Source organism: Xenopus tropicalis, chromosome 10 (assembly GCF_000004195.4).
Source record: "Xenopus tropicalis strain Nigerian chromosome 10, UCB_Xtro_10.0, whole genome shotgun sequence".
NCBI classification, from domain to species: domain Eukaryota; kingdom Metazoa; phylum Chordata; class Amphibia; order Anura; family Pipidae; genus Xenopus; species Xenopus tropicalis.
This window is the reverse complement of record NC_030686.2, coordinates 12772783-12836363: the sequence shown is the minus strand read 5'-3', so window position 1 is coordinate 12836363 and position 63581 is coordinate 12772783. Positions and strand designations below refer to the sequence as shown.

The 63581-nt window shown below is 45.3% G+C and overlaps 1 protein-coding gene and 1 long non-coding RNA gene across 2 annotated transcripts; both read left to right on the top strand.

Moving 5' to 3' along the window:
* The first annotated feature begins 3443 nt into the window (after nucleotides 1–3443).
* On the top strand, nucleotides 3444–24611 carry sdc4 (syndecan 4). The gene is given in 5 exon segments (NM_001126539.1): nucleotides 3444–3655; nucleotides 19548–19704; nucleotides 22677–22747; nucleotides 22890–23088; nucleotides 24254–24611. Coding segments are annotated over 5 exon segments (618 nt in total). The 5' UTR covers nucleotides 3444–3598; the 3' UTR covers nucleotides 24388–24611.
* Nucleotides 24612–30753: 6142 nt separating this feature from the next.
* Nucleotides 30754–55334, top strand: LOC116408076. Its single transcript, XR_004220721.1, has 2 exons — nucleotides 30754–31178; nucleotides 53641–55334. It is a non-coding gene; the product is annotated as an uncharacterized LOC116408076 (long non-coding RNA).
* Nucleotides 55335–63581: the final 8247 nt, after the last annotated feature.

The following is a 63581-nucleotide window of genomic DNA, read 5'->3' as shown; positions in this document are numbered from 1 at the left end:
GGCTGTTTGTGCCTCTGGGTACTGGGAATGCCAGGGGGGCTGTAAGGTGCCACAGACAGTCACTATTTATTGGGCTGGGGGGGCTGTTTGTGCCTCTGGGTACTGGGAATGCCAGGGGGGCTGTAAGGTGCCACAGACAGTCACTATTTATTGGGCTGGAGGGCTGTTTGTGCCTCTGGGTACTGGGAATGCCAGGGGGGCTGTAAGGTGCCACAGACAGTCACTATTTATTGGGCTGGGGGGGCTGTTTGTGCCTCTGGGTACTGGGAATGCCAGGGGGCTGTAAGGTGCCACAGACAGTCACTATTTATTGGGCTGGGGGGGCTGTTTGTGCCTCTGGGTACTGGGAATGCCAGGGGGGCTGTAAGGTGCCACAGACAGTCACTATTTATTGGGCTGGGGGGCTGTTTGTGCCTCTGGGTACTTGGAATGCCAGGGGGGCTGTAAGGTGCCACAGACAGTCACTATTTATTGGGCTGGGGGGGCTGTTTGTGCCTCTGGGTACTGGGAATGCCAGGGGGGCTGTAAGGTGCCACAGACAGTCACTATTTATTGGGCTGGGGGGGCTGTTTGTGCCTCTGGGTACTGGGAATGCCAGGGGGGCTGTAAGGTGCCACAGACAGTCACTATTTATTGGGCTGGGGGCTGTTTGTGCCTCTGGGTACTGGGAATGCCAGGGGGGCTGTAAGGTGCCACAGACAGTCACTATTTATTGGGCTGGGGGGGCTGTTTGTGCCTCTGGGTACTGGGAATGCCAGGGGGGCTGTAAGGTGCCACAGACAGTCACTATTTATTGGGCTGGGGGGGCTGTTTGTGCCTCTGGGTACTGGGAATGCCAGGGGGGCTGTAAGGTGCCACAGACAGTCACTATTTATTGGGCTGGGAGGGCTGTTTGTGCCTCTGGGTACTGGGAATGCCAGGGGGGCTGCTGTAAGGTGCCATAGACAGTCACTATTTATTGGGCTGGGGGGCTGTTTGTGTCTCTGGGTACTGGGAATGCCAGGGGGGCTGTAAGGTGCCACAGACAGTCACTATTTATTGGGCTGGGAGGGCTGTTTGTGCCTCTGGGTACTGGGAATGCCAGAGGGGCTGCTGTAAGGTGCCACAGACACTCACTATTTATTGGGCTGGGGGGGCTGTTTGTGCCTCTGGGTACTGGGAATGCCAGGGCCTATTTTGTATCCCAGTCCAACCTTGGGCCCAGGTATTTGGTGGGTGGGAGGACCCTACTAAATTAAATTTGTATAAAAAGGAAACATTTTCCCCATTTTACTAAGTTATTATCATTTCTTACCCACACGAGGATTCTTGCCTGTGAATTTCAGTAAAAAAAAAATTTTCAAGCTTGAATATTTTTTTTCCCAATCTATGAAAAGCCAAGTTCGGGCGCATCTACCAAATTTCATTCCCCAGCTCTAAAGGTGGCACAATCCATAACCAGAATTTTCCTGAATTCTCTAAAATAGCCTATAAAAGACCCCAATAAAAATGTACTAAATCCAAGGAGAACATGATCTTCCTCAGTGTTAATAGATCAGTCCCCAAATTTCCATTGTTATGAAAAGAAAATTGTGTAAAAAAAAAGAGCTCAGGTAAACGGTAAATTTAGGAAAATGTGTATTTTGAATAAATGTTGGTGTTACACTAATTGGCATGTTATTTTGGAACAATTTAGTATGGGGCACAAAAATACCATTGGTATTGGCACAAATATGTATATGATGCTTTTTGGATAAACTGAGTGTGGGCAGGGTCGGACTGGGGGGTGCAGGGCCCACCGAGGCTGCTGCTCCAGGGGCCCTGCCGCGTTGTCCGCCCCCATAACTCCGCCCCCGCAGAGCCTCCCTAACCCCCTGCTGGAGCACCAGCAAAGGTCGGGTCTGGGCCCCCAGGGCCGAGTAGGGCCCAGTCCGACCCTGAGTGTGGGTCATATCCAGGAAGTAGTGATGAGGAAATTTTTCGCCAGACATGCATTCGATGCGAATATAAGCATTTCTTTTTTGCAGCAAAATCCGCTTTGGCATTTTTTTGCGTGGAAGTTAATAAAAACCACGAAAAAGTTGTGGAATATTACCAAAATTATTGTGGACATTACGAAAAGTTCTATAAATTAGATAAAATACAATTTAAAAAAAAAATAAAAAATTATTGTATGTATGTATGTGTGTATAACTTTATTTATAAAGCGCCACAAGGACATGCATCGCTGTACAATCTTACAATATACACAATTACACACAGGGAGGACAAGTGTTATAATAAATACAATAAATAAGTATAAATACACAGGGAATAAGTGCCATGTGGTATGAGACACAGTAGGAAGGAGGTCCCTGCCCCATAGAGCTTACAGTCTAAGGGGGAGATTTACTAATTCACGAATCCGAATCCCGAAAAGGGAAAAAAATCAGATTGGAAACGAAAATGTTGCGACTTTTTCGGCGCCGTCGCAATCTTTTGGTATTTGTTGCGACTTTATTGTATTTTGTCGCCGTCGCGATTTTTTCATATTGAGCGATTGTAAACCAATCCGATTTTTTCGCGATGGCGACGAAAAAGTCGCGGAAAATATATGAAAAAGTCACGGAACATACGAAAAAGTCGCAAAAAAACTGATCATTACGAAAAGTAAATCTCCCCCTAAGGGGCACATTTACTAATCCACGAATGTCCGTTTGAATGCGTTTTTTTCGCAATGATCTGTATTTTGCAACTTTTTCGCGAATTGGCGCGAATTTTCAGAGCGCTCAATACGAAAAAGTCGTGACAATTCACGAAAGTCATAATGGCTATGCAAAAGTCGCGACAATTCATGAAAGTCATAGTGGCTATGCAAAAGTCGCGACAATTCATGAAAGTCATAGTGGCTATGAAAAAGTCGCGACAATTCGCGCAAGTCGTAACGGCTACGGTGACGAAAAAATCGCAAAAAATACAAAAAAGTCGCAAAATGTTCGTTTCCAATCCGATTTTTTCCCATTCGGGATTCGGATTCGTGGATTAGTAAATGTGCCCCTAAGTGTTGAGGTTTAATGAATGGGCCCCATAGTCTATTGCAGGGCTCCCCCCACAAAGAGAAGAAAGTTCAATTTCCCTTGTTCAATGTTTCTCCCTTTCCCTTTTTGTTACCATGTTTCTAATGATAAAAGAATTTCACTTCCTAAACGTCACAAAATCCCATTTCTAATGACGTAAGAAAACGCTGCTGCCAAGTTGCGCCGAGCGACTGCGGGGAATGCCCGCAAAGCCAGAAAGAATTTCCATCCAATCAGCTCCTTTATGTCATTTCCCCTTTAATGTGAATGAAGGGAGATTCCGGTAAGGGCCAGGGGGCGGGGGAAGAGGAGACTGAGGGGAGGGGCGAAGCTTTGAAGCTATTAGAGCGCTGGGGCTGAAAGTTGCTGGAAGACAGAGCGATCCGGAGCTGAAGCGAAGCGCATTACTGACTGCTTGGGGGTTATTCGCCATATTACTGACTGCTTGGGGGTTATTCAGCTCATTACTGACTGAGGGTTATTCAGCACTGTTCTGCCAAGAGATCGGATCTGGGGATTTCTCATACATTTACTTGGGAGCTACCGACTAGTCGTCTACAATCATGAATCAGATCCTGCTGGTTATCGCCCTGGTGCTGTCCGCAGTCGCAGCCGAGTCGGTAAGTGATTGATTCACTGGGGGAAGTTTGGTGCATTGTTTGGGGGAGTTGGGGGGGGGGTGAGTTTGTGTAAGCCCATGTGCTATGGAGCCCCCCCGGTCACATTACTCGCATTCCTGCGCAGCCTGAGTCGGGGGGTGAATGGGAGCCTGAGTCGGGGGGGGAATGGGAGCCTGAGTCGGGGGGTGAATGGGAGCCTGAGTCGGGGGGTGAATGGGAGCCAGGAGCCCGGCTGCTCCATAGGGAAACTGCCCCCTCCCTCTGCTCTCTAGGATTTACCTGCCTGCAGTTGCTGCACTGAGCTACAGGGGGGGTGTTGTATTTACCCCTAACCCTTCATTGCCTGGGTCCCACATTACATGGTATAACATGATAGTTTGTTCATATTTGCCTTACTTTATACCCCACAAGCTATAATGTAGCTGCTGCTGTTTCATATTACATCATATACCCCCCCTTCCACATTCCTTAGTACAGTATGTGCCCCCTCCAACCTGTATTATAACTGCCCCCCATCCCAAGCCCATAATTCTGTTAGCCACAATCCCTTGGGCAGTATATACCCCCCCCTTTCCACATTCCTTAGTATATTATGTGCCCCCTCCAATCTATATTATAACTGCCCCCATCCCAAGCCCATAATTCTGTTAGCCACAATCCCTTGGGCAGTATATGCCTCCCCCCCCAACACATTTTGAAGTTGGCCACGTTCCCTATTACATCATGTACCTTTCCCAAGCCCGTGTAGCTCATATTCTACAGCCAATGTACCTCCTCCTCCTCCCCATACGGCTGTGCGCTCATTCTCTATTACATCAGATGCCCCCAAGCTTATAGTACTGGTGCCCACATTCCATATTGTTCTTTGCCCCCTCTCCTGTATTCTTTATTACAACATTCCCATTACGATATGAACCCTCTTCCCTGACCCCCCAAGCTTTCCTGTAATACATAGGGCCACAGGGTGGACATGAGATACTTAGGATACATTGATTATTACTGGGTTGGTGGTTACTAAGGGGGTTTGAGTTGTCTACATGGGGAATTAGAAGCTCCCACGTTGGACTTGGAGAATGTGACCATGAAGTAGACGCGTCATTGGGTTTTTGTGTTGACTCGGAGGTATAAATATGTTGCAGAACCAGCCTGGGAGCTGTAGGCATTAATAAGGCTGTGGTCAATATCTAAAGCCCAGGGACGTCTGTGGCCAAACCGAGTCTCTCTGGTGGCTTTTCGTCCCTCAGTGTGAGAAGTGGAACTTTGACCCGTCCCATTGTTGTGTTGGGGATTCCAGCACCTTTTCCTGCAGACGTAATTCACTCGGCTAATGAGCTGTGGATAAATTTCTTTCCAAACACATTTTTTTTTTTTAACCACCCCCCACCTCTTTTTATTCTCCAATCCCTTTACCCCCCACCCTGTCTGGGGGGAAAAAGTAGAAGGTGACGTCTGAATGGGACAATTATCGTATTGTTGGGGGGGGGGGGGTGGGAGTTGTCTATTTGATTTTCTTCCTAATTATCTTTCCCAGTATTTGACTTCACAGGACTGTTTAAGGGAATACACACTTAGCTGTTAAATGGCATTGAGGGGGTGGGGATGTAAACAGTACACAAACTTATATGGGATTTCTTACGCAGTTAACACACCCCCCAAAGCTGCTTTCCCATAGGCAACACTATTGGAATCACAACTTTATTATAGTGAACTGAAATTACTTTGGGCAAAGATCACCCGCCATTTACATTTCTATACATAGCCGAGTTGCTTACTCATGGCGCCATATCTATAGGTTTTGTATGGACACCTCTGGTGTTGGTCATCCGTCCATGTTCTAGTTCTGGAACGCTTTGAGAATTCCATGGCTCAGCCTTCCTACACTGAGGAATTGAGTTCCATTATGGGCAGTGACTATAGAGGGGGTGACAGAGGAATGTCTCAGAAGCTCAGCATCATTGCATTGTCCTACAGAATGAGGTGACCTGGTGACTCCGTATTAGCAGATGTTCCCAGTTCCGGCTGTAGAATTCCCCCGCTCTCTCCTCTCTCTATCCATGTAAAATGAGCCTTGGAAAAACAGGAAAAGAGGAGGAAGCTGGGAGCATAAACATCTCCAAAATGCAGCTGCTCCTTCCCCTCATACTTGAGTGTTACAAGCTGGAACGCTTACAAGATAGATGCCCAGATGTGCCGATGGATGAACAAACCATTAGCTGCCGCTTCTTCTCCTGAGTCCTCTTCAGCAAGCTAGCAGAGGATGATGGGAGTTGTATTTCTACCAGTACTTCCATGTTTGTTGCCTTCTGGTTGTTGAGTAACTTTTTAGTAGAATAGCTATCTGAGGATTATGGGAGTGGTGGTGATTCAGGGGGGGATTAAGCGACCCTTGTATAGTGTATAAAACACTTTTTCTATAGTAGAGGAATTCTAGAATTTTCTTTATCATCTCAATAGTTTGCCAAACTCTCTCCCCCCCCCCCCCATTCCAAAAATAGGAGGATTTAGGATCCAAGGGGTGTGAATAAGTAACGTCACCTCCCCTCCCAGATGCCTCCAGTCATTTGGCTTTGATGTCTGTCTATACGTCATGGTAGATTAGTGTTGCAACACGGGTTTTTTGTGTATTGTGTAAAGTCACGTGCAGAACCTTTTTTTTTTTCCCCCTCCTTTTCCATGAATATCCAAAAATGGGCTTCCTTCCCCTTTTATCCGCTCGGTCTCAGCGTGCTGCTTCTACTTTTATATTCCAGCTGCATGTTGTCTCAGTTAGTGATGTGGTCCTCCAAAAAGATATATTTTGGCCCCTAGCCTGCCAAAAGACTCTGGACTGTATATCATTTTTTTTGTTTTTTAATAATAATCCAGCCCCAAAGTGAGACCACTGTGGTTTAAGCTATAAGTCATTAGAACTATCTAAGCCTTTGTCCCACAGCCACAGTCCCTTCCCAGAGGCTATTATCCCACTGCTACTATAGGCACCACCTCTCCCTACTATACCTGCTATCCCACAGTCCCAGTCCCTTCCCAGAGGCTATTATCCCCCTACTGCTACTATAGGCACCATCTCTCCCTACTATACCTGCTATCCCACAGCCCCAGTCCCTTCCCAGAGGCTATTATCCCCCCACTGCTACTATAGGCACCATCTCTCCCTACTATACCTGCTATCCCACAGCCCCAGTCCCTTCCCAGAGGCTATTATCCCACTGCTACTATAGGCACCATCTCTCCCTACTATACCTGCTATCCCACAGCCCCAGTCCCTTCCCAGAGGCTATTATCCCCCCACTGCTACTATAGGCACCACCTCTCCCTACTATACCTGCTATCCCACAGCCCCAGTCCCTTCCCAGAGGCTATTATCCCCCCCACTGCTACTATAGGCACCATCTCTCCCTACTATACCTGCTATCCCACAGCCACAGTCCCTTCGCAGAGGCTATTATCCCACTGCTACTATAGGCACCATCTCTCCCTACTATACCTGCTATCCCACAGCTCCAGTCCCTTCCCAGAGGCTATTATCCCACTGCTACTATAGGCACCATCTCTCCCTACTATACCTGCTATCCCACAGCCCCAGTCCCTTCCCAGAGGCTATTATCCCACTGCTACTATAGGCACCATCTCTCCCTACTATACCTGCTATCCCACAGCCCCAGTCCCTTCCCAGAGGCTATTATCCCACTGCTACTATAGGCACCATCTCTCCCTACTATACCTGCTATCCCACAGCCCCAGTCCCTTCCCAGAGGCTATTACCCCCCGACTGCTACTATAGGCACCATCTCTCCCTACTATACCTGCTATCCCACAGCCACAGTCCCTTCCCAGATGCTATTATCCCCCCACTGCTACTATAGGCACCATCTCTCCCTACTATACCTGCTATCCCACAGCCACAGTCCCTTCCCAGATGCTATTATCCCCCCACTGCTACTATAGGCACCATCTCTCCCTACTATACCTGCTATCCCACAGCCCCAGTCCCTTCCCAGAGGCTATTATCCCACTGCTACTATAGGCACCATCTCTCCCTACTATACCTGCTATCCCACAGCCCCAGTCCCTTCCCAGAGACTATTATCCCACTGCTACTATAGGCACCATCTCTCCCTACTATACCTGCTATCCCACAGCCAGAAAACTTTGGCTTTATTGTACAAAAATCACTTTGTGCCTGGAAGTTTTAATCTCACAAGAGCAGAATACCAACTCAACTATCTCAGTCTGAAGGTATTTGCAACCAGTAGTTATTCCTTTCCAAGTTCAACCTCTGTTGGCATCTGTGGGTAACACATTTTTTTTGGGGGGGCAGGGGGTGCAGTGATGTGCAGAGACGAGGCGCGTTACAATTCCGACCAGCTGTATGCTCCACTGCTCCTTTTGACCATAGTTCAAAACAACAGCAGGGCTTGCAAAGTCAGTTTGCCAGTTCAAAAAAAGAAAAATAGAGAGAGGCCCCTTCTGGGTGATTGTTTCTTTTCACCAGTCTGATTTACATATAAATGATGCTTTTTGGGGTGGGGGTAATGGAGGGCAGGCCCGGTTAATTCCAGTTACAGCGCTGATCACATTTTCCCTTTATACAAAGCTTCGACCCGTTTGATCATCTCTTTTCAAAGCCTGAAATGATGATTGTTGCCCTAATTATAGGTTCAGTGGTACAGCGCTAGGCGTTTAGAAAACGTGGCTCATTACTGGGCACATTTTTTGTTTAAGGTAGCCATAAACTTGCTGAGCCTGTACCATATACATTGATTTGGACAGATACCAAACAAGTGTTGTGTGGGGCATTGGCCTTCCTTTGCTTTCCCTTGGAAGCAGCCGATTGACTAACCAAGCAATATCCGTGTAACGTAGATCTGGGAGCATGTATGTATATCCGTAAAGCATACACAATCCGTATTGGTTTGGCCAGCTACAGGCCCATATTGAATTCGTATTGTGTGTGGGGTATAACTGATCCTCATAGATGGTCATATAGGCAGAAACTCTCTGATCTGTCAGTCTAGCCTCCAGGTAGAGGCAGATTATGTTCCCCTTTCTCTAGAAGAGCTCTGCATCCATTAAAGCGTCAGGGCCTGTAAAATCTGATCTTCTGCCCGTCATTTCTCTGCTGTCATGAAAGGCATGTGATCTGTGTCATATATATTATATGACTTGCCTTCGGTCATTTGTGTCTGGAAAGGTAAGAATCCCAGGGGTTACAAAAGAAGTGCAACTCGATCGCTTGTGGTTGAACTGACGTTGTTGGCCTGTGGAACAAAAGGGAGAGGACAATTCAGTGCGAGGTGGGGGAGGCTATATGTTTATGTAAAATGATGTATATTATTTTAAAACCGGCTTAGGCAAATATCCTGGAGCCATTAAAGGTTTACTGCTTCAGAATTAAGCCTCAGGTGTATGGCAAAGGCTGCTGGCACAATTCCACAGACCAGTGATCCCCAACCAGTGGCTCAGGGGCAACATGTTGCTCACCACCCCCTTTGATGTTGCTCCCAGTAGCCTCAAAGTAGGTGCCATTTTTACATTTCTGGCTTGGAGACAAGTTTTGGAAGCACAGAGACAGTTTTACTACAAGCAGAGCCACCAACAGTCCACATGGGGCTACCAAATAGCCAATCACAGCCCTTATTTGGCTTCCCCAAAGAACATTTTTCATGCTTGTGTGGCTCACTAAAACTCTTTACATCTGAGTGTGGCTCGTGAGTTTAAAAGTTTGGGGATCCCTGCAGTAAACAGACCAGTCCATATATCGCTGGCACAGTTCCTGCACACAGTGGTCAGGTTTGAAGTGAGCCACACTGCCACCATAACTTGATGAAGGTAGAGGGCAAACATTTGCCAGCATGCTTCTCGTAGCCCCATACGGTGCATTGACTCACTTTTGACTCATGCCGATCGTGACTAAACTTTGCTTTGAATCACTGCTTGTTGTTTCACCCATCCCCACCTCCCACATGGAACGTTCACATGTGCACGACAGATCTCCTTAGCCCCAGAACAGCTGCCGTATTATTCATCCCAGGGCCTGGGTAACATGTTTTTGGACGGAACACTTTCCTTCCTAAAGTTCCTTTGTTCTACCTCTGCACAGTTCCTTGCTGCCTGCAATATTGTAGTGATGGGTGTCCATATTCCAGGTGGATTTCAGTTGCACTCCGGCTATTTACACCTAATCCTGTTTTTTGTTGTTTTTTTTTTTTTACCATTTTTGCACAACATCCGGACCTTGTTATTATGAGATTCTTCCTCTGGGGATAATGGTAGGGGGGGCATATCCTTGAAGGAGGAAAAAAGCGGTTTCTTAATTCCTCATGAATATCTTGTAAGAGAGACAGGCGGAATTCTTGATCTGCTTAGGAATTTCCTAATCTCTGTATGGGGGGGGGGGGGGGGGGAAAGGTTCAGTTGGTGCATTCTTCAGGCAGAGATAAAGCAGTTTAGAGGTAATACAATGCAGTTCTTCTGAATAACAAGGGTGATCGAGTACGCTCTATTAAGTAGAAAGAGGGGGGTTTATTTTCTTCAATGTTCTGCATGTCCAAAATATTAGCAGGAACTGGTACCTTGTCCCCTTAGAACAGATACCTCCAACCAGTGGCTCAGGGGCAACATGTTGATGCCCAACCCCTTGGATGTTGCTCTCAGTGCCCCCAAACCAGGGAGTTATTTTTGAATTCCTGACTTGGGGGAAAGTTTTGGTTGAATAAAAACCAGGGGTACTACCAAACAGAGCCTTCTGTAGGGCTGCCAGTCCACATAGTGGCTACCAATATTCAATCACAGCCCATAGTTGGCACCCCCACAAACTTATGGCATGTTTGTGTTGCTCTCCAACTTTTTTTTACATTTGAATGTGGTTCATGGGTAAAAAGGTTTGGGGACCCCTGCCCTAGAAGCACCCTTCATAATAAAACTGCTCCAGCTGGCTAGGGAGATGTGACCTTCCCTATTCTTATGTTTAAAAGAAATGTCCGATGAGAAGTTTTGGTCAGATGATGGCTTCCATTGTTACATAGTTGGGTCAATCCGGTATAAAGGTGGCCATACACGGGCCGATTGTAGCTGTCGATGTCGGTCCCTTGGACTGATTTGGCAGCTTATCGGCCCGTGTAGGGGCAGAAATGACGGCCATGCCCGACCGATATCTGGCCTGAAATTGGGCAGATATTGATCGGGCAGGTTAAAAGATTTAGTCGGATCGGGGACTGCATTGGCTCGTTCCGCCAAGCGAGCGGATCTTAACGTGTATGGGCACCTTAAGACGAGGTCCTCAAGTGATCGGTACTGTCTGTAGGTGGATGTGGGATGGCACATGTTTGGGTTTATGGGCCAGACTTGCATGTTCATGGTTCCAGTTGTTTTTTGTGGAGAAGGTGGTCAGTGCATAGTTGAGCTTTGCCACTGTGTTCTAAACAAAGTTTATGTTCAACCATGTATGTATGCCATTAGTATCAAATACCAAACAGTGTAATTTCTAGTTTTCACATGTGCTACACTGACACTAGTTTCATACAATACAGATTGATCCATGTACGTCACTAGTTTAAGCCGTTTTAGTGCAGATTTGGTACCTCTGTTTATTCACACCCTTCAAAACTAATGCCTAATGGCAGCTACATATTTCTTATTTAAAAAAAAGCCCTCATGCTAAATGTGCCCTCCCTCCAAACATGAGCTGACTTTTTGAAAGGTTGTGATATGTGACTTGTGTAATATTTGTTTGGTGTATCTGTAGACCTGGCAGACCAACAGGGCCTGTTTGGCCTTCATTTGCATCCTGAAACATTGACATTGCACTCAAGGGCATTGGCTTTTCGGGCTAATTATTCTCATGTGTTTGTCCACATGGCTTCGGAATAAAATGCCCTGCCCATTTCTTTTGATAAAGGCCATATTAACACTGGGAGCCGAGGTTTAGATGTTTACTGGGAGGCCAACTACTTATCCCTCCCATCTTTTTTCTCCTGCAGGCTTCTCAACCACAATGCCGTACCAACATGTTCCATTGTTCCAGCTCAGCGTGACTAAGAATGGGGCCTATTGTCCCGCTGAGCTTTGTTGCCACAGGTGTATTTTGTTCTGTTTTCAGTCGTTATCACGTTTACAACTTCACTGTTAAGGTTTAACAACACAGTCTGTCGAGCTGCTCAGGCACCTTTATGAGCTCACCAAGGTTACAGGATTCAGGATTAACTTCTTAGCCCTTGTGTTGATAAATGGACGTTTTCTTTACGTAAAGGAACAATCGTGAAAAAAAAAAACAAATTCTGCTAAATGTCAAAGTTTTGATGGCTTGAGGTTGATGAGGTTGCCTGTATGTGTTCCCAGCAAAAGCTGTTTATTTTTTCTTATATGTATCTAGTAAAACAGGGATCCCCAACCTTACTCGTGAGCCACAGTCAAATGTAAAAAGACTTGGGGAGCAACACAAGCACCATAAAAGTTCATGGAGGAGCCAAATAAGTGCTGTGATTGGCTATTAGGGGCCTCTATGCACCCTATCAGCTTACAGGGGCTTTATTTGGTCGGAAATCTTGTTTTTATTCAACCAAAACTTGCCCCCAAGTCAGGAATTCAAAAATAACTCCCTGGTTTGGGGGCACTGAGAGCAACATCCAAGGGGTTGGTGAGCAACATGTTGCCCCTGAGCCACTGGTTGGGGATCGCTGTACTAAAATAAAAAGGTAAGATGTCAAATTAATTTGGATAAGGATAAATTCAAGGTGGCCCTGTCTCTATTGTGGGGCTGTGGATACAAGCTGGTTGCATTAGGTTTTCTCTCCTGTGTCGAGGGCAGGCAAACATTCACATTTGCATTGCTGGAGTTAGTAGGAGACTTATAGTGGCCCTAAACTGACTGATTCTCTACAGAAGCCACAAACTGAAGGGACAGATGGCGTAGCAGTGACCGTGTATGTGCAGACCGCTTTTATTGTCCCATTCATCAACTGGGCTTTCATGCAAAATGGTCAAACTCTGTCCTATTTTGGAACTTACGGCTTGCTTTTAAACAGTTGGCTGGACCTTGAGCATTGCCAGAGCTCAAATAGTTCATTTGAATGTATAGACCTGGCAAAAAATAATCCTGTAGCACAGTAAATAGTGCCTCCAGCAACTGCTTGCAAGTTGTCCATCTGACTGCCACCATAGGGCATGTTAAGAAATGTTTACGTCTAATCACAGGTCTTCCTACTTACACTTCTCACCTCCTATCTAAACACATTCAGGCCAGGTCCTACTGTAGCAAGCAAATCTCTTTCTTGAACTCCCATGTTTGTGACAACAGATACTAGCCAACTGCCACACTGGCAGCCTTAATTCCATTTGAACAAAATGTAATCCGACTACAGGTTCTACCTGTTCTGCTGTGTACTCAAGGCATATTTTGCTTGTCCCCTTTGCATTCGTGGAGGAAGGTGTAGCTATTTCACCAGTTAAACACGTGACTGTTACTTCTGGGTTTGTGGAAGAGTTTAAATCACCAGTTACACACACGCACTCTCCTCTGCCTTGTAATCCTGATCAAAGGTTCTCCTCCATGCTGCAGGTCATTTCTTACTGCTCTAGAGCTCTGTATCTGTCATTATTGTCCCAAAGCAAGCCAATGGAGGGAGAGAGTTTGGCCTTTTTGGTCCCATGTTTCAGGCTTGCCAAATAACTCGAGCAGAGCAATGCCCAGTTTCCAACTGGAAGAAACCTGCTGTGAGTAAAAGGCAATTGTGGTGAACACCTAGTATGGCCATATAGTGTATTTGTCTATCTTCTCTTTGATCTCTGCATACAAAGTGACTTATCCAGTTACCACGCTTGTGACTGACCAAAGATACATCATTCCAAGCTGAGAACAACAATATCACTTGATGCTTCCAAACCCAAGTTCTTTTTGATCAGTGACCCCTATCGGCACATGCGAGGGCATCAAATGTAAAGGCGACTCCGCCTACAGTCTAAAGGATGGGCCACATTTGCTTTCCCAGCATTGCCTGGCATAAGATAATGCAATTCAATACAAAGCCTTAGTAATGTGCTATATATTTATTTCCCATGAACATGAATAGAGGAAGAGCCATAGCTACTCCTGGCTTTTTTGTTGTTAGGTGCAACTTTTCCCAGGTCCCAGTTTAGCCAGTTGCAGTTGTTGACAGATAATCTGATTTGTTGCATTTATCAGTCCACTTGCGTATTTTCCTTATCAGATATGTTTCTGAACTGATCTGCCAGTGATCGCACTAAAATCTTATCACATTACCCTAGCCAATGTGCCACATCCCTGCACCGCTCATTTATTATCTTGTCTTCATTGCTTGCTCTGTATATTGTTCACTGAATTTAATTATGTGATTGAAGACATGACCGCATAGCCTGCCGAGATTAAATATAAGGGTGGGAGGCTGCAGAGATGAGTGGAATGCATCTAGATTAGATTGAAATGTGTTAATGGGCTCTTAAGTGCGTTTCCTGTGATGGCATGTAGGGACAAGCAATTTGGAGCCCATTTTTAAACAGGCAGGAAAAAGTAATTTCCTCGGCAAGCACAGATTCATCCTAATATGGATTGATCCGTTGGTTTAAAAGCAGCTTCCTGTCTGGCTAAAGAGGAAAAAGCCCATCTGTATAAGCAAAACCATGTAATTGTAGATGACTCTCATTTAACACCCTGCTCCATCAAGATGGTTATCTTTAAAGCCTCATAAACAATCAACCCATCCCTGCGCATTGGGATCAGGCAGTTGGCAATAAAAGTGCCGACTGGGTATCGGTTTAAATCAGACCAGACATCCACAACCTTTATTTGTGAGCCTCATGTTAAAAGTGTTGGTAAACTACGCAAGCATGAAAAAAGTTATTTACGGATGCCAAATAAGGACTGTGATTGGCTATTTGGTCTCATGTTGACTAATTGGAGGATCTTCTTTGACTAAAACGGTGTCTCTGGGCTTCCAAAACTTGCCTCCAAGCCAGAAATGTAAAAATGGCACCTACTTTGTGGCCACTGGGAGCAACATCAAAGGGGTGGTGAGCAACATGTTCCTCACGAGCCACTGGTTGGGGATCACTGAATTAGATCAAACAGCCCATTTTGGTGGTTCATATGTAAGTTAACCCACAGCAAAATTGCAAGGACACCAAATCACATACATATCTGCACCCATTACGATATTATTTATAGCTTTTTTTTCAGGGTAGCCCTTTTTAAAATATTTACAAATAAGTAGTTCTCCAAGATGGCTAAGCCTTTTTTTGAAGGCTAAAGGTCCCTTGGACCGATTCGCCAGCTTATAGGCCCATGTAGGGGCAGAAACGACGCCCATACCCGATCGATATCTGGCCTGAAATTGGGCAGATATCGATCAGGCAGGTTAAAAGATTCAGTCGGATCGAGGACCGCATTGGCACGTTGATGCGGTCCCTAAACTGACTGTGCCATTGCCGCCGTTAGAATTCGATCATTTGGCCCCAGGGCCAAACAATCGAATTAGCCTACAGTTTCCCGATATCCTCCACCCGTAGGCGGGGATATCGGGAGAAGATCCGCTCCCTTGGCGACCTCACCAAGCGGGCAGATCTTAACGTGTATGGCCACCTTAAGACAACCTTGCCTGGTAGACAATTCCATTCCATTTATTAGGCAGTGACCTCTTTAGATCTTGAGAAGGTCAGCGACGGTGATGGGCGATGTTTGTTTTGGTGGCGTTCTAACTAATGATCTTCACAATGAAGTTGGATGAAAATACCAAAAGTTTCCCGTATTGCCACACTTGGTGTTACACTGTAGTGTAATGCTGAATAGATTGGGACAGTAATGTCTGTAAACGTTTTGCACAATCTGCTTCAGTCTGGGAGACTGTTTGCAATTTCATAATAACGAACTTCGCTTTTTTTTTTTGTGTGTGCACTATGGGCTGTTGTGGCCCTTTGCACTTTAGCATCACTCCCCCATCCCAGAGACATTTCTGAAATATCTGCTTCCTGAGAACAATCTGAGACACACGTATTATTAATGCCAGCGTGTTTCACAGCCGTGTACAATGTGTGACATGATTCCCATAAGATTTATAACCAGGGGCTTGATAAGTGCTTAGAAAATTCTCTGCCAATAGCGGTTCTTTCCACAACAATACAGGATCTGCCGTTTCCATGTATGGAGGCACCGGAGTTTCAACATCCGAGGATAAAACAAAAATTCCACTTTCTCCTTCCATTTATGGCTTTTGCTCTTAAGTGGTGCTAGGAATTTTGTGTGCCTACCGTTAACCCCTGCTGTACCTTCGGTGTCCAGCATAAGCGTGAATTGTGGATATAACTATCTTGAATTATTACTTATATCATGTAGACTCTTATACCCTTTTTCTTCTTGACCTAATAGTTAATTGTGGAAAAAATTGGGGGAATTTAGGGACATGGTAAACTGTTTTGGTGTGTGACGGGTTAAGAAAAAATCTTATGTTATGTGTGGTTTTTGTTTTTTTTTTTTTTTTTTTTTTTGCTCAAGGCAACACACATTAAAGCCATAGCTGCAACTGAGGCTGCTCCATTTTAAAGTCGTACATACATTTTGCTATTCCGAGGAATCCGATAGGCTTTTTCCTAATCACAATGGGGCACTAAGGCAACTTGAAGCCTTTCTCTCCTAATACTACAAAATGTGTATGTTTGTATATTATACACTTTTTTTTGCATTTATTAATCATTTAGGGCCTAAAATTGAGTGTTCAGTGTCACCGGATCTTGGGATAGTTTGGGTTGCAGACCTTGGGAAAAAAAGGATATAAAAATACAAAAACTCCAGCTCTTTTGTCTTTCAAGTTTGCAGCAGAATGACTAGTGCTTGCACATTGTTCTCCCATTCTAAAGCCTCTATACATTGTGCTTTTCCAGGCATCCCAAAGGCACATTCAACAAAAAGATCACATGGCCAGCCAAGGGTAAAGAGACTTGGCCAGGTAGCCGGAACAACAAAGTGGCCTTATTACAAAGGGCTTATAGAAAAACCATTGTGCTAACATTTGTATGTTGTCATTGATTTTTAAAAGGGTATTACCCCGAACAATTATTAGTTCCCTCACCCAAATCAAACCTTAAAGATACCACTTGGCACTGCCAGCCGTAGCTCACTTTAAGATAGGAAAATAAACAGACATTGCCTTATATCCGGGGTCCCCAACCTTTTTTTACCTGTGAGCCACATTCAAAAGTAAAACAAGTTGGAGAGCAACACAAGCATGAAAAAGGTTCAAGGGGGTGCCAAATAAGGGCTATGAATGGCTATTAGGTAGCTTCTATGTGGATTGGCAGCCTACAGGAGGCTCTGTTTGGCAGTACATCTGGTTTTTATGCAACAAAAACTTGCCCCCAAGTCCGGAATTCAAAATTGAGCACCTGCTTTGAGGCCACTGGGAGCAACATCCAAGGGGTTGGTGAGCAACATGTTGCCCCTGAGCCACTGGTTGGGGATCACTGCCTTATATGAATTCACAACCTAGAAAGGTACAAGGCCAAGAAGTAATAATAGTTCAGTTTGGCTGTCCCTACACAGAATATGGGCTTGCTTGTCCTGGTCAACCGTTTTTCAGGTCTATGCCAACCTCATAGTGGGACTGATCCAGTCATATGTTTATATCTTGGTGCTGTTGTCGTTGCCATCAAGAGACTGAAAGTTTGCCCAGTCTGATAAATGAGTCCCTATGAGCTGTATGTATATCTAGTATGGATGTTTTGAGCACATTGGACTTCTGATTTGCTAGCCAATGCTTGCCTGTGTATAGGTCCCCATACACGGGCCAGTTGTAGCTGCCGATATCGGTCCCTTGGACCGATTCGGCAGCTTATCTGCCCTTGTAGGGGCAGAAATGTCATCCTTTTCACACTTGGTCTTCCAGCCCACAGAGCACATAGTCCTTCGGCCCATGTAGAGCCATCTCCATCCTGCCAACGTCTGTGCATGGTGAGAAGGAATGAAGAAATTTCAAATCTCAATTTCACATCCCATAGACTTTTATTGACCTTGCTAGGTTGAGTACAGTTTTTATCGATGAGATAAGTTAAATATTACCCTTTCTGATTACACATAGTTAAAAGAAAACTCTTTGCAGAACACTTTAAAGTTATACAAACGACATTTTTTTCTTCATTATAAGCCTTGGCAAATAACAATTTATAATTTATCATGTTTGTTGTGTTTGTGGCTGCTCACTGTCCATGTACAGTATTTTTGTATATCTCGGGTCGCTAAATGACTTTGCTTGTAAAAATCCAACCTTGAGTGTTCTGGAGTTAATTAGTTGACTTATTAACTACATGATAACTGGTTTAGATAACCATTGAAATGTTCAAGATGTAAGCTTAATGTCCCTAATGGTGAAACCATTATCATTATGTTTACCATTGGTTAACTCGTTAGACTTGTTTGTAGGCAGCAAGAGATTGTAGTATTTTAGTAGATCAGTTGCATAAGCCGTAAGTATTTTCAAGCTTGTTTTTTTCCCTGTTTAAGGGTGGAGACACATGGAGCTACTAGTAGCAGCTACTCGTCGTGTTTACTAAAATAGACGATTACTGATAATTGTCTCTCCATGTGTTTTAGCAGAGGCAATTCTCAGTATTCTCTATGGCGTTTTATTTTCTGGAGTTTAGTAACTGCTATTAGTAGATCCGTGTGTCTTCAACCTAAAAGAAACGGGGAGTAAACACTGCTTCTTAAATATCATGTAACACACTGGAAATTCATGCTATGGGATCAGTCAAAGAGAAACTTTGGAACATAAATGATTGACTACATGGGGGGAACTCACAGCAGTAGCCATAAAAACAACTGCTCTGTAGGCAAACATGGGTAAGCTACATTGATCTACTTCTTTGTAATACAGTCAGATCATACTGTAAGTGGGAGAAGTCCATGGTCACTTACAGTGTGGCATTCCATGACCTATATAAAGTTGTTATGGAGCTCTTCTGTGACTTTGGGGTACAATTGGGGGTACAATATTTCCTAAATAACCTGACGTCCTGTAATGGTGGCTTTCGTGTCTTTCTTTTTTTTTTTTAACCCACCTAAGTAAACTGTTTGTTCTTTTGTGACGTAAACTGAATTACGCGTACGTATTTTTAGCATCAGGCCAAGAATAGCGTAGGTCAGAAATGCGTTAAATGTTTTTGTGCTTGCACCTGTAGGCACTGAACCCCTAAACTGCTTTTATATAAAGGAAATAAGCGTGGCCTGTCCATCCGTGGCTCTTTTGCCCCACCTTTCTCTCATGTAATAAAAATAGCCCTCTCTTGTGTCGGGATCTTTTGTGCTCTTTAGCAAGTTATTGTACTTGTGGCTTCGCCAGAGAGATTTTCGTAAGATGAGGTCTGTGAAGAAGGTGGAGTTCTGCCTCAAAGAGCAGTCAAAGGGAAGAAAAACACATTGGTATTGAAATAAAATCTCCTTGAGAATTAAACCGGCCCAGACTAAGAGAAATATCTGATACTTTATTAACCCCTCTTCCGGTAGTGAAGGGAAAGGGCAGAGATAAAAGGAATGGCATAGGGGTTTTGACTGCTGTTGCTGATACCTTCAGCCTTGGTTGAGCCTCAATCTCCCCATGTCTGAGGACCCAAATTCTAATGGACCCTCCTTTAGACTTCAGTGCTAGAGGCCAGAGACGCATTAGTCACTTGTCAAAGAGAAAAATTTGGGGCTTTTCCTCTGTCTGTCTAGGTGTATTCCATTTTGTTGGAGTTCTCACGTCTCTGAAAAGTAGATGAATGACTAATCTGGTATTTCCCATTGTTCCATATTTTCATTACATCGCCTGTTACCCTTTGTTTGGGGCGGAGGCTTTCAGAATTTACAAACTCTTTATCTTTAAACTTGTCCTTTTTTAATTTTGTTGCTTAGATAAGGGAGACTGAAACAATGGACCCCACGAGTATGCTTGAGTATGAATCGTCTGGCTCTTTCCCTGAAGGGGACTTTGATGATGACGAAGAAGACGACTATGATATCGACTCCGAATCGGACAACGATGAAGATTACTCCGGTTCAGGAGAACACGGTATGAAGTCCTACATGTCCAACCTGAATACACTGACTTGAAGTGACTCAAAAGCATGAAAAATGTTTTTAGTATTTACCTTTCGGCCTTCTGACTAGTTTGGCCACGCATGTAACTAGGAAGTTTGCTTAAAGTGTAACTGCCACTGGTTCCAATTATTATTACGCTCCAGAGAAGGACTTGTAGCAGGAGAAATGGAGCAACGTGGCAGTGACAGTAGGGCAAGATGGTAATGGCACCCTTTACATAGTTACATAGGGTTGAAAAAAGACCAGAGTCCATCAAGTTCAACCCATCCAAGTAAACCCAGCACCCACAACCCACACCTACCAATCTATACACTCACATACATAAACTATATATACAGCCACTAATACTAACTGTAGATATTAGTATCACAATAGCCTTGGATATTCTGATTGTTCAAGAATTCATCCAGGCCCCTCTTATAGGCACTAACAGAATCTGCCATTACCCCATCACTAGGAAGGGCATTCCCCAACCTCACTGCCCTCACCGTGAGGAACCACCTACACTGCTTCAAATGGAAGCTCCGTTCCTCTAATCTAAAGGGGGGGCCTCTGGTGCGCTGATTGTTTTTATGGGAAAAAAGAACATCCCCCATCTGCCTATAATCCCCTCTAATGTACTTGTACAGAGTAATCATGTCCCCTCACAAGCACCTCTTTTCCAGAGAAAACAACCCCAACCCTGACCGTCTCGCCTCAGTTTAACCCTTCCATCCCCTTTACCAGTTTAGTTGCACGTCTCTGCACTTTCTCCAGCTCATTAATATCCTTCTTAAGGACTGGATCCCAAAACTGCCCCCCATACTCAAGGTGAGGCCTTACCAGGGACCTATAAAGGGGCAAAATGATGTTCTCATCCCTTGAGTCAATGCCCTTTGCCTCAGATATGGCTGCCACCATAGTTGTGTTTGGCTACAGCCATCTTCAACTCTACTACTGTTTTTTTTCCTGGCCTATTAGATCTTTAGAGAGTCAGGCTATTATTAAATCTGAAGATGTCACATAGTTCATCTATACGATGAAGCCACTTCTGGTTTTGACGTTAAACGGCAGCTACAAACTCGCTCCCTCCTTACAGAAATAATGACATAAGCTTTAGCGGTGTATGTTTCTGGCCTGAGAAAGGATCAGAGCGGCAGTCTAATCCGCATACACGGTTAAACGTACAGATTTGTTTTTCACTCGTATGTACCTAGGAGTGGAAGGAGCCTCTCAAATTACCGCCCAGCGTGTTGAGGCAGATTTACTGTATTAGCGAGTAGGAAAAACACACAAGGTGTGGCTCGGCGAGGCTTTGAAAAACAAGAATTTAGAGTAAGGAGAAATGTGTATGTTAAACAACATGTTACTTGTGCATTTCTGGCTGAATCCAGTCTCTCAACTGCCTCTTATACACAGTGTTCTTCATAAGCCCTTTATTAGCTGTTTTTGTAGCTTTCATTTCAATAAACGACTTTTTTTTTTTGCTGAAACGCATACCAACCCACGCTAGCCTAACTGGCGGCAGAGGGGCTAATAATGTTTGCTTTTGGCTTTTCCGTTTTTTTTCTTTTTCCTATATGACGAGAAAGCTGCGTTCATGCAAAAATGTATCCGTAAGAACTGCCATACTGCTTATTTCTGCTGGGGTAAAGGAAAATATGTCAATTACAGCCAGTGAATTCCAATAACTGTTGTATGTGACAGCACTATATCAATAAAGCATAAAGATCATATTATCCAGATAATATAATAAGACCACCTTTCATAGACCCTGTTATAATCAAATACAGGTATAGGACCCCTTATCCAGAATACTCAGGACCAAGGGCATTCCGGATAAGGGGTCTTCCCGTAATTTGGATCTCCATACCTTAAGTCTACTAAAAAATCAATAAAACATTAATTAAACCCAATAGGATTGTTTTGCCCCCAATAAAGGGTAATTATATCTTAGTTGGGATCAAGTACAGGTACTGTTTTATTATTACAGAGAAAAGGGAATCATTTAACCATGAAATAAACCCAATAGGGCTGTTCTGCCCCCAATAAGGATTAATTATATCTTAGTTGGGATCAAGTACAGGTACTGTTTTATTATTACAGAGAAAAGGGAATCATTTAACCATGAAATAAACCCAATAGGGCTGTTCTGCCCCCAATAAGGATTAATTATATCTTAGTTGGGATCAAGTACAGATACTGTTTTATTATTACAGAGAAAAGGGAATCATTTAACCATGAAATAAACCCAATAGGGCTGTTCTGCCCCCAATAAGGATTAATTATATCTTAGTTGGGATCAAGTACAGGTACTGGTTTATTATTACAGAGAAAAGGGAATCATTTAACCATGAAATAAACCCAATAGGGCTGTTCTGCCCCCAATAAGGGGTAATTATATCTTAGTTGGGATCAAGTACAGGTACTGTTTTATTATTACAGAGAAAAGGGAATCGTTTAACCATTAAATAAACCCAATAGGGCTGTTCTGCCCCAATAAGGGGTAATTATATCTTAGTTGGGATCAAGTACAGGTACTGTTTTATTACAGAGAAAAGGGAATCATTTAACCATTAAATAAACCCAATAGGGCTGTTCTGCCCCCAATAAGGGGTAATTATATCTTAGTTGGGATCAAGTACAGGTACTGTTTTATTATTACAGAGAAAAGGGAATCATATAACCATTAAATAAACCCAATAGGGCTGTTCTGCCCCAATAAGGGGTAATTATATCTTAGTTGGGATCAAGTACAGGTACTGTTTTATTATTACAGAGAAAGTCAGTTTTAAAATTCTGAATAATTTTTATTAGACTTAAGGTATGGAGATCCAACGTATGTAGAGATCCCTATCCTGAAAACCTCAAGTCCTGAGCATTCTGGATAACTGGTCGCATACCTTTTATTTACAAAAGTCACAGCTCCTTTTAGGTAACGCTCTGATATTTATTTCCCTTTAGAAACTGATGATATTGACGTCAATGAAGACAATGATGATGATGATGATGATGAAGAATATGATGAGGAAACAGTAAGTATTGTGTGTTTTGTTAGTGTTGGGGTATTCCCAGCATGGGGTACAACTGAATCTATTCATTTGCTGGTTCGAGACTACTTATCCGTTCTCCAACCAACAGAAGTCGCCATTTATTTATATTTTTATCTTTCCACAGACAACTTTGGGCAACCAAATTCCTGAACACGTTGACATAGCCAAAGGCGGCACAAAACATAACACCTACAGCGAAAACAACGAAGTCGACAATGACATTCGGTACCCAACTAAGCCCAAAAACTTGGAGCCATCCAATGAAATCTCCATGGCCAGCACTGGCTCTGCTGGATTTTTCCAAAGAACAGAAGTTATTGCTGGTAAGTTTTTTTTAGCTCAGATTTAGTACAGGTATGGGATCCCTTATCCGGAAACTCGTTATCCAGAAAGTTCCGGATTACGGAAAGGCCATCTCCCATAGGCTCCATTATAAGCAAATAATTCTAATTTTTAAAAAATAAAATTTTTAAAAACTAAGATATAATTACCCCTTATTGGGGACAGAACAGCCCTATTGGGTTTATTTAATGGTTAAATGATTCCCTTTTCTCTGTAATAATAAAACAGTACCTGTACTTGATCCCAACTAAGATATAATTACCCCTTATTGGGGGCAGAACAGCCCTATTGGGTTTATTTCATGGTTAAATGATTCCCTTTTCTCTGTAATAATAAAAGAGTACCTGTACTTGATCCCAACTAAGATATAATTACCCCTTATTGGGGGCAGAACAGCCCTATTGGGGTTATTTAATGGTTAAATGATTCCCTTTTCTCTGTAATAATAAAACACTACCTGTACTTGATCCCAACTAAGATATAATTACCCCTTATTGGGGGCAGAACAGCCCTATTGGGGTTATTTAATGGTTAAATGATTCCCTTTTCTCTGTAATAATAAAACAGTACTTGTAATTTATCCCAACTAAGATATAATTACCCCTTATTGGGGGCAGAACAGCCCTATTGGGTTTATTTCATGGTTAAATGATCCCCTTTTCTCTGTAATAATAAAACAGTACCTGTACTTGATCCCAACTAAGATATAATTACCCCTTATTGGGACAGAACAGCCCTATTGGGTTTATTTAATGGTTAAATGATTCCCTTTTCTCTGTAATAATAAAACAGTACCTGTACTTGATCCCAACTAAGATATAATTACCCCTTATTGGGGCAGAACAGCCCTATTGGGTTTATTTCATGGTTAAATGATTCCCTTTTCTCTGTAATAATAAAACAGTACCTGTACTTGATCCCAACTAAGATATAATTACCCCTTATTGGGGCAGAACAGCCCTATTGGGGTTATTTAATGGTTAAATGATTCCCTTTTCTCTGTAATAATAAAACAGTACCTGTACTTGATCCCAACTAAGATATAATTACCCCTTATTGGGGGCAGAACAGCCCTAATGGGTTTATTTAATGGTTAAATGATTCCCTATTCTCTGTTACAATAACTTTTTCCTCTCTTCCCTTCAGCAATCATTGCCGGCACGTTGGTTGGCCTGGTCGTCGCAGTCTCCTTCATTGTATTCCTAGTAATAAGGAGAAACCAAAACGGGGATCTGGTCAAGAAACCCATCTACAAGAAAACTTCAACAATGGAAGTATAGGAAAATTCTCCTGCTTACCCAATAAAGGACTTTTTTTCGTTTTTTTTTTTTTTTTTTAAAGCATTCGATAGCTAAGAAATGTTTCTCCGTGTGCAGTGAATGCGTTTTTTTTTTTTTTTTTTCTGCATCCGAATCCTGATTTTTACAAAATCTTTTAACTCGGTTTGATAGAATATAAGCTGTAATTAAAAGAAAAACAAAAAAACCAAAAAAAAAAAAAAAAAGTTTTGGATGCCTATGTTTAAATCCTTAATTGAAACCCTTGTCCCCCCTAATGAGGCTGAGACTTACAGATTTCTGGTGCCGTCACCGTTGAGAATTGAAGTGTACCTACCTGCTCCCCCCGGGACTTCTGAAAAATTCGAAAAAAAACCCGTAAAAATATTGTAAAACGGAAATGGAAATTGTGTACACTACATTTAAGTGGTTTATTAAAAAAAAATCACTTTACCCCGAACACTAACGCATAGAATTCGTCTATAAATAAGGTATCAACGTTGCAGGATACTAATCCTTTCCCATTTCAGCGATCTCTACGTTTGGAACATTTTCTGTTGTACATATGAATGAAAGCGGTACCTTTTTGTTATTTTTTTTTTCTTTAATATTATTGTATGATTTGGTACAACTGGCATACATATGGCGGGTGGGGCGGGGCGGGGGGGGAGGGGAAATGGGACTGTAGCAATAGAAAACTTCAAAATCTTGTGAAAGATTGTCAAGTTGAATTCGATAGCGAAATGATTTACCGAACTTAAACACGTTGGTTAAGTTTTTATTTTATATTTTGATTACTAGACGGTTTTAAAAAAACAAAAAAAACGAGAAATGTTGTGATAACTGGTCTGTAGAAATTGTTTTCTAAATAAAATTCTACTTTTTTAATAATTTAACTTCTATAATATGCGCTACACTTTTTTTTTTTTTTTTTTTTCCCCAAGGGCATTTTTGTTAAATGGGAAAATATAACCCGATTGTGATTGTTTAGGGCGGATCATATTGCTTATGTTGCCCTTTACATTCTATGGGGAGGGTCTATTTTCCATTTAATTTAAAGGAACAGTAACACCAAAAAATGAAAGTGTATAAAAGTAACTAAAATATAATGTGCTGCTGCCCTGCACTGGTAAAAGTTGTGTGTTTGCTTCAGAAAGTCTACTATAATTTATATAAATAAGCTGCTATGTAGCCATGGAGGCAGCCATTCAAAGGAAAAAAGGCACAGGCACATAGCAGATAACAGATAAAACACCATTGTATTCTACAGAACTTATCTGTTATCTGCTATGTAACCTGTGCCTTTTTTCCAGATTGAATGGCTGCCCCCATGGCTACACAGCAGCTTATTATATAAATTATAGTAGTGTTACTGTAGCAAACACACCAATTTTACCAGTGCAGGGCAACAGTGCATTATATATTTATTACTTTAAAGCTCTTTTATTTTTTGGTGTTACTGTTTCTTTAAATAGGGTGGCAAATTGCTGACCCCTGTGTTTTTGTTTTGTTTTTTCTTGTTTTAAAAAGGTTTCTTTGCAAACAGATTGCTCTGTAGATCTTGTCCTTTGACCATACCATGTTCTATGTAAAATATGTCACTGTAGCAGCTATTAAACTTATTTATATTTTCCTGTCTCGAATGGTAAGGGTTTATTTTACGCTCCCGGTCTGATGTTAATGGAAACAAAAAATTCTATATTTTGTGTAATTTCGATATCTCCGTATTTGTCGACACTGTTCCTGCCTTCCGTTCAGTACATTGGGTTGAGCACTTGGAGAAGAGAGAGACTGTTAAATCAAAGCTTCCTAACTGAACATATGTATCGGTGCTTCAAAGTTTTGTATATTTATATATATTTTTTAAACAATGGTATTAAATCTTCTTGTGTACAAAGGCTGCATGTGCTTATTTCTGTAATGAAGGGTTTAAAGCTACAGTAGGAACAATCTACACGGTGCTACGATGGGGGGGGGGGGGGGGGGGAGAGGTTTAATGGAAGCCTGAGTGCGGATAGGTTGAAATTGGTTGTGAAGACATTGGATATCCCTGGCATTACGTCAGGGTCATGGCTGCAACTATTTTTATATCTTTTGCGTTATAAGAAAATGGGTTCTACAACAAGCTTTACCTTCTACGATTTGGTATGGCCTCGATAACCTTTCCCCTAGGTTCTACAACAAGCTTTACTTTCTACGATTTGGTATGACCTCGATAACCTTTTCCCTAGGTTCTAAAACGAGCTTTACCTTCTAAGATTTGGTATGGTCTCGATAATAACCTTTCCCCTGGGTTCTACAACAAGCTTTACCTTCTAAGATTTGGTATGGTCTCGATAATAACCTTTCCCCTGGGTTCTACAACAAGCTTTACCTTCTAAGATTTGGTATGGTCTCGATAATAACCTTTCCCCTGGGTTCTACAACAAGCTTTACCTTCTAAGGTTTGCTGTGTTCTCAATAACCTTTCCCCTGGGTTCTACAACAAGCTTTACCTTCTAAGATTTGGTATAGTCTTGGTAATAACCTTTCCCCTGGGTTCTACAACAAGCTTTACCTTCTAAGGTTTGCTGTGTTCTCAATAACCTTTCCCCTGGGTTCTACAACAAGCTTTACCTTCTAAGGTTTGCTGTGTTCTCAATAACCTTTCCCCTGGGTTCTACAACAAGCTTTACCTTCTAAGATTTGGTATAGTCTTGGTAATAACCTTTCCCCTGGGTTCTACAACAAGCTTTACCTTCTAAGATTTGGTATAGTCTCGGTAATAACCTTTCCCCTGGGTTCTACAACAAGCTTTACCTTCTAAGGTTTGCTGTGTTCTCAATAACCTTTCCCCTGGGTTCTACAACAAGCTTTACCTTCTAAGATTTGGTATAGTCTTGGTAATAACCTTTCCCCTGGGTTCTACAACAAGCTTTACCTTCTAAGATTTGGTATAGTCTCGGTAATAACCTTTCCCCTGGGTTCTACAACAAGCTTTACCTTCTAAGGTTTGCTGTGTTCTCAATAACCTTTCCCCTGGGTTCTACAACAAGCTTTACCTTCTAAGATTTGGTATAGTCTTGGTAATAACCTTTCCCCTGGGTTCTACAACAAGCTTTACCTTCTAAGATTTGGTATAGTCTCGGTAATAACCTTTCCCCTGGGTTCTACAACAAGCTTTACCTTCTAAGATTTGGTATAGTCTCGGTAATAACCTTTCCCCTGGGTTCTACAACGAGCTTTACCTTCTAAGCTTTGGTATGGCCTCGATAACCTTTCCCTTGGGTTCTACAACGAGCTTTACCTTCTAAGATTTGGTATGGCCTCGATAACCTTTCCCCTGGGTTCTACAACGAGCTTTACCTTCTAAGATTTGGTATGGTCTCGATAATAACCTTTCCCCTGGGTTCTATAACAAGTTTTACCTTCTAAGACTTGGTATTGTCTCGATAACCTTTCTCCTGGGTTCTACAACAAGTTTTACCTTCTAACATTTCGTACAGTCTCGATAACCTTTCCCCTGGGTTCTACAACAAGCTTTACCTTCTAAGATTTGGTACGGTCTCAATAACCTTTCCCCTGGGTTCTACAACAAGCTTTACCTTCTAAGACAGTGATCCCCAACCAGTGGCTCATGAGTAACATGCTTGCCAACCCAGTGGCCTTGAAGCAGGTGCTTATTTTTGAATTTCGGGTAAGGAGGCAAGTTTTGGTTGCATAAAAGCCAAGTATAATGCCAAATAGAGCCTTCTGTAGGCTGCCAGTCCACATAGGGGCTAATAAGTAGCCAATAATAGCTCTTATTAGTACCCCCAGGAACCTTTTTCATACTTGCGTTGCTTCCCAACATTTTTTCCATTTAAATGTTGCTCACAGGTATGAAAGGTTGGGGATCCCTGTTCTAAGATTTGGTACGGTCTCAATAACCTTTCCCCTGGGTTCTACAACAAGCTTTATCTTCTAAAATTTGGTATGGTCTCCATAACCTGCCCCCTACTAGTCATGCTTGTTTGTCATAGAGGCAGTTCATGTGGGACAGAATTGGAAACAACAGCTGCGTATTCCAAATGCAAAACTTTTGAATGTTGGCTGCTTCTGCACCTTGTTTCAAGAGGTTCTTAGGTTCAGGAAAGGGGGCTTTTGTCTGTTGAGCAGGCAAGGGTCAGGCCTGCATCAGGCTATCCAGTTGGGATCATTTACAAACACTGGACACTTGGGAAGCAACCAGTCAACAAGTGGCTTTCATCAGCCTACTGCATGATCTGATGTGTTACTGGGTGTAGTTGCTCTAATGGCTGAACAAGTTTTATTTTACATACCATATATTCGTATTCACGCCACACCCATAAATGCCAAACATGCCACATCATATAGTTAACGTAAAATGAAGCCACAGAATGTTAAACGAAGACGGCCTAAACTATATGGCAGAGGGGAAGGGGGGGTGGGGTAGCCTGGAACCACAATTTTCACCTTAAAGCACCACTGCACATGAAGATCTCCTGATGAAGGTTACAGTCAGGTGACTTCCTTAAGGTCAACTGGTAGAAAGTACGCCATGTTGCCACCCACCTTGCTATGAAGAGGGAACGCAGAACCTGAAATTTGACGGAGAGGAAGAGGAATAAAACGACACATGCAGCCATGGACCTGCTCTAGTCCCCAGTATCTACTACATGGTCATTTTCTTCTAGATATAGTTTTTCTTAAACCTTTCTAGATCATTCCCTTTAGCATGCTTCTTATATCATGTCCTTGATATGTTGATACATGCAGTTCCACGCAACCAGTTTTAGCTTAGTCATCCCTTTATTGCTTCATGTATCATTTACACAACCACGTGTCAGCATCGGAAGACTTTAACTGTGACTTTTCTACTAATGTACCTGTTGTGTTTTTGTCTCATACAAACATATCTCAACTAATACAGCTGTATGATTAAGGCCTTTATCAGGGCTAGTGTAGGAGCTGATCAGATCCCAGGCTTTCACAATAGTTCATTGTGCTTCTTTAACCATTTGGCATATTGATAATATAACTGCATCCCACCATTAATGCACATTGATTTTTCCATTCTATTGACATTATTGCACTTGATTTGGTTTTTGAGTCGGCTTCCCATCGAAAATGACCCAATTGGGGTCAGAAGTAAAAATGCCATTGGTCTTTTATCTCATTACTTATCACAGTGAATATCATAGGTCATCATCTGGCCCAGAATAGAATTTTCCACCTTCTTCCAATGCAATTTGGGCATCTATAAATGTGATTGGCTGTCCAGGTGTTTAAAGGGGAACTCTGGCTTCCAAGCCAAAATTTGTTAGAGCCCCACACAAACCCCTAATATATCTTTCATTGTAATATGTTATTTCAAAAAATAGGAATAAGTACCATTTTTATATGCTGAAATCCAACTGCAAAACAGTTCTTCTCTTTCTGCATCATTTGAAATCCTGGCAGGGGAGGAGGGACTAGAACACTGATGTTGCAAATTGTAACAACTTACCCACAGCTTACAGACAGCATGCAGGAACTACATAACCCACAATGCATTGCACTGGGATGTTCCTTTCCTTATTGACATCGCGTGTGCAGGGAATTGTGGGATTGGGAGGATGCAGGCTGAAGGCAGACTGATGGACAGGCGACTACTGTTACATTTTATATGCTGAAATCCAACTGCAAAACAGTTCTTCTCTTTCTGCATCATTTGAAATCCTGGCAGGGGAGGAGGGACTAAAACATTGATGTTACAAATAGTAACAACTTCTCCACAGCTTACAGACAGCATGCAGGAACTACATAATCCACAATGCATTGCACTGGGATGTTCCTTTCCTTATTGACATCATGTGTGCAGCAGGGGATTGTGGGATTGGGAGGATGCAGGCTGAAGGCAGGCTGAGGATCGACTACTGTTACATTTTATTTGAGTCACAAAGTAGCCAGCCAGATCAGCAGGGGAACAGGGGGCGGGGCTTAGGGAACTGTTCCAAACCATATTATTACATTAAAACCATGAAAAGGCTGCAAATTATTTAATTGATGTATATTGCAAAGTTGTGTTTGGGTAGAATTCTCCTTTAATCATCAAAGATTACTTTGTGAGGATACACACTATTATATATATTTTCACTATAGGATTTTGGGGCAATATTTATCAGTTTATTAACGTTTCCTATCCCTTATCTTTTTAGTAAGGAAGGTTTGTAGTAAATATTGGAATCTATTCAGACCGCTATTCAGATTGAGCATCTACCCAGACCATAGATTTCCCACAGCCCTGTACTATTATTTATTACAATCTTTTTCCCATGTTCAATAACCATAAAACCCTTGTTATCGTTTACCTGGAACACAATCTGCCGTCTCCCAGCTTGGAAGTTAGTCATTCTGGGTAATGTTTATTGCATATTGCCTTTCATGCACAGCATTGCCAGGTGATGAAATCTCTCTTGGCACTCAATGGTCCTGGCTAAACATTAAAGAGCCCCATCAGATTAGCTGCGGTGGTTCAGTCTCTAGACAGATCCTTCTGAAGACAAGTCACTTTATAAAACCACTTACCCAATGGTATATTATTATATATCATAACATATAGAAGTCCTATAGCAAATGGAACTGAAGCCCTTCTACAATGGGGCAGCGTTCAGACCTGAGACATCGCGTTACATTGTTACAGATCAAAGCCTTTTGTTGGCAATAAAGGATTTTTCATTTTATATTCTGGACGGTGCCGTGACTTTTTACTTATCTACTACAAGTGTGGACAACGTGTAACAGGCACCTAATATCAAACGCAAACAAAGTTGGTAAGTGCTGGCTAATTCCATTGCTAAGAAGCATTTTTTATCAAGGATTCCAACCTTAAACGGGAACTCCGGCTTCCAAACCAAAATTTGTTAAAGACCCCCACACAACACAGAAACCCCTAATATACCTATCCCTGTAACCTGTAGCTTCAATAAGTATGAATAAATACCATCTTTATATGCTGTAATCCAGCTGCAAAACAGTTCTGCTCTTTCTGCGCCATTTGAAATCCTGGCAGGGGAGGAGGGACTAAAACATTGATGTTATAAATAGTAATAACTTCTCCACAGCTTACAGACAGCATGCAGGAACTACATAACCCACAATGCATTGCACTGGGATGTTCCTTTCCTTATTGACATCACATGTGCAGCAGGGAATTGTGGGATTGGGAGGAGGCAGGCTGAAGGCAGGCTGAGGACAGACGACTACTGTTACAGTTTATTTGAGTCACAAAGTAGCCATATCAGCAGGGGAACAGGAGGCGGGGCTTAGGGAACTGTTCCAAACCATATTATTACATTAAAATCATGAAAAGGCTGCATATTCCATAACTGATGCATTTTGCAAGTTGCTTGAAATTATGTTCACTTTTCAAAAAGTTGTGTTTGGGTGGAGTTCCCCTTTAACAAATTTATATTGGGGTGCAAGGAGCACACACAAAGACCTACTGTGTCTGTTCCAGTTCTTTTCTCCAAACCTTTCTGTTTATTCTCGGCTTTTATGGCCATTTCTACCCTTTTATCTGTTCTTCATTTTCTTTTCTCCTTTACACCCATTTCTCTTCTCCACTACAGGCATCAGATTGGTTCTCTGAGACTGAACCCACTTGATACCCAGTGTGCCAGTCTGATACAGGGGGGAACAGACATGAATTTCTTATCCCGAGGATAAAGCTTGGTCTTTACATCATCTTGTAAGTGATCCCCAACCAGTGGCTCGGGGGCAACATGTTGCTCACCAACCCCTTTGATGTTGCTCCCAGTAGCCCCAAAGTAGGTGCCATTTTTACATTTCTGGCTTGGAGACAAGTTTTGGAAGCCCAGAGACACAGTTTTACTCCAAGCAGAGCCTCCTGCAGCTCAACAGCCACATGGGGCTACCAAATAGCCAATCACAGGCCTTATTTGGCTTCTCCAATGAATTTTCTTCATACTTGTGCGGCTCACCAACACTGCTGTAATGGGATCCACATAATCCTCCTATAGGCAGAAGTACTGTGTATATTTGCTCTTCAGCCTATAGGATGCTGCAGTAACCCACGCCAAGCATGACAGACAGGACTGGCTTTCTATGGATAATATTATTAAGCATGTCCTATTGAAAGGAAGATTAGAGATGTAGCGAACTGTTCGCCGGCGAACAAATTCGCGCGAACATCGGGTGTTCGCGAACGTGTATGTTCGCGAACTTTCAGCGTATGTTCAGAGTTTGGGTTTGCGCCGCGTTTACCGCCGCAGTTTTTATCGTCGCAAAAGTATTGTACAATACGCCGCACAAGTCACACATGGCGTTTTTCCGCAAATCCCGTTTTCATGGTGTTTAGCGCGACATAGCAAAAAAGCCGCGTAGTTTCGCTAGAATAGCTTGCGTTTTTTGCGCAACTCTGTGCCAACAGTATTTTTCAGAGAAGTTTTTGCCCTTGATCCCCCTCCTGCATGCCACTGTCCAGGTCGTGGCACCCTTTAAACAACTTTAAAATTATTTTTCTGGCCAGAAATGACTTTTCTAGTTTTTAATGTTCGCCTTCCCATTGAAGTCTATGGGGTTCGCAAAGTTCGCGAATATTCGCGGGTTTTGGCGTAAGTTCGCGAACATGTTCACAAACTTTTTTTTTTCTAAGGAAGATATGTGTCATTTTACATACTGTATCCTTCTCAAACCTCCTTGAATTTTTATTCTTTAGCACCAACCCATTACAGAACTCTTTACAAAGCATGTGTAACTAGGCACATTATCCCTCCCAGTAGTATTTATGAGATACTTTCTCCTTGTAGATTGTAAGCTCTTTTGGGCAGGGCTCTCTTCACCCCTTGTATCGGTTATTGATTGCTTTATATGTTACTCTGTATGTCCAATGTATGAAACCCACTTATTGTACAGCGCTGCGGGATATGTTGGCGCTTTATAAATAAATGGTAATAATAATAATAATACTTTCTGGAGTTTTGGGAATCAAATTGAACTCTACTGATGGCACAGTAGTTAGTGCTGGAATGCTGGGGTCTGTTGTTCAGTTCAGATCAGGGCATCAACTGTCTGAATTTTTTCTCTCCGTGTTTGGAAGGATTTCCTCCAGATGTTCCAGTTTCCTCCTGCAGTCCCAAAATACCCCTTGTTGCCAGGATAATTGGATGCTGATCACCCTGACCCTAGTGCCTCTGATGTGGAAATAAGCTTTACGGGGCATCTGTTAACACATTCCTGAGAGAGAAGGGACTAATGTTTATTTTCTCAGGTTTTTAAATGCAGTGTAAATGGGAATGGACAGAAATAGAGATACAAGATATTCTTTGAGCCAGTTGTTAGAATACTGTGGGTTTCTCACTTGAGTGGCCCAGGCTGATGTACCTAAACCAGGTTAGGAGTTTTATCTTCTACTGAAGTGATCCCCAACCAGTGGCTCAGGGGCAACATGTTGCTCCCCAACCCCTTGGATGTTGCTCTCAGTGCCCCCAAACCAGGGAGTTATTTTTCAATTCCTGACTTGGGGGCAAGTTTTAGTTGAATAAAAACAAGATTTACTACCAAATAAAGCCCCCTGTAAGCTGATAGGGTGCATAGAGGCTCCTAATAACCAATCTTAGCCCTTATTTGGCTCCTCCATGAACTTTTATGGTGCTTGTGTTGCTCTCCAAGTGTTTTAACATATGACTGTGGCTCACGAGTAAGAAAGGTTGGGGACCCCTGTTCTACAGTGAGTAGAGCATTTGGCTGCCAAGGGTGGACAATGGGGAGGAAAAAAATGCAGCCTTATTGCTGAAATTGTATGATGGGTCACAGTTACTTGTTTTACAGTAAAAAAACATGGTGTCATCAAGGGCTGGTGTGTTTGATGTCCAACACTGGTCACGGACTAGTAATGAACACCTGCAGTGTTCTCCAACCAGTGTCACGGCTGAAACTCTTTATTCAGGATTCAGCTATAGTAGTGTACATCAGGGCACATTGATGGACTTTTAAGGCCACAAAGTGGCCACAAATGGACACAAACGTGTTTATTTATGCCAGGGATCCTCAAACTTCTTTACCAAGGGGCCAGTTCAATGGCACTTCAGACTGTTGGGGGGTTGGACCACCACGTTCACCCCCGTCAAACTATGGCCCACTCCAGCATTCTCTTCCAGAACCCCCCCCCCCCCACGCTCCCGCGCTCCGTTGAGTCCTCCCTCTGCCGGCTGAGTCCTATCTTTTCCATCTACCCCCACTCCATCCGTCTTCCCAGCTCCTCCCTCCCACTTAACGCTGAGTCCTCGCGCCGTCCGTCCTCCCTTGCAGCTCCCCCACGGAGGATGCAGCGGGGTGCCGGGTAAATTACCCTGGGATCCGGATACGGCCCACGGGCCGTAGTTTGAGGACCCCTGATTTATGCCATTCAATAAAAGTTATTGCATCCAAACAAGCTCCATGCACTAATAGTTGTACTTCATGCCATTGTGTCCATCCTGCTAAATCATGCATTGTTGCTGGAGAACCCTAAAGCTACCACCAGCCCAGGTCTGGACTAAGAGCCAAAATAGGCCCTGACATTCCAAGTACACAGCCTCCACTATCCCACTTAATAGTTGCTTTCTATGGCATCTTACAGCAGCCCCTCTGGTATTTGCTAGAATTCACAGATTGCCAGCTAAAGGTGACTGTAGTCCTCAGGTTCCTACAGCGGGTTGCGACAATTGGCATATTCCTGATATTGTCTGTGCTACCTCTCTGTTTAGACAGATGTTGCCAAAACGATGGGAATTGGTACTAGGGTTCATTGAGCCGTGGCCCTTGCTTAGCCATCCATAGCAAACTCTTTCCTTCCGTGGATTGATTTGGGTTAGAATTCTAGTTCAGTCATCATGGTTAATAGGTTTCTACTGTGCAGCTGTTTTACCTTCAGCAAGATCTTATATTGTACATTGTTATGCCTAGAGACAATGTGGTTATTAAAAGCCTACTGTAGTTTCTTGTTGTTTTCCTGTAAATTTGTCTAATGGAAATATTAAGGGTTCAGTGTGTTTGTATAAAAGGGTTCCTGGCTCACCATTTAATAATCTGATTTCAGTAAGCCAGAAGGGCATGGTCTAGCAATTAAGGGATGTATCACGGCATTATTGGTAGCGGGGTCAAGCAGTCTGAGGTATGGTGCACTATATGGCCAAAGGTATATAGACACCCCTATTAAAGCCACAGCTTTTATTGCCAGCAAAAGTAAAGGTCCCCATACACTGGCAGATCCGCTCGCTTGGCGATGTCGGATCTTCTCCCAATATCCCCACCTACGGGTGGGCGATATCGGGAGAATCCAGGGACTGCATCAACGAGCCGATGCGGTCCCCGATCTGAGTAGATTTTCTAACCTGCCCGATCGAGATCTGGCCGATTTAAATCCAGATATCGGTCGGGCAGGCCCGTCGGTAGTGCCCATACACGGGCCAATTAGCTGCCGAATCAGTCTAACGGACCCATATCGCCAGCTACTATCGGCCCGTGTATGGGGACCTTAACACTAAATCATACAATGGCAGCCTTAACAATTCTCTGTACAGCAAAGCAATGCCCTCATGTATACAGCAAGGTCCTTATGGAACAGATTTACTGAGATGGAAGTGGAAGAACTTGATGGCCCTGTGCAGAGCCCTATTGAACATTTCTTGGATAAATGTGAGTCAGGTCTGATTGTTCAGATTGAATGAAAGCAGGCCCAGACTGGCAACCTTCTGATTCTGGCAAATGCCAGAGGGGCTGTAAGGTGCCATAGTCACTATTTATTGGGCTGGGGGGCTGTTTGTGCCTCTGGGTACTGGGAATGCCAGGGGGGCTGTAAGGTGCCACAGACAGTCACTATTTATTGGGCTGGGGGGCTGTTTGTGCCTCTGGGTACTGGGAATGCCAGGGCTGCTGTAAGGTGCCACAGACAGTCACTATTTATTGGGCTGGGGGGGCTGTTTGTACCTCTGGGTACTGGGAATGCCAGGGGGGCTGTAAGATGCCATAGACAGTCACTATTTATTGGGCTGGGGGGGCTGTTTGTGCCTCTGGGTACTGGGAATGCCAGGGGGGCTGTAAGGTGCCACAGACAGTCACTATTTATTGGGCTGGGGGGGGGGGCTGTTTGTGCCTCTGGGTACTGGGAATGCCAGGGGGGCTGTAAGGTGCCACAGACAGTCACTATTTATTGGGCTGGGGGGGGGCTGTTTGTGCCTCTGGGTACTGGGAATGCCAGGGACTATTTTGTATCCCAGTCCAGATCTGATAATTCTCCACTATGAAGGAGGGAAGGATAGATACAGACCTGGACTGGCAATCTTGTGGGTTCTGGCAAATGCCAGAGGGGCTGCTGTAAGGTGCCACAGACAGTCACTATTTATTGGGCTGGGGGGGCTGTTTGTGCCTCTGGGTACTGGGAATGCCAGGGGGGCTGTAAGATGCCATAGACAGTCACTATTTATTGGGCTGGGGGGGCTGTTTGTGCCTCTGGGTACTGGGAATGCCAGGGGGGCTGTAAGGTGCCACAGACAGTCACTATTTATTGGGCTGGGGGGCTGTTTGTGCCTCTGGAGACTGAAACATAAATATGGCACTTACTATGGACTTCATTTTGCAAATTTAAAGGGACAGAGCTCCAATTACACTTTGTTCTCTCATTACTCACCAACTTACATCACAGAGCTCATTCTATGGAATGTACAGTATGAATATTGCAGCTTGCCTTCCTGTTAAAAGAACAATTCCGATAGGTTTATATTAGGTTTAACAGGGAATAATACATATATATATATGTATAACTTTATAAAGCGCTACAAGGCTACAATATACAAGATTACAAGATCGGGGGATGGGGATATCAGTGGAAAGATCCGTTTGCTTTATCCTTTGTGTCTCTTTCAGGCAGTGAATATTTTATTCTTATTTCAACAGAGTAATGGTTCCAAAAGAGCAACCCTTGCCTTTGTTGGCTGCTTGGTTTTATTCCTTATCTGTTTTTAATTGAGAGATAAACTGGGTAAACATTATACAGAATATGTATCATAAACTACAGAGAAAGTTCTCCAGCTGCTATACAAATAACTGATAGGGCCATATCTTGCAGAATGTGAAAGTCTCAATAATGTGTTTACACTAATCAGTGCCGGCCTAAGGGCACTTGCATATTGGCATTGTTCTTCTGTATTTAACTACATGTTATTGAGATGCGGGTCTGAGTGCCCCTGAGCCAGTGATTGTCAAACTCTTTTTTTAAGTTAAGATCCCAATTAAAGGCCCAGCCTTTGTTTAGGCCCCTCTTTAAGTCCTTCCATGAAGGTCCAACCTTTGGTCATGGTCCACCTTATCTCATGAAATGGAAACAGGTACAGGAAAATAACCCTAACTGAGCCTCAAGCTGGGCTTTCAAGTGTATCTAGAAGAGCAAATGTCTATTTTCTCCAGTTCTTAGCCTAAATGAGCTTTAAGCTGGGCTTTCAAGTGTATCTAGAAGAGCAAATTACTATTCACACCAGTTCTAACCCTAACTGAGCTTTAAGCTGGGCTTTCAAGTGTATCTAGGAGAGCAAATGACTATTCTCTCCAGTTCTCACCCTAACTGAACTTTAAGCTGCGCTTTTAAGTGTATCTAGAAGAGCGAATGACAATTCACACCAGTTCTCACCCTAACTGAGCTTTAAGCTGGGCTTTCAAGTGTATCTAGGAGAGCAAATGACTATTCACTCCAGTTCTCACCCTAACTGACATTTAAGCTGGGCTTTCAAGTGTATCTAGAAGAGCAAATGACAATTCTCTCCAGTTCTCACCCTAACTGACATTTAAGCTGGGCTTTCAAGTGTATCTAGAAGAGCAAATGACTATTCTCTTCAGTTCTCACCCTAACTAAGCTTTAAGCTGGGCTTTCAAGTGTATCTAGAAGCGCAAATGACTATTCACTACAGTTCTCACCCTAACTGAGCTTTAAGCTGGGCTTTCAAGTGTATCTAGGAGAGCAAATGACTATTCACTACAGTTCTCACCCTAACTGAGCTTTAAGCTGGGCTTTCAAGTGTATTTAGGAGAGCAAATGTCTATTATCTCCAGTTCTCACCAGAACTGACCTTTAAGCTGGGCTTTAAAGTGTATCTAGAAGAGCAAATAACTATTCACTACAGTTCTCACCCTAACTGAGCTTTAAGCTGGGCTTTCAAGTGTATTTAGGAGAGCAAATGTCTATTATCTCCAGTTCTCACCAGAACTGACCTTTAAGCTGGGCTTTAAAGTGTATCTAGAAGAGCAAATGGCTATTCTCTCCAGTTCTCACCCTAACTGACCTTTAAGGTGGGCTTTCAAGTGTATCTAGAAGAGCAAATGACTATTATCTCCAGTTCTTACCATAACCAGTCTTCAAGCTGGGCTTTCAAGTGTATCTAGAAGAGCAAATGTATATTCGCTCCCATTCTGACCCTAAACTGGCCTTCAAGCTGGGGTTTTGAGAATATCTAGAAAAGCAAATGCCTATTCTCTCCAGTTCTCACCCTAACTGGACTTCAGGCTAAAATTTCCTCTCCACCACTGCTCCAAGCCGCCTATAATTTAGGAACTACTGACCGAAGCACATGAGCTAATTTATTCTGCCTGGTTGTACCACACAAGCTGAGGGTAAAGTTGGTGGTGGCTGTTTGCAGGGCTAGCAATCTTATATGATACATGCTTATGGAGAGTAGGCTTCAACACTTAGGGGCACATTTACTAATGCACAACGGGCCGAATGCGTCCGAATGCGTTTTTTCCCTAATGATCGGTATTTTGCGATTTTTCGCAAAATTTTCACGACTTTTTCATAGCCATTGCGAATGTTTCGCAAAATGTCACGACTTTTTCGGAGCGTTACGACTTGCGCAAATTGTCGCGACTTTTTCGTAGCTTTTGCGCCGAGTACGAAAGTTTCGGATTCATTCAAGCTTCAGTATGGTGACTTTTCTTGGGCCAGGTTGGAGCTGCAGAGTGCCATTGAGCCCTATGGGAGGCTTTCCTTGGGCCGGGTTGGAGCTGCAGAGTGCCATTGAGCCCTATGGGAGACTTTCCTTGGGCCGGGTTGGAGCTGCAGAGTGCCATTGAGCCCTATGGGAGACTTTCCTTGGGCCGGGTTGGAGCTGCAGAGTGCCATTGAGCCCTATGGGAGACTTTCCTTGGGCCGGGTTGGAGCTGCAGAGTGCCATTGAGCCCTATGGGAGACTTTCCTTGGGCCGGGATGGAGCTGCAGAGTGCCATTGAGCCCTATGGGAGACTTTCCTTGGGCCGGGTTGGAGCTGCAGAGTGCCATGGAGCCCTATGGGTGACTTTCCTTGGGCCGGGTTGGAGCTGCAGAGTGCCATTGAGCCCTATGGGAAACTTACCTTGGGCCGGGCTGGAGCTGCAGAGTGCCATTGAGCCCTATGGGAGACTTTCCTTGGGCCAGGTTGGAGCTGCAGAGTGCCATTGAGCCCTATGGGAGACTTTCCTTGGGCCAGGTTGGAGCTGCAGAGTGCCATTGAGCCCTGTGGGAGACTTTCCTTGGGCCGGGTTGGAGCTGCAGAGTGCCATTGAGCCCTGTGGGAGACTTTCCTTGGGCCGGGTTGGAGCTGCAGAGTGCCATTGAGCCCTATGGGAGACTTTCCTTGGGCCGGGTTGGAGCTGCAGAGTGCCATTGAGCCCTATGGGAAACTTACCTTGGGCCGGGCTGGAGCTGCAGAGTGCCATTGAGCCCTATGGGAGACTTTCCTTGGGCCAGGTTGGAGCTGCAGAGTGCCATTGAGCCCTATGGGAGACTTTCCTTGGGCCAGGTTGGAGCTGCAGAGTGCCATTGAGCCCTGTGGGAGACTTTCCTTGGGCCGGGTTGGAGCTGCAGAGTGCCATTGAGCCCTGTGGGAGACTTTCCTTGGGCCGGGTTGGAGCTGCAGAGTGCCATTGAGCCCTATGGGAGACTTTCCTTGGGCCGGGTTGGAGCTGCAGAGTGCCATTGAGCCTTATGGGAGACTTTCCTTGGGCCGGGTTGGAGCTGCAGAGTGCCATTGAGCCTTATGGGAGACTTTCCTTGGGCCGGGTTGGAGCTGCAGAGTGCCATCGAGCCCTATGGGAGGCTTTCCTTGGGTCGGGTTGGAGCTGCAGAGTGCCATTGAGCCCTATGGGAGACTTTCCTTGGGCCAGGTTGGAGCTGCAGAGTGCCATTGAGCCCTATGGGAGACTTTCCTTGGGCCGGGTTGGAGCTGCAGAGTGCCATTGAGCCCTATGGGAGACTTTCCTTGGGCCGGGTTGGAGCTGCAGGGTGCCATTGAGCCCTATGGGAGACTTTCCTTGGGCCGGGATGGAGCTGCAGAGTGCCATTGAGCCCTATGGGAGACTTTCCTTGGGCCGGGTTGGAGCTGCAGAGTGCCATTGAGCCCTATGGGAGACTTTCCTTGGGCCAGGTTGGAGCTGCAGAGTGCCATTGAGCCCTATGGGAGACTTTCCTTGGGCCGGGTTGGAGCTGCAGAGTGCCATCGAGCCCTATGGGAGACTTTCCTTGGGCCGGGTTGGAGCTGCAGAGTGCCATTGAGCCTTATGGGAGACTTTCCTTGGGCCGGGTTGGAGCTGCAGAGTGCCATCGAGCCCTATGGGAGGCTTTCCTTGGGTCGGGTTGGAGCTGCAGAGTGCCATCGAGCCCTATGGGAGACTTTCCTTGGGCCAGGTTGGAGCTGCAGAGTGCCATTGAGCCCTATGGGAGACTTTCCTTGGGCCGGGTTGGAGCTGCAGAGTGCCATTGAGCCCTATGGGAGACTTTCCTTGGGCCGGGTTGGAGCTGCAGAGTGCCATTGAGCCCTATGGGAGACTTTCCTTGGGCCGGGATGGAGCTGCAGAGTGCCATTGAGCCCTATGGGAGACTTTCCTTGGGCCGGGTTGGAGCTGCAGAGTGCCATTGAGCCCTATGGGAGACTTTCCTTGGGCCGGGTTGGAGCTGCAGAGTGCCATTGAGCCCTATGGGAGACTTTCCTTGGGCCGGGATGGAGCTGCAGATTGCCATTGAGCCCTATGGGAGACTTTCCTTGGGCCGGGTTGGAGCTGCAGAGTGCCATTGAGCCCTATGGGAGACTTTCCTTGGGCCGGGTTGGAGCTGCAGAGTGCCATCGAGCCCTATGGGAAACTTACCTTGGGCCGGGTTGGAGCTGCAGAGTGCCATCGAGCCCTATGGGAGACTTTCCTTGGGCCGGGTTGGAGCTGCAGAGTGCCATCGAGCCCTATGGGAGGCTTTCCTTGGGTCGGGTTGGAGCTGCAGAGTGCCATTGAGCCCTATGGGAGACTTTCCTTGGGCCGGGATGGAGCTGCAGAGTGCCATTGAGCCCTATGGGAGACTTTCCTTGGGCCGGGTTGGAGCTGCAGAGTGCCATTGAGCCCTATGGGAGACTTTCCTTGGGCCGGGTTGGAGCTGCAGAGTGCCATCGAGCCCTATGGGAAACTTACCTTGGGCCGGGTTGGAGCTGCAGAGTGCCATTGAGCCCTATGGGAGACTTTCCTTGGGCCGGGTTGGAGCTGCAGAGTGCCATCGAGCCCTATGGGAAACTTACCTTGGGCCGGGTTGGAGCTGCAGAGTGCCATTGAGCCCTATGGGAGACTTTCCTTGGGCCGGGTTGGAGCTGCAGAGTGCCATCGAGCCCTATGGGAGGCTTTCCTTGGGTCGGGTTGGAGCTGCAGAGTGCCATTGAGCCCTATAGGAGACTTTCCTTGGGCCAGGTTGGAGCTGCAGAGTGCCATTGAGCCCTATGGGAGACTTTCCTTGGGCCAGGTTGGAGCTGCAGAGTGCCATTGAGCCCTATGGGAGACTTTCCTTGGGCCGGGTTGGAGCTGCAGAGTGCCATTGTACCCTATGGGAGACTTTCCTTGGGCCGGGTTGGAGCTGCAGAGTGCCATTGAGCCCTATGGGAGACTTTCCTTGGGCCAGGTTGGAGCTGCAGAGTGCCATTGAGCCCTATGGGAGACTTTCCTTGGGCCGGGTTGGAGCTGCAGAGTGCCATTGAGCCCTATGGGAGACTTTCCTTGGGCCAGGTTGGAGCTGCAGAGTGCCATTGAGCCCTATGGGAGACTTTCCTTGGGCCGGGTTAGAGCTGCAGAGTGCCTTTGAGCCCTATGGGAGACTTTCCTTGGGCCGGGTTAGAGCTGCAGAGTGCCTTTGAGCCCTATGGGAGACTTTCCTTGGGCCGGGTTGGAGCTGCAGAGTGCCATTGAGCCCTATGGGAGACTTTCCTTGGGCCAGGTTGGAGCTGCAGAGTGCCATTGAGCCCTATGGGAGACTTTCCTTGGAGTGCCACTGAGCCCTATGGGAGGCTTTCCTTGGGCCGAGTTGGAGCGGCAGAGTGCCATTGAGCCCTATGGGAGACTTTCCTTGGGCCGGGTTGGAGCTGCAGAGTGCCATTGAGCCCTATGGGAGACTTTCCTTGGGCCGGGTTGGAGCTGCAGAGTGCCACTGAGCCCTATGGGAGGCTTTCCTTGGGCCGGGTTGGAGCTGCAGAGTGCCATTGAGCCCTCTGGGAGACTTTCCTTGGGCCGGGTTAGAGCTGCAGAGTGCCATTGAGCCCTATGGGAGACTTTCCTTGGGCCAGGTTGGAGCTGCAGAGTGCCATTGAGCCCTATAGGAGACTTTCCTTGGGCCGGGTTGGAGCTGCAGAGTGCCATTGAGCCCTATGGGAGACTTTCCTTGGGCCGGGTTGGAGCTGCAGAGTGCCATTGAGCCCTATGGGAGACTTTCCTTGGGCCGGGTTGGAGCTGCAGAGTGCCATTGAGTCCTATGGGAGACTTTCCTTGGGCCGGGTTGGAGCTGCAGAGTGCCATTGAGCCCTATGGGAGACTTTCCTTGGGCCGGGTTGGAGCTGCAGAGTGCCATTGAGCCCTATGGGAGACTTTCCTTGGGCCGGGATGGAGCTGCAGATTGCCATTGAGCCCTATGGGAGACTTTCCTTGGGCCGGGTTGGAGCTGCAGAGTGCCATTGAGCCCTATGGGAGACTTTCCTTGGGCCGGGTTGGAGCTGCAGAGTGCCATCGAGCCCTATGGGAAACTTACCTTGGGCCGGGTTGGAGCTGCAGAGTGCCATCGAGCCCTATGGGAGACTTTCCTTGGGCCGGGTTGGAGCTGCAGAGTGCCATCGAGCCCTATGGGAGGCTTTCCTTGGGTCGGGTTGGAGCTGCAGAGTGCCATTGAGCCCTATGGGAGACTTTCCTTGGGCCGGGATGGAGCTGCAGAGTGCCATTGAGCCCTATGGGAGACTTTCCTTGGGCCGGGTTGGAGCTGCAGAGTGCCATTGAGCCCTATGGGAGACTTTCCTTGGGCCGGGTTGGAGCTGCAGAGTGCCATCGAGCCCTATGGGAAACTTACCTTGGGCCGGGTTGGAGCTGCAGAGTGCCATTGAGCCCTATGGGAGACTTTCCTTGGGCCGGGTTGGAGCTGCAGAGTGCCATCGAGCCCTATGGGAAACTTACCTTGGGCCGGGTTGGAGCTGCAGAGTGCCATTGAGCCCTATGGGAGACTTTCCTTGGGCCGGGTTGGAGCTGCAGAGTGCCATCGAGCCCTATGGGAGGCTTTCCTTGGGTCGGGTTGGAGCTGCAGAGTGCCATTGAGCCCTATAGGAGACTTTCCTTGGGCCAGGTTGGAGCTGCAGAGTGCCATTGAGCCCTATGGGAGACTTTCCTTGGGCCAGGTTGGAGCTGCAGAGTGCCATTGAGCCCTATGGGAGACTTTCCTTGGGCCGGGTTGGAGCTGCAGAGTGCCATTGTACCCTATGGGAGACTTTCCTTGGGCCGGGTTGGAGCTGCAGAGTGCCATTGAGCCCTATGGGAGACTTTCCTTGGGCCAGGTTGGAGCTGCAGAGTGCCATTGAGCCCTATGGGAGACTTTCCTTGGGCCGGGTTGGAGCTGCAGAGTGCCATTGAGCCCTATGGGAGACTTTCCTTGGGCCAGGTTGGAGCTGCAGAGTGCCATTGAGCCCTATGGGAGACTTTCCTTGGGCCGGGTTAGAGCTGCAGAGTGCCTTTGAGCCCTATGGGAGACTTTCCTTGGGCCGGGTTAGAGCTGCAGAGTGCCTTTGAGCCCTATGGGAGACTTTCCTTGGGCCGGGTTGGAGCTGCAGAGTGCCATTGAGCCCTATGGGAGACTTTCCTTGGGCCAGGTTGGAGCTGCAGAGTGCCATTGAGCCCTATGGGAGACTTTCCTTGGAGTGCCACTGAGCCCTATGGGAGGCTTTCCTTGGGCCGAGTTGGAGCGGCAGAGTGCCATTGAGCCCTATGGGAGACTTTCCTTGGGCCGGGTTGGAGCTGCAGAGTGCCATTGAGCCCTATGGGAGGCTTTCCTTGGGCCGGGTTGGGGCTGCAGAGTGCCATTGAGCCCTATGGGAGACTTTCCTTGGGCCGGGTTGGAGCTGCAGAGTGCCATTGAGCCCTATGGGAGACTTTCCTTGGGCCGGGTTGGAGCTGCAGAGTGCCACTGAGCCCTATGGGAGGCTTTCCTTGGGCCGGGTTGGAGCTGCAGAGTGCCATTGAGCCCTCTGGGAGACTTTCCTTGGGCCGGGTTAGAGCTGCAGAGTGCCATTGAGCCCTATGGGAGACTTTCCTTGGGCCAGGTTGGAGCTGCAGAGTGCCATTGAGCCCTATAGGAGACTTTCCTTGGGCCGGGTTGGAGCTGCAGAGTGCCATTGAGCCCTCTGGGAGACTTTCCTTGGGCCGGGTTAGAGCTGCAGAGTGCCATTGAGCCCTATGGGAGACTTTCCTTGGGCCAGGTTGGAGCTGCAGAGTGCCATTGAGCCCTATAGGAGACTTTCCTTGGGCTGGGTTGGAGCTGCAGAGTGCCATTGAGCCCTATAGGAGACTTTCCTTGGGCCGGGTTGGAGCTGCAGAGTGCCATTGAGCCCTATGGGAGACTTTCCTTGGGCCGGGTTGGAGCTGCAGAGTGCCATTGAGCCCTATGGGAGACTTTCCTTGGGCCGGGTTGGAGCTGCAGAGTGCCATTGAGTCCTATGGGAGACTTTCCTTGGGCCGGGTTGGAGCTGCAGAGTGCCATTGAGCCCTATGGGAGACTTTCCTTGGGCCGGGTTGGAGCTGCAGAGTGCCATTGAGCCCTATGGGAGACTTTCCTTGGGCCGGGTTGGAGCTGCAGAGTGCCATTGAGCCCTATGGGAGACTTTCCTTGGGCCGGGTTGGAGCTGCAGAGTGCCATTGAGTCCTATGGGAGACTTTCCTTGGGCCAGGTTGGAGCTGCAGAGTGCCATTGAGCCCTATGGGAGACTTTCCTTGGGCCGGGTTGGAGCTGCAGAGTGCCATTGAGCCCTATGGGAGACTTTCCTTGGGCCGGGCTGGAGCTGCAGAGTGCCATTGAGCCCTATGGGAGACTTTCCTTGGGCCGGGTTTGAGCTGCAGAGTGCCATTGAGCCCTATGGGAGACTTTCCTTGGGCCGGGTTGGAGCTGCAGAGTGCCATTGAGCCCTATGGGAGACTTTCCTTGGGCCGGGTTGAAGCTGCAGAGTGCCATTGAGCCCTATGGGAGACTTTCCTTGGGCCGGGTTGGAGCTGCAGAGTGCCATTGAGCCCTATGGGGGACTCTCCTTGGGCCAGGTTGGAGCTGCAGAGTGCCATTGAGTCCTATGGGAGGCCTCAATACGAAAAAATCGCGACTTTTCGCGCAAGTCGTAACGGTTACGAAAAAGTCGTGACTTTTCGCGCAAGTCGTAATGGTTACGAAAAAGTCGCGACAATTTCCGAAAAATCGTAACGGCGACGAAAAAATCGCAAAATGTTTGTTTTCCAATAGGAATTTTTCCAATTCGGATTCAGATTCGTGGGTTAGTAAATGTGCCCCATAGCCTTGCACATTTATAGGTAATACAATAAGCTCTTCTTGCACTTATATACAATTAGTATATATTATTGTATTTTGCCATGAGCAGAAGCCAGAGCTTTGTAACAGGAAAGCTACATCAGAGAACATAACACCAGTTGACTGAAATGTAGCCTACAGAAAAGTGGAACCAAGAAAGAACATGTCTCCAATAAAAAGCTTAAATTAACAGATAACCAAGCATTACTGCACAGCATAACAAGGAGATAAGATGGAGACACATCTAAAAAAACATTGTGGACTCAGACTTCTTCAGACAAAACTAGCTTCTGAGAATCTCTTGGTATGCTCAAGTTAGTGATACGCAGCCCTGGCTGCTTCCTTACATCCTCTCTAGGCTCCTTGTGTTCTCCTTTTTTGTTCTTGTTCTCTAGGGCAATTGTATATTAGGGGGCTCCTTCTGTTTCTTTCCTAGTTAATCCAGCATCATATTCCAGAAATCACCCCAACCCTACAGCCCCATATTAGAATGACGTGAAAAATTGAAATCACATGTTTAACCTTTGCTGTCCAAGAATTTCCATGTCTTTGGCCAATTATCCACATGCAAAAAGGTCTATTAAGATTGTGGACATGTCAAAGGACCTTAAAAAAAATCCTTTGGAAAGCCATATTTGTTCCAGAGCCACCAGCTGGACAGACCTGATCTAGAGCAGGGGTTCCCAACCTTTTTTTAACCCATGAGCCACACTCAGAAGTGTTGGGGAGCCACACAAGCATGAAAAATTCTTTGGGGATGTCAAATAAGTGCTGTGATTGGATGTTTGGTAGCCCCATGTAGACTGCTGGCTTACAGGAGGCTCTTCTTAGAGTAAAGGTGGTCAAACACGTTCAGATTTTAGTCTTCTTCCACCGAATGTTTGGATATTGATCGTTCGTTTAAATCAGGGGTTGCCAGACTCAGTCCGGTTGCGAACGACCGGAACAACACGCATCCCCGGCTTGATCGCGGTCCACCAGGAATCCTCGGGGGATCGACTGGTGGACCGCGATCGACGTATTGGCCACCCCTGGTTTATATGCAACAATCTAAACCTAATATTCAGACTGAAATTGTAGGATAAAGGATGTTCTGAACATGAAATAGTTTGCAGACACCAATTGTATGCAAGTGACTTCCTGGAAATGCATTGTAGGTCCCCCAAGGATATATAAAACAGTACCTGTACTTGATCCCAACTAAGATATAATTACCCCTTATTGGGGCAGAACAGCCCTATTGGGTTTATTTAATGGTTAAATGATTCCCTTTTCTCTGTAATAATAAAACAGTACCTGTACTTGATCCCAACTAAGATATAATTACCCCTTATTGGGGGCAGAACAGCCCTATTGGGTTTATTTCATGGTTAAATGATTCCCTTTTCTCTGTAATAATAAAACAGTACCTGTACTTGATCCAAACTAAGATATAATTACCCCTTATTGTGGGCAGAACAGCCCTATTGGGTTTATTTAATGGTTAAATGATTCCCTTTTCTCTGTAATAATAAAACAGTACCTGTACTTGATCCCAACTAAGATATAATTACCCCTTATTGGGGGCAGAACAGCCCTATTGGGTTTATTTCATGGTTAAATGATTCCCTTTTCTCTGTAATAATAAAACAGTACCTGTACTTGATCCCAACTAAGATATAATTACCCCTTATTGGGGGCAGAACAGTCCTATTGGGTTTATTTAATGCTTAAATGATTCCTTTTTCTCTGTAATAATAAAACAGTACCTGTACTTGATCCCAACTAAGATATAATTACCCCTTATTGGGGCAGAACAGTCCTATTGGGTTTATTTAATGCTTAAATGATTCCCTTTTCTCTGTAATAATAAAACAGTACCTGTACTTGATCCCAACTAAGATATAATTACCCCTTATTGGGGGCAGAACAGCCCTATTGGGTTTATTTCATGGTTAAATGATTCCCTTTTCTCTGTAATAATAAAACAGTACCTGTACTTGATCCCAACTAAGATATAATTACCCCTTATTGGGGGCAGAACAGTCCTATTGGGTTTATTTAATGGTTAAATGATTCCCTTTTCTCTGTAATAATAAAACAGTACCTGCACTTGATCCCAACTAAGATATAATTACCCCTTATTGGGGGCAGAACAGCCCTATTGGGTTTATTTCATGTTTAAATTATTTTCTCTGTTGGGGTTGGGGATCACTGATCTACAGACTACATACTTATGCCCACACATTTTGCTATGCCACCAACTAGAAACGTCCCTGCTAGAAGGAACATGTTGAAACCTCTTCCCCCAGCCCAGATGCATCTAATGCTCTGCTCCATCTTGCTCGGCTGAGCAGTTGCCAATGCCAAAAGTAGTCAGGTTATTTCTGCCGCAGTGTTCCTGTAGATTCCCCTCATGGTTATGGGTAGGTACTCAGTACTGTTATATGCAGCTAGAACTCTGCTGGTTGCCTTGGGCAGTAAAAGTGAACTGATTTCCAGACAAAGTTTGTGCAGTGAGATTCCTGCTGATTCAAGCCAACGGCTTCTTTATGGGAAAGGTGAGCAGATGGTTATCCAAGCGAAGTTAACTGCTCTCCGGTGACATCGGCATGTGGCCATTCTGCTAATTTTCTAATTACTTCAAGGTGTGCGGGGCCTGAGGGAATCAGGGGGGGCTGTTCCAAGAGCCTGTTGACGGTATTTGTTAAAACTTTCTGGGCTGTCGAACCACATTCTTGTAAAGGGTAAACAGTTGGTTTCAAGAAGTAACTGCTGTAATATATTGGTCTGTCTTGTGTGGGGGTGCCTCAGGCAAGACAGACTTTTTGGGCTTTTTTGTTAAACTACAATTCCCAGAAACCCCAAACAGCAATTGGCAGTTGTTAGGTACTGGAAGTTATACTTCCCACTGCTACTATAGGCACCATCTCTCCCTACTATACCTGCTATCCCACAGCCCCAGTCCCTTCCCAGAGGCTATTATCCCCCCACTGCTACTATAGGCACCATCTCTCCCTACTATACCTGCTATCCCACAGCCCCAGTCCCTTCCCAGAGGCTATTATCCCCCCACTGCTACTATAGGCACCATCTCTCCCTACTATACCTGCTATCCCACAGCCCCAGTCCCTTCCCAGGGGCTATTATCCCCCCACTGCTACTATAGGCACCATCTCTCCCTACTATACCTGCTATTCAACAGCCCCAGTCCCTTCCCAGAGGCTATTATCCCACTGCTACTATAGGCACCATCTCTCCCTACTATACCTGCTATCCCACAGCCCCAGTCCCTTCCCAGAGGCTATTATCCCCCCACTGCTACTATAGGCACCATCTCTCCCTACTATACCTGCTATCCCACAGCCCCAGTCCCTTCCCAGAGGCTATTATCCCACTGCTACTATAGGCACCATCTCTCCCTACTATACCTGCTATCCCACAGCCCCAGTCCCTTCCCAGAGGCTATTATCCCCCCCACTGCTACTATAGGCACCATCTCTCCCTACTATACCTGCTATCCCACAGCCACAGTCCCTTCCCAGGGGCTATTATCCCCCCACTGCTACTATAGGCACCATCTCTCCCTACTATACCTGCTATCCCACAGCCCCAGTCCCTTCCCAGAGGCTATTATCCCCCCACTGCTACTATAGGCACCATCTCTCCCTACTATACCTGCTATCCCACAGCCCCAGTCTGTTCCTAGAGACTATTATCCCCCCACTGCTACTTAAGGCACTACCTCAGTCCCTTCCTCAGTGCTATTATGGGAACTACTACTACTTCAATTAGTAAATATTACATTACATTTAGTACATAGTACATTTTTGGCCATGCTAAAGAAGACACATATAATGCAGTTATTCCCTGGATCAAATGCCCAGCTTTATTGGCCTGCTCATTCTTGACTCATTTTTATCTTTCAATATAGTTTCATAGTTCTCTGAAACTACAAAATAAAGTTGAATTATACCTGCAATAACACTTGTTATAAAGTCATAGCAGTTTTTACAACTGTGTGATTTCTGTAGAACAAGCTATATAGCTGTGACTGACGGCTGCTTTAGGCTGCTGTTATGTCCCACAGGGGGGTTAGTAGCTGCTATTTGTAGTGGACAAGGCAAGAGGCTATACAGTATATGGATTTTAGGCCATTGGAACTGAGGGTCTCCATGGGCTGTAATAATGGGATATTGTGTAGAGTGGTCCTGCTCAGATACACTCATACAGTATCAAGTCATTCCCCCAGAGTGTGAGGTTTGTGTGACCTTTCTCACTATACACATGGCATGTGATAAAACCAATGGAACTGGCCGTGTACTTTGTTTTGTTCCTGCGGTTCAGCACTCGTGCCTAAGTGGCGCTCTTTGTATCTACGCAGCATCCTACTGATAGTCATTCTGGCATCGTGCCTTTTGTCTTTCAATGATTCTGCCTGCCGCCTTCCTTCGTTGCTTTGCAGATTTCAAGGTAGTCTGCCATGTCTGGAGAAGCCGCGTCTCGTTTCTTGTTTGTGAAGCAATCCATCAAGGGCTCTACCAAATCAACACTGACGGGTCTGACGTAGCTCTGATAGGGCTGAATGAGACTTATGTCCATAATGGTCTCTGTACTCTGTCATTAGTAGATCACCCCCGTGGGCCTCCAGCCCCTCTCTGAACTATTTCTGTCCTGTCTGTTACATCCAGGTCCTTCCTCTGAAGCTCCAACTTCCATATGTCTATTCTCTTTGTCACCACCGTTGGAGTCTGTGGATTTTCATTGTGCGTTTGATCTTTGGGCGTCTATATTTTATTTGTAAACCCTATACCTGGGCCTATATATAGGCCTCTGTTCCTCTATGCTTTCCTTTCATACGTGTTGCCGTGTGTGTTCCCGTGTTTTGCACTAGTGCCCATAGTAACAGCCGGGGCCTGTCCCACAAATATTTTTGCAGGCGGACCAGAAATCTCACATTCTTGAGAATAAATAGTATTTTGTTGAGAAACACGCGTTTGGGATTCTCAGGGGCCTCTCGGGTATCTCCTGCAAGGCCACGCGTTTAGTTTTACAGGAATAGCATTTTCCGGATCATCTGGCTTGTTCTTTGGGAAAGGGCATGGGTTTTATTAATTAAGGAAAGAAGTTCATGTGGCTATTGACATGCTTTTTCCTACACATTCGGCCCCCTTTTGGCAATGTTTCAATATAAATTGTAACGTACTCGCTCAGGTTGAGTTAAGATATTCAAAAAATGTCATGTTTCATACATTCTTGCACGGAACATCCAGGAGATGACAAGAACCCTTGCAGAATGCCTTCATACTGTTGCTTGTTTCTATACAGGGTGACCCGAGGGCCTGTTCTCTGGGATTAGATCACCATTTACTCACGTAGAGTATAAAACCTCACCTTAAGATAATGGTGCCAAAGCAGAAACTGCAGGATGTAAGTCATATTATATAGTAGGTGAGTCATAGGGGTGTATTTATTAACATTGGAGACAAACATCGCCGGTGATGTTGCCCATAGCAACGAATCAGATCTTTGCTTTTGATTTCTAACCTGTAGGTGACCGTTCAAATTGAATTGCTGATTGGTTGCTGTGGGTAATATAACAGGGGATGTTTGTCTCCAGTGTTAATAAATAAACCCTATAGAGTACAAGGGCTGCAGAACTGTATGCACAAACAGGTTTGCACTATTTAGGTGTGGAAGATTCATGGTGTAATTCCACCAGAAAGAGGTGGTAGGGATCTGTAGAATTTCTCTCCCCAAAGCTGTACTGGTAGACATAGGGTTGCAACCTTTTTTCCTTTAGATTATCGGCCTTCAAATTTGGGGGGGCAGTGACATTACTTGGGGGTCTGGTGATGATGTCACAAGGGGGGGATAGGGGCAGGCCAGGCAGGAGAATGGGGGAAATCCTGATTACAATGCTGGTGTCAAGAAGGAGCTTTTCTTTCTTTGGTGGCAACTTGGAGACATCTTCAGAAGGTGTTTCCTACTGGAGAATACAATGAAAGCTGATTATAGCCAGCTACAACGTATCCACCTAAGGCAGCAGCTACAGGATAAAGTCCCACGTAGTGTAATAATAGTCTGTAATAGTCTTGTGATAGCGAAATGAAACCCAGTTGCAGACTTGACTTGCAGACTAGATTGTGCTGTGGCCCCCAGGCATTTCTGTACCATCTCACAGGGCCCTACCATCTAGCTGTCTATTTAATGTAATATTCTGCACTAGCTATTAACCATTGCCATCTTTAGGACTGGTGGGCCTAAGCCTGATAGAGACCATGTAGGACCCCAATAGATACCACAATATATATATATAAAGTAGGAAGTCAAACCTCTTAAGATAGTAACAATAGAAGCTACAATAGGGAGTGGAGTAACAAGAAATTACAGTAAAATCTTTGTGGACCCCCAAATGTTTGGGGCAATGAGCATGTATTGAAACTGGGCAAATACAGTATTAAAACTGTCAAGAACTCACTGGGCCTGTTATAGTTCTGGCACCCCGCCCTGATGGATTAGATGTAATGGGTGGCAGGTTTGTCTAGAGCAGGGCTGTCCAACTAAAGGCCCGGGGGCTGAATGTGGCACTCCATAGGATTTTTACGGCCTACAGTCTGCTCAAAGGCTCCACAGACTTGACTGTATGACATCATTATTTTCTTTTAATTTGCCCATCAAACGTGGTATATGAGAAATAATTGGCCACTACAAGTTGGACGGCACTGGCCTTAAGCAAAGTCAGGGTTATCCACAGGGCCTCTGCTCAGGGCCACCATCCGGAGGGTACTGGAGTCAGGGCATTACCCCAAGGTTGCAGAAGGGATGGTTTACAGGGAGTGGGATCTGGGTGGATTGTTGGTGGTGTTTGGTAGATCAGGGGTGTAGCTATGCATGCAAGGGGCTTTTTTTTCCAATTGGGCCCCCATTTTACTTTTTGGGAAGGTTCCCGCACCCAGAGCACCACCCAGGTGACCAGTGACTAATCATTGGAGCCCCCTAGGGGGAGGGTCCTGCTCAGGGTCGGATGGGGGTGAAGGGCCCACCGGGGGCCCTGCAGGTACCCCCGCATCCCCTAACCCCGCACCCCCTACAGGGGCCCCCCTAATCCCCCTCGCAGGGTCCCCCACCTGACGTCCTCCCCTAAGTGTGTACATTTAACGCGTCAGGGGAGGAGCGGTCAGGCAGGGGGAGCGGTGGCAAGGGTCGGGTCTGGGCCGCCGGGGCCCACTAGAGCCCAGTCCGACCCTGGTCCTGCTTAGTAGTGTGGGGCCCTATGATTATTAATGGTGGCCCTGACCTGTGCTACATTTGGGTAAGTAAGTTGTGGCCTAGTGAGCCAATGGTTGCATTCTGTATGTTGCACTGCATTTGTACATGAGCCCTAAGGTCTTTTATGACTTTATTCTCTCCCTTTTGTTTTATGAATTAACATTAAGACTGAGGACAAAGGAAAAAAAGAACAGAACGTACAAAATAACAACTTTGAAACCTTTGAATTCTGGAATTCTTGAGCAACAGTCGGGTTAACCAGGACACGGAGCTCCTCATCACATGATTCCCAAGTTCCCTTGTTCATTTTGCCTGTAATGGGAAGCAGTCCCCATGTACGGAGATACCCCCCCGCGAGGACAGAAAATGGAATGGGCCAGCATCTGTTTATCTGCACAAAGTTTAAATTTTCCTGGAAATGACACAAGTGCTGTTTATGTACCGAGTCAAGGCCTCTGCAAAACAACCAAAGTACAGGGACCTCCAGTACCGTCCCATAGAAACGCTGATTCCCACTAAAACTGAAATACTTTTCCAGATTGTCTGTTTATCAAAGAGAGAAAAACAAGGTGCAAAATCTCACCCCTTAGGGCTCATTCAAAGAGCACTTCTGTCCGGGGTCTGTGGGACACCAGGAAAAAATCCAGTGGCCCCTTGTCTTCAGATGGACCAGATCACAGGGCATAATTAGGGAGGAGGGCCACGAAGCCACGCACCTTGGGGGGCAGTGCAAGCTTGGGTGCCGGGGGGAGAGCTCTTTAGTTCACAAGGGGGGCCCTTGAGGTTGGACTCCCAGTGAGCTAACAAGGGAGGGCAGGCAGTGATCAGGTCTGGGTCAGTGGGGCCAACTGGGTTTTTCATAACACCATTATCCCACCAAGCCAGTCCGACCCTGTGCACATCTGAATGAGGGGGGCCTATGTGTCTTCCTCCACCTGCCCCTCATAAATACAGTGTTGCTATACGCAGGCATATATATTTCTTCTGTGTAAATTATTATATGTGCAGAGCAGAGTGCAAAGTGCAAAAAACATGGTGGATTGTGCCCGAACTTTGGACATGGTAAATGACCCCTATAATGTCTTTAGAGTAAAGTTGGTCATATGCAGATTGATAACAGCTGCCAAAGGGTGGCCCCTCATGACCTGGTTGGCAGCTTATTGGCTTGTTTATGGTAGGTAGGTATGTACAGGTAGGGCTTACCCAATTATTATCTGGGCAAACAATTGCCCACATACCTATCAGTCAGGATTAAAAATCCCAATGAATAATGGTCCTCGTTCAACAGGTCTTCTATGGCCCATTGTATAATGTGATTGTTGGTCCCTGGGCCATGGATCAGATCTGCCTGATATTAAACAAGCAGATCTCATAGTAAAATTGGATTGAAAAAAAGACCAAAAGTCCATCAAGTTCAACCCTTCCAAGTGAACCCAGCACACACAACCTATACTGACCTATTCACATAAACTAAACATATACCTGTATGACCAGCTTTAAAAAACCTTATGTATTACTATTGCATTAGAGAACTTGGTCAAGCAAGTCACCTTTACTGGGTTTCCCTGAACCCCAAATGTGCCAGATTAGCAGCGATACCTAAATATATAAACACTGTAGAAGAGTTCAATGTAAACCCCCTGCCTCTGTGTCAGTAAGCTCTACTCAACACATAGATCTGTATTGGTCTGCATTTGTATGTAAAACATCCAACATAATAACTTCCATGTCCTTCCCCAATACCATTTTCATTAATACTATACTATTATATCTGCCTTGTATAGGGGTATTCCTATGGTGTTACACTATACACTATGCTGTTGGCATATTCGGAGGGTTGTTCCCATTTCTCCTTTGATGTCTCCAATTCCTGTCCACCCCACCACCATCTTTTAGACTTGATTGCTCTCGGTCAGTGCTGCCCCCCTTCCCTCTGCAGCCTCCCTTCCCTTTGTGTGGCCCCCAACCTGTCTGGCTGGTGTGACTGCTTACCTTTGTGTAAGCTTTAAATGGTATCAGTACTGAGATTAACTGCCCCCTGCATTATTCACATCTCAGATTCAGGCTGTAAACCTATGTATTGTTTACACCTGTATGCCCCTGTATTGTTTATATCTGTAAGACCTCAGGCTCAGACCCCTGCATTGTTCACCTATTCACACCTTACACAGACTGTATGAGCAGTTCCAGCATTGTATCTCTGTACATAATTACATTACAAACTGTTCATCTTGGAGTTGTCATGACCAATTACTTATATTGACATATATTCCCCTTCCCTACTCTGCCTGCCCTGTGTGTGCCATACTCTGCCTGCCCTATGCTGCCTGTGTGTGCCATACTCTACCTGCCCTATGCTGCCTGTGTGTGCCATACTCTGCCTGCCCTATGCTGCCTGTGTGTGCCACACTCGGCCTGCCCTACCCTGCCTGTGTGTGCCATACTCTGCCTGTGTGTGCCATACTCTACCTGCCCTATGCTGCCTGTGTGTGCCATACTCTACCTCCCCTATGCTGCCTGTGTGTGCCATACTCTGCCTACCCTACCCTGCCTGTGTGTGCCATACTCTGCCTGTGTGTGCCATACTCTACCTGCCCTATGCTGCCTGTGTGTGCCATACTCTGCCTGCCCTATGCTGCCTGTGTGTGCCATATTATGTCTGCCCTGTGCTGTCTGTGGGAGGTGAACCTGGCAGCGGTCTGTTCTTGGAGTTTGTCAGCATTTGGAAATAGCTGTTAGGGGGTCCCTGAGGGGTTTAATTATGTGCTGGGGTGGCTGTGTTACCCACTTTTTTCACATATGACTGATGGGTGATATCCCTACAGTGAACACCAAGCATTTGTTTTTTTTGCTGCGCTACCACCATTAATGTGGGTATGATCTTAAGAGCTCTTGGATAACATGGGTGTGGTTTAAAAAAGGTAGTTGTTAAAACTGACTTCTCTGATTGGCTCTCCAACACATGGGCCAGAAAGGAAAAATTCCGGCCCTCGCTGCCACACAAGCTGGAGAGCACTGCTCTAGGCTGATTTCTAGATAGGGGGTTATTAGGCCAACATGGTGAGATGGGGGTTGGTGTGGGCCAGAAAAAAGAGACAATGGCACTTGATGCAAAGCAGAATCTGTTAATATATATTAATATAGATCTATATTGCTAAAAAGGCTCAGTGCTACAGTAATTCCCTGGGTGGGGGGGGGGGGGCACATCTGGCCCCTGAGCCTCCAGCTGGACTGACTTCATTTAGGTTTCCAATTCCTTTCAAACCAATCCCATTTCTTATATGAGAGGAATGTTAGAAATGCAGGGGGTGCGGAAACTGCTGAAATTTACTCACCTTTGTTTCGTATTTACTGCACAAAACAATAAGGCGCTAAGAAGGGTTGAGAGTCACCAGAGAAATATCTCCCTCATTCACAGGCATTGAAATGGCATTAACTAGTGACATCAGCTTGTTGTTATTTCATTCAGTATCTCTTTAAATACGCCCACGTGTCCCGCCGCAATGTGAATATTACCAAATACTCCTATTTATCTTCCTGCTTCTCCTCGGTGCCACCGGGCTCTTCAGCCCAACAAGTAGAAGATATCATGGTGCCAAGGTCTCCTTCCCCAGGAGCTTTTGGATAATATTTATGAATAAAAAAGGATAAGAGAGACCTCAAATAAATTAAAAATTAAAGAGATTGGTTACCGATACCACTTCATTAAAGGGGAACTCTGGCTTCCGAACCAAAATTTGTTAAAGAGCCCCACACAACTCGGGAAATCATTCAAACATGGCGTTGGGTTGGTTCTTCCAAAGAACTCTGTGCACCAGCCTGGGCCACAAGGTTACTGAATTGCCCTACAGGGAGTTGCCCAACATTATCATATGGGCATCATCATTATCATATGGGCATCGTCATCATCATATGGGCACTCATCATTATTATATGGGCACTCATCATTATCATATGGGCATCATCATTATCATATGGGCATCCATAATTATTATATGGGCATTCATCATTATCATATGGGCATCCATCATTATTATATGGGCACTCATCATTATTATATGGGCACTCATCATTATCATATGGGCACTCATCATTATTATATGGGCACTCATCATTATTATATGGGCACTCATCATTATCATATGGGCATCGTCATCATCATATGGGCATCATCATTATCATATGGGCATCCATCATTATTATATGGGCACTCATCATTATCATATGGGCATCCATCATTATCCTATGGGCATCATCATTATCATATGGGCACTCATCATTATCATATGGGCATCATCATTATCATATGGGCATCCATCATTATCATATGGGCACTCATCATTATCATATGGGCATCCATCATTATCATATGGGCACTCATCATTATCATATGGGCATCATCATTATCATATGGGCATCCATCATTATCATATGGGCATCATCATTATCATATGGGCACTCATCATTATTATATGGGCATCCATCATTATTATATGGGCATCGTCATCATCATATGGGCATCATCATTATTATATTGGCACTCATCATTATAATATGAGCATCATCACCAACATATAGGTGTCTGTAAGCTGTGAAGAAGTTGTTACAATTTGTAACATCAATGTTTTAGTCCCTCCTCCCCTGCCTTCAGCCGGCATCCTCCCAACCTCACAATCCCCTGCTGCACATGTGATGTCAATAAGGAAAGGAACATCACAGTGCAATGCATTGTGGGTTATGTAGTTCCTGCATGCTGTCTGTAAGCTGTGGAGAAGTTGTTACACTTTGTAACATCAGTGCTTTAGTCCCTCCTCCCCTGTCAGGATTTCAAATGATGCAGAAAGAGAAGAACTGTTTTGCAGCTGAATTTCAGCATATAAAAATGGTATTTATTCATACCTTTGGAAGGAACAGATAGGTATATTAGGGGTTTCTGTGTGGGGCACTTTAACAATTATTAGTGTGGAATTTAGCTCCCCTCCCTTTAGTGTTGGAAATGTAGGCCAGTTGGCAGTTACGCCACTGTTGCCCGACTGTAACTATCCCTCATCTCTCCCTGCTCATAGCAACATCTGTGGGGCTTCACTTGTGGATTTGCCTGGATTTATGCAGCCTTTTTGTGCCAAGAGTCTTCCTTTATTGTCAAGGACTCTGGGCCTGTAAATCATTTGGAGCTGATTAGTAGTGATCCCTAGTGTTATGGGACCAAGTTACTTTGACAAATATTTAACCCATTCCCACTGCTTGGTTCCTGTAGCCTATTGGCAGCGGTGAGCACAAGGGCTATACCATTAATTATATATATTAGTGACAAGCTAAGTGGAAAGTGCTGACACCATCTGAAACCTGCTTTTCAACATAAAGGACTAGCAAGCCGCTTGCAATGCTTTCTGGGTAATGCCCCAGAGCCAATGAAAGCAGGAAGGTGGCCCAACAACTAGAGCTTGTGTTGGAAATGTCTTCGGCCTATTATAGAGACTAAAGCCCCCAATGAACTCCTCCTTCAAGGCTGAAGTATGATGTCAATGTGCCTCTGTACCCTGCACTCCAGGCATTTGCTGCACCCCTGTATAGGAAAAAGATGATAAAGAAGATGGCTGAAGATGGGTGGTATGGGGCTACTCAGTGTATTAAAGGGGTATTACACCTCTATATTAACTTTTGGTACATGAATATTCTGAGACAATTTGCAATTGGTCTTCTTTTTTTGTGGTTTTTAAGTTATTTAGCTTTTTGTTCATCAGCTTTAGTTTGGTACTGCAGCAGCTATCTGGTTGCTAGGGTCTTGTTTGCCTTAGTGACCAGGTAGTGGGTTAAAGAAGAGAATGAAATATGAATAGGAGAGGGACTGAATAGAAAAATAAGGACTAAAAATGAACAATAATAATTATAAGATTACAGAGCAACCGTTTTTGGTTGCCGGGGTCAGCGACCCCCTGTTTGAAAGGTGGAAAGATGTATAAATGGACGGCAAATAATTCACGACTGGGGTGGGGGGCCCTAAGGAGGCAGCCCTGGTGGTCCCTGCACACCCTATACCTCTAGTCAGCAATTTCACTTGAACTTATTTGAAATTGTGTGTTCAAAAATATACTGGATGAAGTTCTGAGCATACAAAGTGCTGTGAGATACAAATGATAATACTTTATGACAGTTTCCGTATGGAATGGATATTTTACACATTAGTTGAGGTTTCCTATGTGATGAAATGGAAAGAAATAAAATAGGCAATATAAACTTTAACCAGGAGGTGGCAGCATTGATATAGAAATTCACCTTTGTCACTGAACAAAATAGTAGATAATGTTTCCCAGTGTTCAGAGATATGCCTCCAGTCTGAAATTAGTAATATAGACAAAAATCTGCTGCTAATAATAGTAGCCAGTTTAATGGGTAAATATTCAGCTTAAGGGGACCTGCAGCCGCCGCGCCACGTACAGACGCTGTGCAGAAAATTAAATGGGGTTCAAATAGTCATTTTTTAATGAACACTGGGCAAATTTTCACCTGGGCAGTTACCTATGGCGACCAATCAAATTTATGTTTTCAGTGTTCTAGCTAATTAGTGAGTGGTTGCTATGGGTAACTAGGTGCAAATTGCCCAGGATTGGTAAGTGAGCACTAGATGTTTGTGTATTTTATGAAATAGAAATAGTGCGGCACAGGTCTGGGGTGCAGCTAATGAGAAGTGCGATGCCATGCAGGGCTGGAGCTAGGGGTAAGTAAGTACACTTGGGGTGCAATGGGAAGGGATGCACAACTGGAGGGGAGCAAAGGATAGGGGAGGAAGAGAGCCAATCAGAGCAAGCGGCTAATGATTGATCATGCAGATTGAGCAGAAGGGGGTGAATGGTGGGGGAGAGAAAGAGAACCATGTGACCAGGCCAAACCAGGGGGGGTGATGTGATAGGAAGCAGGGTGGCAGGCTAAAGCTGGCCATACACGCATACAGCCTCATTTCGTACGATATTTGGTGCGTGTATGGCATTTCGGCGGGTTGACCGATATCGCAGGAGGCTGCTGATATCGGTCGACTCGCCGATTGGACCGGTTAAAAGATTTTGATTGGCGCCTGACCAAAATCTGCCGTCAGGGCTGAATCGGCAGAAGGAGGTAGAAATCTTATTGTTTCTACCTCCTTATCTGCCTGTTTCAGCCCTGACGGTGTGTGGCGGACCGATGGTCCCACGAAACATCGGTGTGTGGCCACCTTTAGTGGTATTGCCTTGGGCGCCCATCTCTAATCTCATGTGTTAGAACCTTTAGCCTAAATGTGTGAATCCCCAGCAGAACCTTAATGGTCACTAAAATGCTTCCCAGATGCAAAGCAGGAGCCAAGAGATCAAAAAGGTTACATTTGTGGGAGGGAATGGGTATGTGCCAATGCCATGGTGGCACGGGTTAGTGGCGTAAATACCTGGGGAGCAAAGGGTGGCACTGTACTGTGCTTGACCTGCAATCTGGGCTTTCGGATATATCTAGGAAAGCTAAAGGGATCCCCCCAAAATCTTACCATAACTGGCATTCAGCTTGACCAAGTTCCCCCCAGAAACCAGCCCTAACTTTGGCAACTTAAGGCTTAAATGGGTCAGGATACTGACCCATTGTGAGTAAAACTAATCCCAGCTCTTAGAAAGCTTCTTGGTGGTACAAAATATCAAAAGCATTCTACCATAACAATGTGGCCACAAGAGGGCACTGCTGGACATCAGACCTGAGAAGCAAAGAAAAAGGGAAAGTTAACCCTTGTCCTTTATTCTGTTCCTATAAAATGGAATGTAACAACACTGCATGGTTCCAAGCATGGCAGACCCCCTTACGCTGGCCTTTTATGAGCCAGTAACAAATGTCGGCAGAGCTGTGTGTCCCGGCACAATCCTGATTTGATCCAAATTCCGAAAGGGACGTTGCTTTGTAAATAGCCAGCTCATTTATTCTAATACCCCTGACATGAGTTACACAACCTTTGCTCTTGTGAAAAATCCATCTGACGTTTTATGTAGAAGTTGCCAGCGAGGGTTCGTAGCCTATAGGAAATCTCCTTCTGAATTCCCCCTATTTAGTCTGTGGCTCAGACAGAGGCCCCTTTGTGATCATGTATCAGCTTCTTACCCATGTGTGATTCTACAAGCCCTCGACCCAACTCTGCGGATTAGGGGGGAATATGAATAGATAAAGGGGCTATTGTTAAAAAGGCTCAAATATTTGGTTTTCCGAAAACAAACCCGTTTTGTAAAAGCGTAGAAAAATATTAATCTGCGGCCTTAACTGTTACTCGGCCCTTGGAAACACAGACAAACCGCAGGGAGAAACACAGGCAGAAGGAACACTAAAGGGCATATTGTGCCAGCCACTAAACTGAGCGTCGGCTTTTGCTAAGAATATATTTAAGTTCAGAGGGGGTCATTTAGTGATTGGCCCCCATATCCAGCCATGTCACCCCAGGTCTTTTTGCAGCGTTTTGCAGTATTCTATACCCACAATGCAGTGGTTTCCCAAGCATTCTGCACCCACGCTAACATTTCCATATAGTCAGTACCTTATATCTTGGTGTTTAGGAAATATGGCGCTACTGGCAGTGTAAGCGGCGCCATTCAGTTGCCACAGGTAATAAAGTCCTGCAACGAGTCGGGTACCTGTGGGTTCACTTTACTCTTAATTATCTAGAGGCTCACAGTCATTCCTGTTCAGGGTCGGACTGGGGTGTGAAGGGCCCACTGGGGCTCCCGTCGCGGGGGCACTCAGCCGGGCGCGTCCTCTAATCCCCCCCCAGGGGCCACCCTCACCCCCCTCGCAGGGCCCTCACCCAACGTCCTCCCCCGAGCACATAAATTTAACGTGTCAGGGGAGGAGCATTCAGGAGGGAGAGCGCCGGCAAGGGTCGGGTCTGGGCCCACTAGAGCCAGAGGATTTTTCCCGGTGTCCCGGCGGCCCAGTCCGACCCTGTTTCTGTTAAAAAATACAACAGTGAACTAATGGTTTCTTATAGCAAATTGGGCGCCCACCAAATTAGGTTACAGGTTTGGGTGCTTATGCCCCGAACCTCTCGCTCAGTTAGTTCTCAGTTTTAATGCAGTTAATATGCCACACGCAATTACAAAAGGTTGAATTATCCAATCACCGCTTCCTCTTGATGACCCAGGTGCGATGCCCCAGACCCTCAAAATCCAAATATTGGAACAACACCAGCATGCACTCATCGGACTCCGGGACAACGGTTTAAAATTTCCAAAAGGCTTTATTAATGGTAAAAATCTGACGTGTTTTGTGTGGTACCACCGGTATTCATAGGTACCTGTGAATATGTGCGAAACGCGTCAGGTTTTTACCATTAATAAAGCCTTTTGGAAATTTTAAACTGTTGTCCCGGAGTCCGATGAGTGCATGCTGGTGTTGTTCCAATATTTGGATTTTGGGGTATCTGTGGGTTACCAGCAAGGAAAGCAGGTTGCGGGTAGAATTTCCTGATAGGTATAGATGCAGGTCTGTGGGTTTCAGGTCTGCAAATGGGAAGGGGGGGGCTTATCTATATTTCCTATTTTATATTATATTATTTATATTTTACTCCTTTAACCATTTTTTTTTAATGTTTTTTTTCTGCCCCTACCCTCCTCCCATGAAGAGAAAGCTGGAATTACGGTTTGTCCAAGGCAGGTTCTAATATGCCCTGCACCTCCTCCACTGTCTGGCAGCAAAGTCCATATACCTGAAGAACCCGCCATTGGCAAGTCATAGAAATCAGTGTGCTAGGTAGGCGCTATGATTTAACCATGTGTAGTCCATGACTTATCTGTACTTTGAGCCGTGCCTTATGAGCCAGAATTGATTGGCCAGTAGGTCAGTACCTGTGGGTAAGCAGGACATGGTCTGCTCAACAGAACAACAAGGTAAGGAACAAGGGGACATCATAACCATGCAAGATGTTTTGCTCTATTTGGGGATTCATCAGCCAGCAAGGTTGGGTAAAGGTGCGAGTGGATCTTCTCCCGATATCCCCACCTACGGGTGTGCGATATCGGGCTAATTCAGGCCAATTCGGTCATTTGGCCCTGGGGCCAAACGATCGAATTAGAACAACGCGTATAGGCATCCGACGGTTCGGGGACCG